General features: G+C 29.4%; 2 protein-coding genes across 3 annotated transcripts; both read right to left on the minus strand.

Moving 5' to 3' along the window:
- Positions 1-8,635: 8,635 nt before the first annotated feature.
- Positions 8,636-47,849, minus strand: LOC132927224 (SOX domain-containing protein dichaete-like). Its single transcript, XM_060991714.1, has 3 exons — positions 47,334-47,849; positions 24,501-25,657; positions 8,636-12,854 (listed from the first exon to the last, which is right to left on the minus strand). Exons 2-3 carry the CDS (start codon positions 25,379-25,381, stop codon positions 12,089-12,091), a joined length of 1,647 nt encoding a protein of 548 aa, XP_060847697.1. The 5' UTR covers positions 25,382-25,657; positions 47,334-47,849; the 3' UTR covers positions 8,636-12,088.
- A 15,744-nt stretch (positions 47,850-63,593) lies between these two features.
- On the minus strand, positions 63,594-66,535 carry LOC132927630 (tubulin alpha-4 chain-like). 2 transcript variants are annotated; one of them, XM_060992208.1, is made up of 2 exons: positions 66,522-66,535; positions 63,594-65,133 (listed from the first exon to the last, which is right to left on the minus strand). In XM_060992208.1, the coding sequence occupies exons 1-2, from the start codon at positions 66,533-66,535 to the stop codon at positions 63,672-63,674; spliced, it is 1,476 nt and encodes a 491-aa protein (XP_060848191.1). In that variant the 3' UTR covers positions 63,594-63,671. The 2 variants fall into 2 exon arrangements, with proteins under 2 accessions (XP_060848191.1, XP_060848192.1); XM_060992209.1 differs by lacking the exon at positions 66,522-66,535 and having other exon boundaries at positions 63,594-65,141.
- Between the last annotated feature and the right edge of the window lie 5,554 nt (positions 66,536-72,089).

A 72,089-nucleotide genomic window follows, 5' to 3' on the forward strand; every position in this document is an offset into this window, starting at 1 on the left:
GTACTCCACAGTCAGTCCCGAACATTTTAAAAATGTAATAGATCCATAAAAACAAAAATACAAGTTTTTCAAAGATTTCCGGAGAAGTGTAATGATATTTATATTACGCCACTAAGGTTCATATTTTATATCATCAATAATAATATTAAAATATTATACTAATAATACTATATTATAACTGTACCCTGTACCATATACAATAACATATTTTGTACCTATTACTTACAAAATAAACAACAACACTTTACAATCGCACAACAAGTACGAAGGGTCAATGATGATATAAAGAAGACCAAAAGTCTCATCACGGCGTGCTCCTGCAGTAGTAGTCGTACCAGTAGCAACCTCAGAGCTACGCATCACGTACGAGTGTATCAAATTATTAAGATTTGAGTTTTTCCAAACCAATAATCTGAAAAAAACACACACAAATTCATTAAAATAAAAACATAATTTTATAAACTAGAGAAAGAAAAACGAAATAAAAAAGCATAATTTTATGAGACGACTAAGCGAACTTTTTAGTGATGTATCTTACATTACGTCAATGAGATATGCTGCATTTCTGCTAATATGAGGTGTTCACTTATTATTATGCGGTTGTACCTACGCCCCTCTGATAAACCCGGGCTACAACTTTTGCTCGATTTAAGAATTAGGCCGCAATTTAGGAAAATAAAAATCTAAATGTAGGGTGTCATTCAATAAAGCAAAATTAAAATAAATAATATGAATTAAAAAAAAGAAAAATTTTAAAAATTGGAAGCTACTTTTAGAGACTTTGTGTTTCAAAAAATCACTCAATATAATATTATTACCTGTGATTTTGTGTATGTATGGCGTATGCATTCAAAAAATAATAATAAGAAGAAATAAAAATTATCAATATTGTTTGACGATAACCATTCGTTATTATTTGTATTATTATATTATTAAACATTATATGAGGCGAGGAAATCCAAGACGCAATATATTGCCAAAATACTGATTTTCCAAGAGAAGCAATTTTTGGAATCTCCTCTTCCATAATAATAAATGTAAGTTCATTGAAGCCCAATAAATGTAATTTATTTTATAATACATTAAGTGTATAATGAGTTATGACGATTTTTAAAAAATATACATTAATATAATATAAACCTTTATTTTTTCGGCATTTAAAAATAAAATTTAAAATAATCCAAAACATTCTATTTCCATTTATTTAGTATATTTTTGATTACCTAACCATTTTATTCTCCTATACCTAAAATACGGGCAATAATACGTTTTGACATAACATAAAAAAAGTAAATTTTGGAATAATTTACGGAAACAGTTTGTTTTGGTATAGTATTTCCTATATTCTTTTGACGCGGTATGTTTTGGCGTAACTCTAAATATCAAATGTAAAAGGTTCGTTTTAGATTAACCAGTCATTTTTAAAAGTGGATTTTATAAGGAAGTTCTGACGTCGCTAATCGATTTTCCATAAAAACCGATAAACAAATTGATTTTATGCATTTTGGCAAAAGTGCGTTTTGGATTTCCACCCCTCATATAATTCTTTAGATTATTAGTTATATTTTAAATTCACATATTCCTTACCAAATATAGTTGGACATAATAATATAATATGGATACATCCATCATACATAAGTAGATATCATATTCGACATTTTGCGTCAATGCTTCAACTTCAACTGATATTTAACTCAGCTCACGCCTTTAGTTCCGCTGTGCACATTGTATTTGTATTTTGTACCATTTCGCATAAAGATTAAATCTTTTTATGTGTACCCACCTATTCAAAATAACGTTGTATTGTCGTGCGGGCTCGGAGAATATGACTGCAATATACCTTTTCTCCAACGTCTCAAATAAATCTTATTTATATTCTGTTGTTTATTTTTTTTTTATTATTGTTACAAGAATCTCTTTTCAAGAAACAAAACTCTGAACGTGAAAATGAAAAGGGGAAACTCGATTTTTTTGTAAATTTAACTTGAATGGTACTATGGGAGCAAACTTTTGTTTGCAAGTTTTGTCAAATGTCAATTTAAAATGAGAAGTTTTGTATATATGAAAGATTTGTGATGCGTTCAACACGTTGTACTTATACAAATATCTAATTCGGTTTGAAAACAATATTTTTAACTAAATTTCTGTGCCCTGGAAATCAATTTCAACAAAAAATATCTATTAATAATATAAATACATCTATTTCAACTATAAATTCATTATGTACAGTGGGTTTTTTGTAAAATTCAATGATGAAAAAAAATGGAATACTGCAGGGAATCTGCATTAAACATTTTTTCAATTTGAATTTTGTACTCTTGATATTCACATCATTGATTCATTAATTTAATAAATAATTTAGATTTTTTTATTCTGTTGAACTAATTAATTGTTTTATTAAGTTTTGAGTTTTAAAAATTATGTCGCAATAATGATCATGTAATATACCATTAGTTATTTTTTCCATAAATCGACTTACACAATTTTATTTATTTAATATTAATTTAATTCTAATTAAGTTTATTAAATTAATACGATGTTTGGATTTTTTCTGATAATATTTTATTATTTAAACAAAACATAATAGTTTAATAATTTATCATTCATTATTATAGTAATAAAAAAATAGCTATTATAATAACACAATTAAAATAATATACATTCATGCATAATAATTGATTTAAGTTAATTTATTGTTTAATAGAGAACCCCCCCCCCAAAAAAAAGGCACATAAATATTGTAAACCCCTTGACATTTACGTCTGCGCACGCTTATGATTGTTCTCTTATAACTCTTATAACTACATAGTTGCTATAAATGTTTATAATTTTTCAACGTTACCTATATTCCTATTTCCTATCAACTAATTCAGGGTTTACAATAATTGTAAAAATAATTGTGTATTTATGTGTACCACATCATTACGATACAATTCATATAGTACAAATAGTTTAATACAGTACGCATTTGTCCGATATTAAAAAAAAAAAAACATTACTTATTTTTTTAATTTTTTTTTTTTGTAGTCCACTATCATCTAGTCAATCTAAATATAATAATAATATAACCATTGAATATTTGCGTATATATATATATATATTACCCCAAAGTATCATTTATGTATTCTCTTAAAAATCCACTTGTGGTAAAATAAACCACTAGGCCTACTGAAATGAATGTCTATATACTACACTATTATAACTTCCTTAGTAAAGTTGTTTGTTTTTAACATAGTAAATATTAATTATATATGTACAAAATAAGTAAAATATAAAAATAAAAACACAAGTCATTTTACTATGTATTAAATAAGTATATCAAAGCCTTTTGAATTATTTGTAGGTACTACTATAGTAAGTACCGTTGATATAACGAATAACAATGGCTATAATTTATCGTCATTAGTCAATCTTAGACCTTAGTGTACATTTACATATAGGTAATACAATATCGTTTCGACGGTGTCTGAAACGGACGACCTATGATCGTACATTCCGACATTCATTTTACAATTTAAATAGTACGATGCCGGTCGTGCGTTTGAATTTATTTATTGACAAAGAGTGCATCCATCATTGCATGTTTATTAACATTTTTAACGCACGAGGAATTTGTTATTTTTATCAGTTATCATCGATGATACATTTATTTACAAAACTAAATATTTTTTTATAAACAAGTGACCCAACAATACAACATTTTGTTTTACAATTTTTACATTGTTTGTTGATGATACAGCGCCCGGGCGCCGCAACAATCATATTTAACCATATGCACTTCATTTTTAATATTATAGTAATTTTATTATATTTTAATGTACAAAAGAAATACAAGAGTCATTTTGCGGATAAAAAACAATTAGCTCATAAAATACATGTTCCAAATTTTATTTATTAGCAAAATAGCAATCTGAATTTAAAACTTACAAGTCACATATAAAGTAAGCATGTTATTGTGAATTCAGTGTTTGATATGCTAAACATTTTTTTATCTCTTTAAATCATATTAACGGCCAAGATAATATCATCAAATTTTAATAAATTTTAATAACTAATATCAAGCTTTACACTTTATTATAAATTAATCATCAATGTAAAGTTTAATAGAAAATACCATAGTACAATAGTATCAAAACTCAAAATACAAAAAAAAAAAAAAACAATCACACACATATTATAGATTAAAAATTTTTATAGTGTATAAAAATCAAAAAATTATATACCTACTGTATGTGCATGAAGATAAGTACTATTTAAATTTTTATTTATTATGAACATTTACTTTCTACAGTAAATAGTGATTAGTCTTAAAGATATTATAATTATAATTTATAATAATAAAATTGAATTCCATAGTAAAATTAAACAAATTATATTTTATGTATATCGCAGTGATAAACTATTTTGATCAAATTGTTTCTTTTTTTTTATATACCACATTTTTATAATTAAAACAATTGCTAATTGTTTTTGTTTAGGATCTTCGGGTTAAAAACTCGGTTCCGGACACAAATGAGCCAAAAACGATTAACTTTACAAGCTTATAGATTATAACAATTGATAAAATAATTTGCGAAGTCCGGTGAAATAGCTAATTTTAGCTAAACGTTATCATGCTACACATTTTCTGGTTATTTTCAAAGGATTTACTCGGATTTTACAAATAAACATATACGCACAGTATTGAGTAAACACAAAATATTCTGAAGAATATATAATCTTAGAGGCATAATATTATGACTGGTAAAAATGACAGAAATGGCTATCGTTTTCGGGTAGAGAAATTTAAAGGTTAAACAAGTATACTTAATATGTGTTAGAGTATTGATTATTTCCCAAAAAATGTCTAATTTAATTGTGATTAAGTGAACATTTTAATAATTACACGACTTTTGAATTCAGTCTTTTGTAAACATCAGACAACTATTTATTTTTATAACGAACCATTAAAATATAAATAATATATAGCATATACATAATATTACTAGCCCCTTTACTTGACATGAAATATTCTGAAAATATAATGTTGGAATGAATGTTAATATGTGATAACGATAACGCAAATAAGTTTGATTTGCGTGAACATTCCCGTCTTTCACAATTATAAAAAAAAGTACTGCGCATTTTTATTTTTAGTACAAAAGGTGATGACGGTCAGAAAAAAAAATAAACACACTTCATGGTAAAATTAATACATTTAAATAAGAATTTAAAAATTTCTGTTGAATTTTAGAAAAAAATTTAATAATTTTAGAAATATCAACGGAAAAAATATACTGTTTAAAATTATTTTTTATGATTCTAACTATAAGGATACAAGATAGACTTCATAATAAATTCAATACATTATCAAATTATTTTTGGAGTAAAATTCAATTTAATGTATTGGAATGTATGTAGGTTTATTTTTTTTCAAAAAACGGTAGTGACGACAAATTCAATTATTCTTTTCAGAAATTACACAAAGAAATTGGTAAATCATTAAAAAATTGCCTATATTATACTCTCAAGGGGATTGCAAAAATAACAATTTTTAAGGAGTTCGATATAGGCATTTTTCTAAGTTTTCAAAAGTATAAACGCATGACTATTGGTTCATCGATAGGATTGACAAAAGATCGATACATTTTAGTCGAGATAACTGACCGTTATTTGAAATGCCCTTAAAGACGGTCAGTATTAAATCCACTTATAATCTTTTGGAACTTTATGTATAATAATATTATGATACAGAAGAGTGGACATAAATCGTATAAAAAGAACGCCGCCGCGCATAACGTTTGAGAACAGCGCGCGCGGATATTGAAATAAATCACGGATCACACGATACTATACGCAAACGTATATAAACGACGAACCTATTATACGGAAGATCGGACTGCACCACCGCCAATCGCTAGTACATTACCGTGCCTGCACGGGACGCCACCGACTGGACCTTCCGGCTTCACCGCCCGCCAAACGATTTCCACTTCCGGTTAAACGCCTCGTGAAACACGGAAACGATCGTCACACCCGCCACCGCAGCCGCTGGCGCTATTATACGATATAACAACTAACAAGGTCCGCAAACGACGGCACATATCACACACGTACACCTGTACCTATATATATATACGTAGTTTGTGTATATTTTATAAACATATATATATATATATGGCCCGTAGTTTCCTGTACATTAAAGGCCCACAGGACGTTTGTATATTATAATATATTATTATATTTTAAACATTTTTTCCTCGTCTTACCCCCCCCCCCCTCCCCGGAGATCCACGTGTCCTATTCAAAGCCCGTCCGCGATATTATTCACGTCGCGCGGCTATACATCGCTACACAGCTATTTATTATTTTACACGACATTTTTTTTCCTTCTTTCTCCTGCTCTATCCTTATTTTTCCTCTCTTCGGGTGTGTAGTATTTGCCGTTACCACCCTAACTCGGCGCCGCCGTATGTACACGTGCGAGTGTGTGTATGTGTATATGTGTATAGCCACCGAAAATATTCCCGATTCCGATCACGCGTGTGCTGGGTACGGCGGCAGTTCTTCGGCTGTACACATTGCACACGACCCTATAGTGATTTGACGAGGGCGCGGGCACACTGCCGCGCGCGACGACGACCCGCGGACCCAAGCCTCTTCGGCGGCCGCGCGCTGTGCATCACCTCTTCCTTCGGCGACAAAACGCAGACGTCGTCGGCCGCCGCACCGAAATTCCATTTTCCTCGCTCCTTCTCTGCATTTCTATAATATTATTATATACATATATATATATATATATATTATACACCATTGCTCTTTCACCAGGTCGCGTCCCCGCAAAAGCGGACCTCGTCCCGCCCACGATCCGTATAATACAGTGTCTGCAGACTGCATGCAGTCGTCCTTTTGTCGGCGATGACAAAGGATACAATTTGAAGCGTTAAAAATCGTAAAAAAATATATCTACTTTTCCTCCCTCTACCCCCCCCCCCCCCAATCACCCACTTCACCGCAAGACCGGCTCAAGACGTGACGTCTCCGCAACGGTTCATCTCAATATATTACGATGTTCGTGTTATTCGTCTATTTTGCAGCTATTATTATTATTATACATTCGTTCGCGCACGCGCATATACAATAATATATACATATATTAATAAATATTATATATTTTATAAGCCGCGGGTCCGCGTCGTTCCCTTTCACACCTTTACGAAAATCATGGTATCCGTCATATTCCATATAATAATATACACTGGACAGCCGCCTCAACCTCAGTCTTGAAGCGCTTTACGATTTAAATACAGACGTTTTTTGTTGATTTGGTATATTATTAAGTTCGAAACTGATCACTACGAATGTCTGACATGTTTAGTGTTGGTAAACTGGTCGATAACACGAATTTACCAATCTGCAGAAAATATCTATTGTTTCACACAACAGTTACGCGGACAAGGCACAGCGCCTTTGTATATATAACGCGCGCAGAGGCCGCATATTGTATTCAAGTTCGAAAGTCTGCAATTGCATTATCAGCTGTAATTGCAGTAGCAAGGTTAACGCACATAAAAATATAAGCACATGGAACCTAATGTAGAATGATCCTGGGAGAGTATAAGTCGAGCGCGGCCGTGCAGATATATGTAATCCAATTATTTCGTACACCAAAACGTCTAACAGAGATAAGTTTCCAGAGGAAATACATGTCGGAACATGATAATATAACACTACCGTCTGGACGGAGTGGAATATCAAAAACATACAATATACGATTATATATGAGTATTCATTTATATGAAGTATTTATTTATTTAACCTCAAATAATTGCCCCACGTCATGCCAACAACTATGTACATAATCATATTTTCAAAAAATATTTAGATTAATTTTAATAAATTCATAATTAATTATACTATGAACCTATTCACACCGTTCTGCAGTATTAAATATTTACTAAAAAGATTATAACAGTAATATTCTGTATAAATAATATATACTACTAATAATAATATATTATTTTATATATATGTATGACGTATATAATGCTATGAGAAATGTAATATTTTTATCAAAAATGCATTTAACTTACCGTGTTACTGCTAATTAAATAAATTACTAATTGCCATACAAAATTTATAATAAATTATATCCTTAGTAATATAGGGTGACAGACTGTATCCGCTCATAATCATTTTTCACTATGCAATGATTTATTATTGAAATCAATATAACACATACTTTACAGTGGTTTATCACTCAAATGATGAGGTACTCGTACTCGACACCTAATTTTTTATATTGGTACCGATACTATCCCATCAATATACAAGTTTATTATGAGTTTGATTAACCTTTTTTTTTTTCGCCAAAAACAAGGAACGGGTGGTTTGATTAACCTAGAAATAACGAGAAAAAATAAGTCTTCGTAATTATTTGTTTCTGTAAATAAATTACAAATGTTTTTTTTTTATTATGAAAAAATACATTAAATGTATTTGAAAAAAAAAACTTGATGTTAATAACAAAATGTATATTATTTCAACTAAGTTGTTTTATATATGTTGATGTATACAACTAATATAATTACAAGAAAGATAATGATAATAATAAATAATAAATACCAATAAATATAATATATATTATGAGCCAATATCTGACGTGAGGTAAGGTTTTTATTTCATTTGCTGTGAAAAATAAATAAATAATAAACAATAATACAAATAATTAACTAGTTAAAAGTTAATTCTCGATATTTATATCGATTTATTCAATAATAATTATTTAAACTCGAGGGGTATAAAATAAGAGATATGATTATTCAATACAAATCATGATAATTAAAATAAACATATTTTGTAAACACGGTAAATAAATAACAAAATTATATTGCACAAAATCATCGTTTGGATAAAATAAATTATATAAAACTGATCGACCATAAGTCACATCTTACCCGTATAGCAATTCACCTCGTCCAATTATATTTACACACACAAATACACATCATAATTGTACTAGAATAGCCTATACTCGACAAATTAAAGAATGCCGATTTCGCATTGCAAACGCGTGTAAAGGGTAAGGTAAGGTTAAATTGCACTCGGTACAGAATAATATATGTTTGAATTGTTTAATCGGATTTAAAAAAGGTAATATTCAAATTGCACTCAATTCCATTATAAAAAAAAATCTGTTTACTAGCGAATACAATATAACCTCAGTCAACGGTCGTGAGTATAGTTTGTATTTTTAATATTTAAAGTTCATTGTTTTTATTATGATGATATCACCTATACGAGTGACTAAAATTTCTGTCATAATAATGTCGTTTTAATACTAAATCGATCGACACCACATCACATACAATTTTCAACTAAAATTAATATTTGCAAGTTCTATGGAATGATCCGATCGAACGCAATTTAAATGTTTAACGTTATCTGATTTTTAACCCGAGTGCAATTGTCAACATTTTGGTGTAGGTAAGGAATGCAATTTGATAATCCCCATTTGACGTGGACAAGAGTCATCGCCCTGCAGCAGATAAAATATATTTGGCTCGTTCTGTTTGACGTATATTGGTAAAATTTATTACCCCACCGATTTTATTGTGACCGTTTCAAATAGATAATATTAAATTACACTTTCAAAAAATCTATTGCATCAAGCGTAATATCATATTAGGTACATATTGGTACGAAATGGAATTATTATAGTCGTTCGTTACACAAACCACAAACACGAGGTTATCAGACAAATGCTGATAAACAGTTGAAGTCTGTTTTTCGATTAGTGCAGCATTCGTATCATTATACAATAGTTTAACAGATTTTAGTTCAATAAAATATATACCTTATTTATACTATGAGTATTATTACGGTATTTTAAATTAGTGAAATACGCTTACTAATTAACTGATGCAAATCGTAGAGTATACGCACTGTACAATATACATGTAATAGAATTTGCATATTATGAAACGGTCTTCGTCTTATTCGCACCGCTTTTGTTCCGTTTTCCGGACTTTTATATATATTTCATTTCTACCGCTACAAAATGTGTTTAATTTGTTTTCGTTTAATATACAGCGCAGATATAGGTGTGTATAGCATTGTGAAACGAACAATGAGACATTTTTTTCACTTAAATAAACTCGGAAATAATGAAAATTGAATTGACTTTTTATCTTACGTCTTGCCGCTGAAATAATATTTTGGCCTATATAATATTATATACTCGTATAAAATAAACAGAACACAATAGTAATTTAAAAAAAATACATTTACCGTTCGCCGAGATCAGAAACTTACTTACGGAGTACAATAATACCGTTCCTAACCGGAATACAACAATAATTGTAAATGTGTTGGTGCTGTTTCTTTTTCAAACTTATCGTCACCCGACAGATTAATGATGACTTCTGGGCGACTTTTGCTTATATATAACCGTATCTGATCGAAGAATATTATAAATGGGTTTAATACTGTACAAAGGGTACAAAATAAAATTAAAGGATATATTATAATATACGACCGTTATCCATCGAACATTTTTTTAATTGTAAATAATAAACTATACAAATTGAAAAAATATCGATTTTGAAAATAAAATAATAATAACAAATAACCAAACATCATATAACCAAAACTTTTTGATTTACATTAAAAATACTATTGAATACTTTCGATTCTACAAAAAAAAAAAAAAACAGAACATAATATTATCAAAATTAAACTTTTAACTTTTATCTCTTATACATAATATTATGTATGTTACACTTACGTAATGATTTAATATTTATTATACACAAATGAAGAAACATAATATATTTATTATAAAGTCAAATAATAATAATAATGTATGAAAATATCGAGGACTAATCAGTATTGTAAATGCATTATATTCGTAAATTATATGTGCACACAAACACGGGACATAATTAATTTTTTTTTTAAATAAAATATGAATACACATCATATAATACCCAGTGTTAAAAATTAGTAAAGTAGCCGGAATCGAGAAGTATACATTTTTTTACCATCACTGTTTTAACTGGTTCTGGTTTTATTTGAGTAATCTGATATTAGAGTAGAGTTCCCTCCGCCCTAAAAAACTAAGTGTACTTACCAAACTTCATTCGATGTTGTTGAATTTTGTTGAACACAATTGCTATTTGAGTAGGCAATTATATAATTTGACAGGCCAATTTAACTAAATTCTTAACATGTAAGTCTTTATTTACTTTTGTCTTTTAAACATATATACATATTTTCGTATAACCGATATTTATCGTTATTTTCCTATTCGAAACAAAACAATATTGTGGTTACATAAATAATGATAAATGTGTGAGATTTATAAAACTTAGATATTAGGGTATTGGTTGAGTGAGATTTGTTTATTTTAATCTTAATTATAAATTAATTTAATTTAATTTATTAAATTTGATATTTTTAATAATTTTAAATGAAAACATTAACGAAATTGTGCTGTTTTACGGGGTCGTTCGTGACAAATATTCCGGCTACTGCAGCACTGGTGTACGCATATTATCATATTTTATTATCGTATCAACTGCAAATTTCCCAAATTTTTTTTAATTTTTAATTTTTTTTTTATACATTCTTGTCATTCAACTGATCATTACCGTATTCAAAGATTATTATAAAACTATTATTATTTATACATAAAAAAAAAAACAATCCCTCGACGACCGTTTTCTCTTTTCCATCTCGTCATACATGATAATATAATATGTGTAGTATAGGCCTTACCGCAATAGAGGAGAATGATGCGCGCGGCGCACACCTAATCCGGTCGGTGGTCTTGTGTGACGGAAGCGGAAGTGGCGGGCGGCGGTCCAGGCGATCCGCGAGCGGTCGTCGTGTTCCTGTGGCTGCCGCTGCACATCATCAGCTGCTGCTGCAACTGTTGGAGCCACCACGGCGGCGTGGTAAGCGGCGACGTCGTCGTCGGTGGCGGCGGAGGCGGCGATGACGACGAGGACGACGAACACTGCGGCCAACCGCACTGGACGGCGGCCGACATGGCGGCAGCGGTGCAGGCTGTGCCGGCGGCCGGTTCCGGTAGAACCGGCAGCGGTTTTCATATGACGTGTTGCGCATGTAGACCGGCCGACCCGACGCGATCCGGCTTGACGAGCAAGGCGATAGGCCGCTTGATGACGGCCGCGGCGGCAGCGGCGGTGGACAGTAACGGCGGCGGCAGTTGGGCGGGCGGCGACGGCGTGGACGACGACGCGGACGACTCGTGCGCCGGCCTGGGCGGCTGCGGCGCGTGCAGCGACGACTGTGCCGGACGTTCGGCGTGCTGACCGCACTCGGCGCAGTTGACCGGACACCCGCCGTTGGAACCGGCCGCAGTCACGCTGGCCGCGGCCATTATCGGCCACCCGGTGGCCAATGAGACGGCGCGAGAGTACAGCGAACTGCCGTATAGCGCGTGCAGCGCTAGATCGTGGACGGCTTTGCCCGCGGCGGCCGCTTCGGTGCCAGCGACACCGCCTCCGGCCACCGTCGACAGGTCCTTGGCCACCTGCTGGTAGAACGACGACGGGTAGTGGTGGTGTTGGTACGGCGAGAAGTAGGCGCGCGGGAATTTGGCCACAGCAGAGGCGGACGACTGGTGGTCGCCGGCCGTCGACATCTGCGCCATCGATCCGGTGGCCGAGGCGGAGGTAGATCCGCCGGCGCCCGTGGCCGACGCGTCGTGTTGCGGCAACAGGTCGCGCACAGAGTACGGCACCGGTTTACCGGACACCGCACCGGTGTCGGTTTTCTTCTGCACCATTGTCTTCGGCTTGCGACGAGGACGGTACTTGTAGTCTGGATGCTCCTTCATGTGTAGCGCCCTGTAAAAATTACACTCGAATTATAGACCGTTTGATTACGTAATACTTATTGTATAATCGTCGTATAGGTATTAGGTCATGTCGTGATTTCGGATGTATAAAATACAATCAACTATCAAATCTCGATAGCTCGAATTTCGAGTGAAATAAATAATAACAAATTTGACTTAAAAATATTTCGAGTTATATACATCAAATAATTCAAATACAATTTATAAACACTTTGAGGGGCGAGAAAAAAATTCAAGGTTGGAGGTTTTCGAGGCATCGCTATATAGACTGTATTATGTGTATATTTAATGTGATTCTATCCCGGCTGCGTTTTCTACGAAAATACAAAGAAAAAAGTCTTATAAAAAATAACTGATATTATATAGTTATTTTCAAAAACTTTTAAATTACGCAATTCATGCATTTTAATAGTTTAATACTAGTACTATAGTACTGTTAAACTGTTTATCAAGTACTAGTAAATATTTTTATTTACAAAATTATACACAATTAAATTCGTACATTTTTTTAGTGATGTTAGACAGGTATGATCACAAACGAATCTGTATGTTTATTATAATGTCCATCATAAACATAATCTAAAATCTATACATTGTTCGTTATTCTTTTATTATATATTAATTTATTACATATTAAACAAAAATATGGAAGATTTACTGGCTAATAAAAATGCTTAAAGCGATTCAATTCTAACCGTTTACTAACAAAAAAACACCTATATATCTTATACAAATTTTACCGAGATTGAATTCGTTGTAAATTTAACTTGAAAACGACTTTTCTCTTACTTATTTTACATTTCCAAGCACTTCAAAAATCAATTTATAAATTTTGAATATTAAGAATTTTAAAATGTTAATGCAAGAATTGATTAAAAATTTATTTCTAAGTGTATTTCACAACGAATTCAAATACTTTCCAAACACTTTATCGAATGAATAGATCAAATTATATAATTGGTGAAATATTGTTTAAACCAAATAATTAATAATTGTGAAGCGTATTATTGAGATGTACGTACACGTGCAGGCGAAACAACATTCGAGTACGCCGCGCAGCAACCCGTATGATTTGTTGCGATCAAAACGATAATAAACTTCATCGATGACGTTTTACTTGGGGAGGGTGTATCCGGGTGGTATATCACCCCGCAGAGCCTTTTTATACATCTAAGCGGAACGATTGGCTTTATTATGATGTGTTTTTTTATTACTATTATTTTATGTAGGTATCTTATCAACTTTTTAAAATAAAATATTATTGAATCATATTGAGATTCTTTGGTTTCTGGTAGCGAATTGTACCTAATAGATAATTACTTGAAATGTCAATTTTCTTAACAATCGTAGGAAAATTAGAAAAAAATAACGGGAAATGAGAATATTTTTACAATACTAATTTTTGACAAAAAATGATTATATCAATCTGTTGTAATTTATCAAAAAAAAAAAATATACATATTTATGTATAGCCGTATAGATACTGAATATTTTTACCAAATAATTATTATTAGGTATCTACCTATATTATTTATTTTCTAAACAAATCATATTCAAAATATTTTTATTATATTTAAAGGCATTTGAAACTTTTTTAAATTTTTATCAACATATAACATTGTTTTCCCTTGACAACTTAATACAATACGGTTCTTCTAAAGTCAATTGAGATAAAATTTAAAAATCTATCTTTATTAAAATTGTTTATTATTTATTTATTATTATTATTATTAGAAGTTATACAGTGCATCTAAAACCATTTTAGTAATATAGACAAAATATTGTCTACGACTCTATGTACATGTTTAAATAATTAACGAAAATGTATATCATAAAAAAATAGGTGTAAAAAATGTCATATCATTGTTTTATCGCTACAGACAACTATTATTCTACAAAACTAAATTTGAAAAAACTTAATAGAAACAAATACCAACTTACGAGTTACGGCTAACTGTTGTAAAAATTCAATAGCAATACTTATAAGTATAAGTTTTAACCATCTAATAAACATCAACCTAACACTACCTAACAAAATTCAATACAAACTAGACTGTAGATACAGATTCATTAAAAATACATTTAAGTTTATTAAAAATATACCAAATACCTCAAATACCTATACGATCTAAGAATATATATTAATTATAGCTTTCAACACAGTTTTGGATTTTGAGCGGAACGAAGAATGTTGGTTTTACATTAATGAGTTTTTTATATACATATAATTATGCTTATTGTATATATAAGAATTATTTTAACATAAAAATAATTATTTTCAAAATATTTTCTTTAAACGATTTTTGCTATTTATTGTTACATTTTAAAATTCCAAAATCTTATAATTGTTGGACCTTGAAACTTCGTACTACCAACATAAATTATTATTTTCTATACCAATATCAAAATATTAAACGAATATTAGTTTAACTTGGCAAATAATTAATAATAATAATAATAATATTATTATTATTATTATAATGTAACATAAACATAACTATCTTTAGAAATATAATACATTTTAAATATTGATAGATCCGTTGATCGTTTTTTTGTTTTATACAATAATTATGTATCATTATTCAAATTTTGAAAAAATATTAAATTACTCAATGATTATTCTTAAAAACGACTAAGGAACAAATCAATATTAATGAGAAACTTTAAAATTGTATTTATATTTTTGTTTAAAAATATATTAAAATAACAATATTAATCTATGATAGCCCTATCGTGATATTAAGTCGTCTAAATAATACATTTTTAACCTAAAACAATTATTATTCTATGAAGTGAGATTTAATATTTTCTGCTGCTTTATAAAAATAATAGTAAACATTAAATAATATGATATTTTGTATTTATTTTAGACAACAATAAATTACTTATCTAACATTATTGTTATTGTTTCATTAATCCATATTTTATAATATTATATATGGTGATATTCAGTATTTTTGAGATACATAAATAAATAGTTTGAATGTTATGTTTTCCAGTTCTTCGCAGTTGGACGCGTAATCATGATTATATCGACAATAGTTCATATTATGATCTTATAATATAAATAAATTGTTGAATAATATCATCTTCAATATTTTAAAACCACGTATTAAAATAAAATAATTAAAAATAAACAAATGTACTTCGACTCTATTATTCCTCAATCCGGTCAGGGTTCATAAGTTTACGTTGATTGTTTTCAAATCTGGTTGAAAAGAATTTTGTTAAATACAAATTTGACACGATACTTTAAATATCATAGTACTAATAGTATATCACAGACAGTGGCTTTTTTTGTTTAATATTTAATGCGTCGACTTGTACTCGATATAAGATTATTTGAGTATACAATTACCCATATTATGTTATAATCACGGATATAATCCATCACGTCCTAACTTTGGCTCTCAAATTGTATCTATCGACACAATAGAAATAATAAACGAATATTAGCCTAAAGACATATAGGAAATTAAATTTTATTTTATAAATTGTAGAATTTATGTCAATTACATTTTTATGTAAAATTTAACTGTGTATGCAGGGGTGGCCAACCAGTCGATCGCGAGATGAATTTGAGTATCATCACCCTTTCGCATTTTCTTTAATTTTTTAATTTTTTTTCAAAAAACAATTAATTTATTTTTTAAATTTGTATCTATATACATATTTGTATATCTACGAATATAAAAATTATATTTAGAAAAAAAGCAATAAAAAACTATTAAAAACGAGATTATACACAGCTATATAACAACCTTTTTTTTTTTTTGGTCGATCGCGACAACCTAGAAAATCTCGTAGGTCAATCACAAGTCAATTAAAGTTGGCCACCCCTGGTGTATAGAACTATATCTAAAAAAAATAAAAGACCTGTTAAGGGGGTGTGGGGGGCAGAACCTCCACTTCGTGTTTATCCAATAAATAAGATATTCCCCCCCCCAAAAAAAAAACATTAACTACGCCACATATTGCTTACAAAAAAAGTATTTTTTATTTGTTTTTCTTACTCCTACTTCAGAATAATATGTACAATCACATTTAACAGTCGTCACCACTAAACTGAATTTCCACGTATGAGAAACCTAATCTAACCTAACATGTACATAAATAAGAATAAACCATTTAATTTATTTACTCAATATTCGATTTTCCACGCTTATTCAAATAATATCAATTTAATATTAAATTAATAATTATTTTAAAAGGCAACATGGTTTAGATAATCTACAAATAGTAATGTAAAAATAAATTGTTAGAAGAAACATAGTTTTTGATTAAAAAAAAAAAAAAATCGTTTTTCAGTAAATTTGTTTATATAAAGTATAAGTCAGTAAATTTCAATGACATGCTAATTAAATTATCATTTATTCATATATGCTTTTTTCATTATTTGTTTTGCATTAAATGATTATTACAAATTATTTTATTATTTTATTCGCTGTACAATTATATTTAATACGATTATAATTGTAATCATATATTTATAAATAAAATCGGAAATAATCAATATTTAATTAATAATCGCCCAGTAATATCCATTTTACATAATACGCATATATTTTAGATATATTGATGCGTTTGAAACCCATTATTATTGTTATTACTTATTTGTTTGATTTATTAAATTGATTTAGTTTTTCGGTTTATCAAAGTACACAAAATTATTTAATCTATAAATACAATGACCTTATAAGTATATAATTATTCAAGGAAGTAGGCCTTCATAATTCTTTATCAATTCTTTTTCCCAACTTCAAAAGATTGTATAAAATATAATCAATCATGGCATTTATTTACTGATTTTGTCATAACTCGTGGTAATAAATAACTAATAAGCAAAACACAAAACAATAAACGGTATCATAACATGTTAAAAATGATTGCTGGGAACATGCATAATATTGCCGCGATAAGAATGAAAATAAAGTCTCTATAATTATACGTCATGAATTACTTACACTAATACTCTTAAACGTCCCTCAAACTAATACACATATATCACAAACGATCATTGAACGACGAACTTATTTGAAAGTGCGCGGTTATGAACGATGCAATAAAAAAGTGTATGTTGTAATTGTAACGTATTTATATTTCCTTTATATGATTGTAAAAAAAACTGTTCTAAGCTCAAACGCAATAAATAAATCAAACATTAAAAAATAGATACAATGTGTGGAACACTAGAATGTATAATATAAAACATAATTTGTCATATTTATATAGAGATGTAATACGTATTATTATACTATTAATAAAAATTTAAATAGTGCGCACTATTATTATTGAAGCACTTTGTCGATTGTCAGGTTAGTTATAAGTTATAAACTTATTATAATACATGGATACCGATTTTTTAATTTTGTGTCGAAAGTGACGAATCGTCACCTTTTTTTAGTTCATATTTATACGCATAATTCAAAACATAAAATGCATATAAATCCAATCATTAGCGATGACTAATATTACCTTAATTTGTACCGTTAAAATGACCAATTAGTACCATAATTAGTTACTAGTTAGCCTATAATGATTTTAACTTTATATAGAAAATGTATCACAAATATCTAAAATATTTTAATGTAAAATTATCGTATGTCTATGATACACCGCGTATAATATATTATTTTCATGTTTTTGTTAGGTTTTGGTCGAAATTAAATCACGCTTAAATGAAGTGGCGTCAAAGTTGCAAAAGTCGAAATGTCACATACACCCAATTGCCGTTTGCCCGAACAACCACGTTAATTTAACGCGTGCAATCAAAATTACGTATAATTATCATATTTTGTATAGTTACATGCTATACCTAAAACTGTAAATATTTAAAACACAAGACGATAAATAATAAGAAGAAAACCGCCTATGAAATCGACCATTCTGACTTTCCCACGTAAAAAATAATAATATATGTCACTGCAAATCTCTAATTTAATTTCTACTTATCGTGATGTATAATTGAGCAATATCCATCCTACACATATGACTATAATTAACAATACAATATTAAGGTTCGATTCGTGTACATTTACAGATTTATGTTAATTATAAAAATCGATGTTTCCAAGGGAGGGTTTCGCACAGCTCGAATTATTATAATAAACTATTTGTAAATTGAACATGTTAGGTATAATGTACGCAAGTGGTATGATAAATAAATGGTATGATGCTACGGTATATGTGAATAGGACGTTATAAAGATAAATAATAAAAAATTGTATTTTATTCTACACAAATGATTAGAAATTATCGGTTATTTAATGTTGTATACATATATATCTCAGATATACAACGAAGCGTCAAAAGAAATTGATTTATCTACAAACTAAAGACGTATACTTAGTCTGCGAAGAAATAAAATACAAAAATTATACGAAATAGTAGCTGCTTATCGTTCGTATTAACTATAGGTACCAATAAATTCCCAAATGCCGTAATTCATGAAGTCACATTATTGAGGTAATAATGTACCTATGTGTATATTCTATGCGTCCGCTGCATCGACAGACAGTGCAACTGCGACGTCCAGACCGGTATAGTACTGCAGTTGATAATGTGGAAAAAAGGTAGAATCTACTTATTATAATTTTACATCTGTATACATTATACTCTGATTTTTTTTTTCCTCATCACAAATTCACAACTCATAAATATGAATTGACGAAAGTTCAAACTTTAAAACCACAAAAATTTTATTTTTATTTAGATAAATAGTTTATATAGTATGTTTACATTTATTTAATAAATTTGTAACGCCGTCCTAAGAGCCGTTAATAGTCCACAATTCTATATATCAAATGAAAAACATTTTTCCACGCGTAATACATCGTGACCTCCGTATGACTCACTCTCCATCTCTTTTTCTCTATAGCTCACACACTCATCTAGTCTCGATATATAAATCATTGTTTGCGCGCACAAACATACACGTATACACGCGTGAGCGTTTATTAACGTATAAGAAATAAAACAGTAATTATACCCATATACTATACGTAACAATTATTATGGGATACCCATATATTATATCCTTCCCGAAAATCTCCGAGGTAGCCTAAACCCACATCACCGGATAACACTGCTCATCGGGTACTTAAATCGGGTCTCCTATACTGAAATAATTGTTTGATCATGAGTAAAAGTTCACCATCAGTGCCGAAGTTTTTTATCATAAATGTTGAACGTGTAAAATATTATAACTTGGAATGAAAATGTATAAAAAATAAATCACATAAAAAATCCTATTGCTATTGGATATTTATAACCTCTGTGTTCATTTATAAATTACAAACCCTCATAAAGCTCGTATGATTTTTGTAAACACGTAGGTATACCAATTAAACTATATTTCTAATTAAATTTTAAAAATAAATGAATAAATAAATATGGAAATTATTATGCGACAACGCGATCGCGAAAGGAGTCGAAAGTTATTTTATTATATATTTTTATATGATAGACGAATTTTAACAACACTTATACGACACCGTTAATTTTTGTACGGTACGACAATACACGTCTTTTATGCCATATAAATAATGTGATATATACCACGTCGCACACATAATAGTACCTTCGCAGCACAGAATATATCGTCTGATGGATGAAAACAAAACAAAACAAAATAATAATAATGAGTTTAAAAAAAACCCTTCTCGCGACAATCGTGCACACACAATAAAAAATAATAACATAATGACGTGTACTCACAACTCATGTGTATATATGTGTATGTGTGTGTGTGAATATATACAACAACGGTGCCTTCTATGGCCAACGGACTCGGTCGAAACGATAGAACCGATCGCGGTCGCGGTACAATAGTTCGGTAATTGTGATAAATCGCTTTTATTCATTTATTTAATTTTTCTTCTTCTTCTGCCTCCGTCTACCTCTATCTACTATCTCTCGGCACACAAACACGTTCGTGTGATATACACATACATATTACGTGTGTGTCTATATATATGTATGTATTTATACGTATTACGTAGGTACACCGTTGCCGCCGCCGATTATTCTTAATGATTTCAAATAGTCCGTAACCGAAAATCAATCACAAACACACACACACGACGTTTCGTAAACTTTGATGTCAGCGCACAACAATAATAACAGTCATCTGGGACGAAATATGTACATTATTCTATACACTATACACATATTCATATATATCACACGTATTATAAGTATACTATATATGTATATATATATACGAACAAGACACACCGACGTATGTAACACTTAATATACGCGTACCTGAGCTGCGCGGTGTACAAGCAAATAGAATACCTCTCATACTCCTATCGTCGCGTTTTACCTATATATAGGTATACGAATAATATATTATTATTATAAACTTGGTTTATGATAAAATTATTATTAACAGCTGTTCATTTTGATTTTTTTACTTAGACGATCGGAAGATCATTATATGGGATATGCAACATTTAAAATTCAAAAATAGGAATATACATAAACTGGTTATTAATATTGATCCGAATAATCCGAATAATACCGTAAATGGTATACTATCATACATTAAACAGGGTTATACAAAATTATTCATCTGTTGCTTGTAGGGGCCTAGCACCCGAATCAACCACAACTCGCAACAATCAAAAAAAAAAATAACCCAAATGATTTTTTACAAAACACCTAAATTAACCGAAACCTGAAACCCAAAGCTATTAACATTCTTAAAGTCAAAAAGTCAAATAGTTCATATCTGCAGTCTTGCATCAGTGAAATATAGGGCTAGGGTTATGTATATGATGTCTATTGTCTATAACACTCTACTATAAAATTTAACATTTAAATGATTGACTACCATAAAATATACGATATAAAATGACTAAACCAACTACATCTTGTTTTAATAATTGAAGTCGGCAGCCTACAGGGCAATAATCACCGGATATTACAACTGATAAGATATGTTAATAATTTAATAGATTGAAAAATTGAAAAGAAAATTAAACTCTTAGAAATAAGATTAAATCATCATTTAAATCTGTTATCAGTTGTAATAAAATATTATGCAGTATATATGGGTAAATGACCAATTAACTTCAATGATATCGTGTTTAGTAGGGACGGCTATCTAATTGTTTTATATGTCTATTGTTCATAACCTACTTAGTATTTTTTTCATTTATTCTAACTTTTGGGTTTAAAAAAAAAACTGATATGCTCTTAAATCTAATAGGTACACGAGTCATAATTTAATATTGTATAACATTTCTATAAAATTAATAATAATATAATTATATTTTTTAAATAGAAAAATAAGTATTTTTTTGTTTCCCGTGTCATATTTTCCTAGATTCGTAGATAATTTATTATCAATAATATTTAATCTTAAATTTATATCGTATTTCACTTCTACGACAATGATGGATATCCCATATACAGTTAAACATAAATACCGTCGTTGTAAAAAAAAAAAACAAACAAACATCGGTATATTGCATGATATATAATTACGATCCTTTAGTGACTCTTTCAAAACAAAAATGACCCATCCGATGACGTTTTAACTATAATATACAGACGTGAATGATATTATAATTATTATGTCTCTCGCGGGAAATTTGATAAAAGGTTTTAATAATAAAGTTTAACAAGGTTGCAGATTTATCAAAAACGACTGCCAATTTAATACTGCACTGGTTTGATTATTCAAACGCACGAAAAAGAATGGAAAATAATAATAATAAGTCGCCGTGGGCTTTTTGGAATTTCTCGTTTGAAATCCGGAACACGAGTGTAAGATACAAGCGGCACGTGACGTCAAATTCGCCGAAAAATGCTGTATAATTAACACGAAATCGTACATAATATAATATTTTACGATGTACAAAATACATAATATATACTACGGCAGTATCTACGCGTGTACTCCCTCTTTCTGTATCGTCGTATAGTTTTAATTGCCGTACACTAACTAGTTGGATTGAAATACTGTGATATACAAATTACAAATATTATTATTTATATATACGTATTATGATCTCGCGATTCAAAGAGAATAAAACGAGCTCGCGTTATAATGTCATTTATACATACACACACGCACGCACGCACACATAATACGCTTCACACTATTATATTATGCACATATAATTATGGTCCGATGATGACGAACCGATCGTAACATTTTGTTCAACAACCGTGACGAAAACGCGACACACGGATTAACTTTTCTATGCGCGTTCGTAATGGCAGTAAAAGTATCGTGTTTACACACACGCACACATAAACTACCTAAGTATAATATGTATATAAACAGTATTAATTGAAGAAACTTTATTGCCGACTCGACTGTGTGCCGTGTCTCCGTTACAATATGATAATATTATAATATACTCTACACGTCTCAAATTATATACACCGCATCTGCTTTATTGAAGTTTTAACAGTATTATTTCAATTACAAGCTATAATTTCTTAAGAACTATATTTTTAGTTGTATATTCATCCCGCTTTATATTTTTAGTCCCGCAACAACATTTTGCAATCGTTTAATGATCGAGATCGCCCCGGTGCTGAGATAACACGATAATATATTGATAAAAGATGAAATTTAATCATTTATAAAATTAAGTAAAATTATAAATGGTAAGTGTGCTTGCACATTATTAGGATTAAAAATTCGCGGATGTACTTCTTTATTTTTTCGTTTAGCGAACCAGCGGAACAGAAACCGAACGACCGGTCTACCCGACAAGAATACATAATAGGTATATTGACATAATTATAATTGAAGTATTATATAAATTAAATAAATAGATTTCAATGAACGAAAATTCATTGCAGAATTTACCAATACTGAAGGATTGATATAAGATGTCAAAATAAATACAATTTGACTATAAGAAACAACAAATCAAAAATGAAATCATTGTTCATAAATAATTTTGTTTGGCTTTATTCTTATTGGTTATAAAATACATTTTATCGATCCATATGGATAGCTAAAAATTCAATAAATGTATATTTTATACAATTTATGAATTTTAAGTTTTAGATATAGGTGCAATTATCGTAAACTTTAATCTTCATAAGGTTTGTTTGCCCTATACAATGCATCGACAATATACGCGTATAATAATATGTAACATAATTTAATGTATTTTATTATAATTTTCGATTTTTTTTATAGAAACCACCGTTGAATATAGCACAAACAAACGAACTACAAATAAATACGTTAATCGCTTTATTATGTACTTATTCATTATCAAAACAAAATAACGTTAAATTTTATTATACTATATAGGAACTGTTATTAAATCTATAAACGTTATTTTAATGCGCGCGGAGGAGATAAATCGTCACTCGCGATTTTCGAGAAAGACTCGGCGCGCAAAAAACGCACTTTCCTTAATAATAATATAAATGTAAATTACGCTTATTTGAATATAAATTTTTTTTACATTATCACGAAGGCCGTCATCGTCGTCGTTCTGTACATAATATTATTAATATAAAATGATTAAGGTGAAAAATAATAATGATAATAATATGTGCTACAAGTACGGAGACGACGACGATGTCGATGGTGATGACGCAAACCGCGCTAATACTACAAATGAGACGAAAAATAAAATATAATAATAAAAGTCACCTCAACCGTTTTGCTTCGTCGATGAACGGCCGTTTCTGCGGTTCGGTCAGCAGCTTCCACTCGGCGCCCAGCCGCTTGCTGATCTCGGAGTTGTGCATCTTCGGGTTTTCCTGGGCCATCTTGCGCCGTTGTCCCCTGGACCACACCATGAACGCGTTCATGGGTCGCTTAATGTGTTGCTGCTGTTGCGCGACCGCCACGGCTTCCTGAACGGCCGCCGCCACGGTGATGGCTCCCGTGCTCCCATCGTGTTGCTGCTGTTGCTGTTGCTGTTGCTGCTGCTGCTGCTGCTGTTGCTGTTGCTGCTGCTGCTGTTGTTGCTGTTGCTGGTGATGGTGGTGCATTTGTTGTTCGTGTTGAGCACGGTGCTGTAACTGATGCTGCAAGTGTTGGTGTTGCTGCTGCTGGTGCTGGTGATAGGCCGCAGCCGCGGCTGCGGCTGCAGCGGCATGATGGTGGTTCAGCGACGGCGACTGGTGTTGGTGCAACAGCATCGCGGCCGCAGCCGCTGCAGCCGCTGCTGCTGCGGCGGCCGCCGCGTTGGCCGCGGTGGCCGGCGGCGTAGTGGTCTTGCCGTTGCTCATGGCCTGCGCCGGCCGTGCAGAAACGCTGTGGCGACGTCCGGCGAGCGGTAACGGAATTTTCTGGTGACGGTGCAACGCGTGTAGAGTGCCGGCGAAGCGAGCGGACGGGTCGCTGTTAAGAAGACAGTAAATGCACGCACGGCCGATCAGCAGCTGCAGAGGGCCGCACGTCACGGTGTCCGAAATGCGTGTGCAGCACACGCGGCGGCACGCGGTGGCGGCGGCCGTCCGCGGCGCCCCGCCAATGGCGTACCGCCACCGTTCCCGCCTCTTATCGACCGCCAGCCACTTTCTCATTGGCCCGTTCGTTAGCCACCGCCGCCGCAGCCGACGTCGTAGCAGTCACACCGACAGTCGACGCCGCCGTCGTTTTTTTCCGACAAACTATATATATATATATATATATATATGATGCGACGGACACGCAACAAGTATGTGTGAACGTGTGGTGCACGAGGTGTAATATATATATATATTATGCTGTTACGCGTATAAATATATATACTATAATATACGTACACGGGCGACTGCTGCTAATCGACAGGTCTAAACAGTGTTATGATGGGCAACCACCTGCAGCAAGAAATAAAACAAATTAGGTATCGTCGTCATCACTGACTTTTCTAAAAGAAATGATTATTATATATATATAAGTTTACGTGAAGTTTTTAAAGGATACCTATTTTTAAATGACCGCTTAAATAACTTACTTAAATTTTAAGCCCTATATAATATATATATATATATACAATAGATATATTATTACTGTATATAACCATGTATTTTTATATATAATGTTGTGCCTATATATTGTACAACGATTCATGACCATTTTTGGTAATAATATATAATTAATTATGGTACAAAATTACCTATGTACCAGCTGTACCTACTGAATATCTATTTTAATCGCATACATAAATCCAGTTGTGAGCCGATCCTATACATGGTTCGGCTGTGAAAAATTCATGTGCAATTGAAGTGGGTTGTTGTAAACATCTCGGGCTAAAAATTGGTAAAAACTATAAGCTTCGAACTACCATGTCTCAAGAGAGACTCGAAAATTTACTTAAAATTATATTTATAAAAAGGAAGTCAATGAACCTCTGATGCGTGTTGGGATAGATGATAGATATATATGTATAAACTATATACTATAGCATTATGTCATCGGAGCCATTTCAGTATAGATGCACACTATTTCTATCATTATTGCAGTGCTGCAATAAATTTCAATTGATTCCCATTATTAGTATATATATGTATATATAATTAACCCTTATTGTACACCTTAAAATGTAACCATGTATACTATGTATACCTATAAAAGTATACATGTACTGCAGTGTCTGAATTATATATAGTTTCTATATATATACGTACAAATAGAGTAATATCAAAGATTTCTTATTATTAAATACTTAAGTTTTGTCAAATCTTATATTATATTTAGAATAGAAACTGTAACGCTTATAGGTATAATAAATTTGCTCAATCCTCGGTGGACAAAAAAAGAACGTTGTCAGCAGATACATTAATTACCTAAATTCTTATATTTAAAATCTTTATTTCAATAATACTTTAACCCATGAGTCACTAATTAATATTTTTTAAGGGCCAAATTAGAAATCTGAACATTTTTCGCAGGCCATCAAAATTTTAAAAATTCTTAAAGTTTAACCGATACTTCTTCCCGTTACTCAAAACAAATACGTGCTCATGATATCCCAAACAAAATTTAGATTAAAAACATAATTAAGCTATTAAAGTTAAAGCTATAGCTATTATCTATCCACATAAAAAATTTAATTTATTTAATATTCTATATTTATAGTTTGAACTTGAGTTATAAAAAGAGTATATAATATTTATGACGTCAACATATCCAAATTAGCCCGCAGTAAATATAATATTTCAGTATCAGGGATGTGTAACAAAAACAATAATAATCTATACACTGCAGCAAACCACAATGCGGACGTCACGTTTAAGTCCTTTGGCACGTGCCACGTTTTAAGCTTTTAAATCTCATCAGTCTGTACAAATATAATACAAATGCATTTCTTTTGATTATTTTTAATTCCGTTAATCGTGATTGTGAAACACAAATTATATAATAATATAATAACATTATTTAATCGTTTTTTATTAAACTTCACATAGCCAATTCACGGTTTCGTGTAACTGGCGAAATGAGAACGACGACAGAAATTTTAAATAGTAAAATGTTGAACTAATAAGTGTACTTTAACATTTCTGATCATTAAACATTATTAAGCCAAACCAAAAAAATGTAAAAACCAGACAGCACTACGTCCCGATCAGGATGACAGATATAAATATACCAAATTAAAATTAAAATTGAATCAAGGTCAAAAAACGTCTGTGTGAATATAAAATTTGCGAACTTTGAAAGGTTTACTTTTACATAATAATAATTATCATATTATATTATTTCTTTTAACTCATATATCAAAATTCTCCCAAAGATTCTTGAATCACACTCACTAACATTGTTCATTATTTATTGTAACAGCATGTAAAATAAAAATATAATTTTTTTAAAAAACCGAAGAAATCGGTCTACTATCTATAGCTAATTAGTAGCTATAGGTAGTAATATCCATTACGGATAAATTAAATTTGAATTCAGTGATACCTCTATATTTGCATATACGTACGTAAAACGAATCTAAGCCAAGTCGGTTTTATGTCAGCATCTATTTATATTGATATTTTATAATTTATGGTACTAATAATATTTTCTATTACTAATACGGAAGGTTAAATCAATTTTTACCAAAAATATCACATAATATATTTTATTATATTATATTTTATCAATGTTTTTAATGTATTAAAAGGTATATTACTGTAGTGGCATAACTAGATAAAAAAACTGAAGGACAGAACCAAATAATTAATTCACTAAAATAAAATTATTGTTTGTTTTTACCAAAGACATTGCATAGATACTAAGTAGTATTAAGTAGTAGTAACCTAACTATATAGTAACTAAGTAATATAATGCCTAGAATAGTCTTGCAACTCATTTTATGACTAAGAAACAAATTGTAGGTTTTATAAAATAATATTAAGTAGGTATATAAAAGTTCATAAAATAAATATAATATAACTTGTTTGAAAAAAATAATGTGATTATAACCCAGTACTTCATGAAGTAATATAATTGAATTAATTTAACCCAGATAATCCAATACAATTTTTCGCTTAAGATATACATCAACATATTAGACAAAAATTATAAATTAAATAAATGTACACTTTTATCTACGCCAGAGGTACTCAACCTTTTTTGACTCATGGCACCCTGAGTCATTTTCTAAAATCCAGAGGCACCCTATGTCCTATGGCCTATAGGCTAAAAATATATTTCAAATAATTTTGCGGCACCACGGTTGGGAATCTCTGACCTACGCAATGTTTAAGGAAAAAAATATTTTTATCTTATAAATGCTGTTAAATGTTTTACATTCTTTCTATATTATTTTACAAGACTTAAAGATTTCTATTGTTGATATATTTGGGTAGTAGTAATAATATACCTTTACCTTCAATGCCTACAAAATAAAAAATAAATTGCATCACTGCGTAAAACAGTATAAATAGCTTAAAATAAGTCTAAATATTTTCAAAATGTCTTTCTGTATAGAAAATAATATATAGGTACATCTAATATGGAACAATGGCCAATAGTTACAAGTTTCTAAAATTAATATTTTTTGATTTTACAATTAAATAACTAAAAGCGTCGACAATTTAAAATGTCAATGATAAATAAGTAGTTCAAATATCCTAAATATGGTGTATGATATGAATTACTATTACCATATCTTTTGTTTTCTTTTTTTGAATCACAAGAAAATAATAATTTCGATTTCATAATATATTCGTGTATAATGTTTCCATTTTATGTATTTAAGTCTTTTTTTTTATACTTAGTTGAAGTATCAACTATAAATTGTCTAAATTCAATGACTATTTTTTTACTACAAACAAGCCTTAAAGTTGTATAAAAAAATATCATTGTAAAGCTAATACATGCATATATATACTTAGAATCTAATTATAATTATTATTTTGTATCGAAGTAATACCTTGATAAATTTAAGTTCGGCTATAATATTGAATGAACTTGCAAAAATGTTTTAAAAACTTTCAAATTAATTTAATTTTCTTCCATTTCACGCGAAAATGGTCCATTTCAATTTTTTCCTACGTACCCAACATTCTTCATAATCAAATAGTTTTAATTTGTATATAAATAATTAAATATTTAGATCGCAAGTAAGATTTGGGAGAAAACAATTTTTTTTTAAATATGAACGCGGTATGATAACATGACGTCATAATAATAATTCATAAATACAATATATATTTTCCGGATGATCCAGATAATAGGGATACAATAAAGGGTAGAAACCACTTTATTAACAACAATAGCACAATAGCAGCAGTCTGCTATATTAAAATGATATATTTGTTTACGTTAACTTCATCAGAAAAGTTTGATTCGCTTTAGTTTCTATACGATTAAAACCCAAAGAATTTAGGTGGAAACAATTTGAAAATGTCGAGTTTATTCGTTATTGTAATAATATATAATATACATTATACGCATTACCTAAACGAAAAATTGTTTTAGAATTAGAAAATATTATTCTTATCCTATTATTTAACTTATGCATATATTATGAGAAATTACGTTAAATAATTTTACTGTATTACATATATTCTGCACTGTGCATCTTGAAGTCGCGTCGCAATGTAGTTTATTATATGAAGTGTTTTAGAGTCTACTCTTCAAGCAACGACTTAACAGTGGATAATATTATTATTTATTATATATAATAGTTTCTTTAAATATCTTAAAACACCATAAAACAAACGTTGAAGGGAAATCTGAAACGAGTTACACGTGTTTTTGATCGATTGATATTATAAGTACGGAAAAATGAAAATAGAAGTGAATAAAAAAAGGGTGTAAAATGACGCGTATAGGGTGTCGAGAGGGTAACAAAATACTTAGACCCTCCTAATAATCACATTCACGAGCCCTCTGAGAATCTTAAATAAAGTGTCTGTCTATATACTCGCATATGTATATTTTCATTGCATGCATTGTAGTTTCATTTTAAGTCTGATTTCTGATAATTAAATATTATTATGCAAAATAGTCACAACCTTGTGTCACTTAATCACATAGAAAAATGAATAGGTGTTGTTATTTTGATCGATAATTAATAATTATTAAATTCAAGTGCAATTTCAATTTTAATTTTAATAATAATAGTTGTATTCACCAAAATCCTCAATAAAGATAAAATTTAAAATAATAAGGTACAATCTGTCATATTATATGAATAACAATAAAAAAAAATGTAGATTTTAAACAATTTATATATTCAGTTTAGTAAATAAATAATCGATACTAAGTTTAATTATCGGTAAAAATAATTATAATTTATTTAGTTGTAGATATTCATTTAAATATTTTGTTAAACGCGCGATAATCGTTAACCGTAAGTCAGTCTCGCATCGCCCGTTGAAGCATATGGGAAAATACACGAAATAAATATGACAAAACAATTTAAAATCATAAGACAATAAAAAAATAAATGGATATGTTGGATGTGAATGTAAATCAGCGTTTCCCAACCTATGGGTTGCGAAATATTTTTGATGGGTGGCGACTCGTGGTGTTTATAAACTAATTAGACAACTATATTGATAATATTTAAAAAAAACCTAAACTTTTATTTTTCTTAGTCGGAATCGCGTACACAACAAACAGTAAAATTATGAATCACCATTACAAAAGGTTGGAAAATACTAGTGTGTAAATAATACTATATAAGAGCTAAATTCATATTAAGAAACTATAATACTGTAGTATTGTTCGAGGAAAGTGCGTCAAATTTTCTAAAAACAAACATATGTACAAAAGTGGTATGCAAATGTTTCACAAAATATCTTATTATCATACTTAGTAAAATCGAATAATCTATAAATAATTTAGATTTAGTTAGGTCTGCGTAAAATTAATTCGTCGTTTTTTTACGCTTGTCATCTATATATTATATTAAAATTCACCACCCAATCACCAGATCCTATTTGAACATTTTTTCTGATCAAGCCAAAATGAAATATTTAAGTAGAAGAACAAAACAATATATAATATTATATTATAGTGTCCACCGTCTCCTCGCCATAGACCATTAGGCGACGTTATTAGCGTATACTCGCGGATACAAATAATGAGATATCCCACGTTTTGATGTTTTCGGAATGCGCTGTACACTTATATACAATACGTGGTGAACATTTGATGTATTATATAGTATTATGTAATATAATGTATATATATATATATATGTACGTTGGTTGCAGACTGCAACAGTACATCGGCCCAGGCGCAAATCCAATATAAAACCAACACAATGAAAACAGGAAAAAAAAGAGCCGACTACGACGAGTGCTGGAAGCAGTGTTTTCGGCCGATACTGTGTACATAACAGTATATATTATTATTATTATTATTATGTGCGCGTGTAGGCGGCGGGTTAATAGTCGCGCGCGTAAAGGGGACTTTTTCACACAAAAGGGGTTAAATCTGATGGCCGGCCAAATTGATACCGAAATCCTCTTCATTGTTTCTTTCATCAAGTCTCTATTCATGCGGCACGTGCGTGCGTGTGCGTGCCGGCGGCTCATCTGTGTAAACACACACACCCACATAGCCCCTACCACCCTCTCCAAAACAAGCTGATTCGTGTGCGTGAGTGTCGTCACGGATGCGAGGAATTTGCTCGTGTGTGTGTAGAGAACTTTTAACCCGACTTTAAGCGGCCGACAAACCACGATCGGCGACGACGCGTTTCATCCGGAAGATCGTTTTGCGGGTGACGTTCTCTTCAAGAACGTATATAATACGTAACCCCTAACCTCCCCCCCCCCTTACAGTAATTTGCTATACTTGCAGGGGTCACCAAATGGTGGCCCGTATACGAGAATTTTATTTGGCCCGCAGACGAGAATTTTTTTTATGATGGTTCACCATTGGTAAATTAAATGAGTTTTTTATTTTTCATTTTTATTTTCTTTAAATAAATATATGTACATTAAATTGGGAAAATCAGATACAATATCATATTACTTAGTTAGCACTTTAAAAACATAGAAGGTGCATAAATTTAAATTTAAAAAATAGGTACCTATACAAATTGAAAAAACTGACATCGATAAAACAAAATTTAATCATAGAATATAGGTACCTCATGAACCATTATTAGTTATTAGTGTTATTACCTTTTCTTTTGTCACCTCAAACCCTATTTTCGGACGTTTCAGAAACAAAAATAATATTTTACTCTTTCGAATAATACCAAGGAAGCAATTCCACTCGCGTGTCACCGGCCACCCCCTTTACACCCAAAACATATAATTCCACCTATTATGCTTCATTAGGTATGTATACAATACAACAATTCGTATTATACTTCTCTCGCTATGAGTAGTTCGACATTGTTTTATACGTACAAACTGCACATCTGGATTATTTACGCAGTATCTAATGTGTACAGTTAAAGTTGGTTGAATCACTATAACCATCATAATTCATAATCATTCTAACTTTTGGCCATGACTTTATCTTAAATAGGATGTCGAACTACTATTTATTTTTTCTCTCTAACAAAAATGCATTTATTATATTATTCTGACATCAGAATAAAATACTTACTACATAAATTATAAATAATTATATTTTTGAAGTTTTAACAAATTAGTGTTGTATATTATCTATTATTAATATTAAATTATACATTTTAATGGATACTTCCTTTTTGAGATAATAGATAGAAAAAACTATATGTTCAAAGAACCCTATGAAGCACAGAAATTAAAGAATTAAATATAACAATTTTCTGTCGGTAAAGGCGTATAATAATAAACTCGTACAATAATTATAACCAAAAAAGAAATACGCCTGACCACATGTATATTAACCCTGCCTCAACAATGCCCCCTATAATTCCAGCTGCATTTATATAATATTGAATATATTTATTTTAATTATATTACATAATACTCATTAAATTTAATTTAATTTAGATTAATAATTAGGTTGTTAGGTACCACAGTTATAACTTATAACTTTAAATAATTCAAAATAAATTATTAGAACAATTAAATAGCATAACTTATATTTTAAATAAATATTTTACAAGTTACTTCTATATAAAATTAAAATTAAATTTCATATGTTTTATAGGTATACTATAAGTGATATAGGTATAATGTGAATTAATTTATATATTATAAGTAAGTACATATATATTTCTTTGTAGGTCAAATTATAAACAAAATCAATATTAATTGATTTATAGTGAAATTTCCTATTAACTATTTACTATTAACTATTTCCTATTAACTATAAGTATGAAATTATGACATAAATTTTTGAATTTATATAGGTAACAGTAAAATACACAATACTCAAATGTCTAACAAATATACAACATAACAAATCTGCTTTCAGAAAAACCAACTTTATATTGATATTCTTTATAATAAAATAAATCGTTTTGCAAATTCATCATTGTCATATTTTAAAGATAAAAATATTATCCAGGCAATCTTATGGACTTTTATTGATATTTTAATTTAAAACGAGTTATAAATATATTAAATATTACAAATTTAAAATGCTCATGTTACCTTTAAAATTGATTTAATTCATTAAATTATATGAGATACCCTAGAATCTAGGGCCTAGATAATATTCTTATTTTAAATTTTATAAAAGGTCAATTAGTTCTAATATTTAAAATAACAGAGTAAAATGGATCCATCTTCGTCTTTTTAACATACAATATTTCAAAGTTTACGTAAAAAAAAGACGAAAACAACACATGCGCAGCTAGTAAATCTGTGTATAAAATAATATGATAATAATCTCATAATGTAATAATATTATACGATTTTTTTTTTTATATAATATATACAAAAATTAGTTCAACCTTCTATTATAAAATATTAATAACTAGTAGAAAAATAAACGACCAAAAGCAATATAGATATATTATAATGTACAATAAACAGTTATTAACAATTAAAAACAAATCGTTATGTTAGTCTCTCTTTATCTAACTATATCTACAGAGTCCATGATTATAATTTATAAGCACTGAACTTCTATAAACCGATTTTTGAAAAAACAATATTATTTATATATAAATAAACCTATATACCTATAGGTAGTTTATGATGTCTAGGAGTGGACCGCAATTAACGAATTGTTTCCCAATGATAAAAGTAGGGTACACGGATTGTTTCCCAACTGTTTTATGAAATTTTACACAAGAATAAAAAATGTATAAAATATATGTAAACGATATATTATTCAAATTTGTGCCTTATATGTAATATTATTAAAATTATTTATGTAGTTATTTTATTTTTTATTTATATTAGTTAGATCAAACTTGTGTGTATACCGAAAAATACTGAGGGACACAATTCGTGTAGATATAACCCGAAAAAAAATGAGGGACACAACTCATTTGCAGCCAAGAAGTTATGGTTTTATTTCGATGATTATTATTTGGATAATATTTTATTCAAACAAAAAATCATTCGACTTATTTTTAAATATAGTTATTTGAATAATTTTCAGTAATTTTCTCTGGTTGATATTTTGATAATTATAACATGTACATTGTACGTATTAAAAACAATAATTGACATTATTTTAAGTTTCGCGATTGTAAATCTTCTTTTAATCAAAATAAATAGAAAATACTATAAGTAAAACAAATAAAGAATTATCTAAAGAAGAAACTAATAAATAATACTAATTTAATTTTAAAAAGAAAAATAAACATGTATAAAATAAATGATCAAATACCAAGTGTATACATTTTTTCTTTATTATAAATAAATAAATAAATTGTTCTACATTCAAAATACCGTTCGAATTTAATTAAAAGTATATTTGCCGTTCGGTCCGAGCAGCACTACTGTATTTAAACTTAAAAATATGGGATTCAATTTACATACCTACCTTATACGATAATAGCTATTGCTTTAATGTCTATATGCAATAGCTACATGGACACATATATATTATATACTAACGCTTAAAAAAATATTGTAATGCGCCGTGCTCATCAAAACTTGAAATACCTACTTATAATTCATAAACTACGCGTCCTAAATTCGATTTTTATGTATCGAAATACTAAAATCTTATAATGTAAAAACAGTGTTTATAACAATCTTGTTAATCTAATAATATACTGTTTGCCAAATGGCCATTGATTTTACTTATTTAATAAAAACAATATATATGAATATATATACCTTTAAATAATATGTGAAATTAAAACGGATAACAACTATAAATTGTAGAAACCACGTAAAAAGTAAATATTTTCAAAAACATTAATACTTTTTGAAATAATAAGTGGTTTGTGATAGAAGAATTGCCTGGGATATAATACTATTAATACTAGTATTAAAATGAATATAAATCATTCTGTTATATATTTGTATTTTGTATTAGCATTATGTTTAAAAACTATTCAAATAATATTTTCAAATTATTCGAATAGTTTTTAAAAAATCATTTGAATACATACTTATTCGAATAATTATCTTGATAATGTTTTGCTCAATTTAATTCCCATCAAATTAATTAAAAAGAATGCAGCACCAACTTACAATAGATTAATGTAAAAAACAATTAAAATTCTTAAACATACAAACATCAAACTAATATACAACTAATATCTCAAAATACCTAGACTATCATTAAAAACATATTAAAATATATATTAAAAATACAAGGAACACAATCCTCAAATCATATATACTGAAACACATATAATTTCAGAATTTGAGCAAACAAGGAATGTTGGTTTTACGTTTGTTTTTTTGTCGAATTAGACTAGAAAATATTCACTAAATAGTAAATACACAAGTATCTAGTATAAACTATAAATTAGAACTATCAGTACAGGAAATAATTTTAAAAATATTTTGGCTCATTTTGAACATTTTTTAATTTGTTGCAGTTAAGACATGCATTAAATGTTTATACACACTACTGTGATGGCGATGAATATTCAATCAGAATTCAAACCTTCCAATTACAATATTTAAGTCAAATTACTATATGTTATTACTATTATTATTATTGTCTCAAAAAAACTTAAAAATCTAACTGTACAAAATGTAGATAAAAATGTGTACAAATATCTCGAATCTTTACAGCCATCGCATAATCCTCTCATCGCCGACGTAACAGTTAGGATAATATCCAGTGCTCGAATTGGGGTTGCGCAGGGGGACGGAGCTCCCCTACTAATTTTTTTTTGCGTACTCCAACTTTATTTTTTTACGGGAATGGGGGACGGCACAAACTTATGTCAAAAATAATTTTTATTAAAATGTGGATTTCAGTTTATAATGTTACGAATTTTAGAAGTATCAAAATTTAGTATTTTTGATTTTAGTATCAAAATTATTTTTGATAATAGGTAGTTTATCAATTTATTATTTTTAGTATATTATTATTATTATATCATTTCTATGATCATATATATATATTTTTTTAGTTTGCTTATTAATTAATTACAATATCAGTAATATCACACTGTTCTTTGCCTATAATTAATTGTACATATCTATTCTGTGGACTAGTATGAAGGTAGAATTAAAATATCTGTGCAGCTGAAAAGTGGTATTCAAAATATAAGTAAGGCTGGCAAGGGGGGGTGGGGGGGTAAAGCTCCCCCCGGCTCTCTGTTAAGTAATTGTGCACTTGGAACGCAGTTTTTAAATCGTTGGATTGAGCTCCTCTACTTAATTTTTCCCAATTCGAGCACTGAATATCCTAAATGCCTTCGAAAAACAACCAAAACGTAAATAGTGCTGCGACCTACTGGATGAAATACAGCCACATCATGTTATTCAATCGTAGGATGAATTATTCAACTACTTATATCATATCCACATCCCATCACTTTTGTAAAAATTAAATTACAGATTATAAAGTATACTTTTAAAAGCCATAAAATTAGTTATATAATTATAAATAATATATTTTAAATTTTAACAAACGTAGAATCAAGAATTAAAAAAATCTTATAACAAAATAACTTCAAATCATTTTACAAAACTTACAAGCAACATTTGTCCTGGTTTTATTTATCGTTAAACGATTTATTCTTACCAACTAATAATATTTTAATAATTTATACATGCAATTATTAATTTTATTATTTTTATTAACTGGCTAAACTATCTGGTAAATATAACAATATAATATAAATAAATGTGAAAAAAACTATTTGATTAACGTTATATTCAAATTTATCAAACGTAAAAATGGACTGCTTTTTAGAAGAAAAACAACTATATTTTTGTACAATTTGTAAAACATCATTTTTCACATACAATTTTTTCATTTCTCATATGAGAATACACTGGAAAAATAATTTATTTGTGTGTGGTGTCTGCAAAATGTCATTTTCACAAACAAATTGCTTAATTTCACACATGAAAATACACAATAGATAAAAGAATAGTAAGTACCATTTCACAATGAAGTATACCTATCGAAAAAAATATTTACTCAAATGTTCACTATCACCGAAACACGGGTAATACCTACAAATAACGTCAAACTAAATGGATTCAACAAAAAACATCAAAGAGACAAAAATGTTGGATATAATTTGTTCGTACATTATTATTATTATTGTTTTTATTAATACTACCCCGTACAATTCAGTTTCATAATTATTGTCCATATACTAGAATTCTTTTTTTTTTGTCTACAATATACAATATCATCGTTATGAACTTCTAACTTATAAGTCAATACCACAGTAACGTAGAAGATTGTAAATAGGTTCGTGGTAATATTAACTTAAAATTAGCTTAAATATATCTTTAAAATTTCATTATGTATAAAAAAAATAGTTATGCCCTTATGATCAATAATTTTTAATTAAAAAAAAGTATCTAAAACTGTTATTTTTCAATAACTCGTAAAAAATTAATGAGGCCTTAAAATATTTTGAAAATAGTATAATGACTAAAATATCTAGAAAATGGTGATATTATATTATCATTAAGTGATGACCTATACTCTATATAGTAACCTATTAACTTCGCCATTTTAATATTGAAACATTTTTTCTGATATACCTACAAAGTGTTTTCAAACAAAAAAATCACACATTGTAAAACCAATACACTTATCGATATGCTCAGAATGTAAAATTGATTTTATTTAATAATAACGTAAATCGCAAGGTACTCTACTACTCGATATACCTATGTTGTTTAAAATTTAACAAAATAAATAGTATCTATATTATCTATTATTATTGTTCATATACGACTAATAACACAATAATAATAAAATATAGTACGTATATTTAAGATTTCATAAAAAATTAAATATATAATCTTATAGAATTCCCATTGCGAGAAATGATCAAAAAATAACGGTTTCTTCACTATTTTATGGTAATCTGCAGAATTCATTAATGAGGTATATGTTATTATTTTTTAATGTGAAATTGAACGTGTACTTATTTGAGTTATTAATAATGCGTAATAAAATGATTTTGGAATTTTGGATTATTAGTTTATTACGAATATTACGAATAAAATGATATAATTTATAAGCTAAATAATGAGTATTATAAGTGGACAACACAATCGCATACTCGTATTTGGTTTTATCTATCTTAAAATTGCATAACAATCATAACATACCTCTTTACACCAAGTAGTTCACATTTCATTATGTTAGTTTTAATATTAAATAGAATTACTAACTATCATTAGTAATAATTTTTATAATATTTATTATATTTGTCATTAATTTTTATCAAACTAAAAGGGAATATAATTTCCTATGTTTGAGCGTGGATTTTTAAAAAAAAAATTCAAATATTGTCAAATATTATAAATTTAAAATGCTCATAATTTACATTAAACATAAAAAATGTTTAATATAATTAATTAGGTAATCATTATAATAATAATATAAAATACCTGTTTTTAACTTAAAATTTTAAAATGAAAGTTAAACATTTTTTTAAATTATATTCACTATTTTGTGCTTAATACCGATGTATTTTAACATTTATGTATTAAAAAGTAAAAAAAAATTGGCTTCCCAACTAAGTCATGAAAAGTACCTGGATCACATATAAAAAAAATATATTATAGGTCACTCGACAAAAACTAAACCACAATCTTATATTTATATATTGCTATTAATTTTATATTTATTGAGGAAACAAAATAACAATTATCAACTTCTGAATTTTAAATAGCAACCACTAACTTTAATTTCATAACAAACACTCATGGTAAAATGTACAAGCCAAATGCCTTTTTTTAATAGTAAAATATAAAAACTATATATGTATATATATACGTGTATGTGTGTATATATATATCATAGTTTGTTTAATTATTTATTTATTTACAATGAGTAATTTTAATTTGAGATGGATATGTATTGATTTTACAATATGACGTATATATTACAACATTTTCTATCTGTCATCACTCATCACCTTTTGAAGCAGTAATAATGTTTGGATTTTAAAAACTGAAGAATTTTACTAATAGAAAATTGAATTCAGTTGTTACTTTGGGGGTCTAAAGCAAACATTCACAGTACTTTTTATAATCGAGAAAAACAAAAAAATATTTACATAAAACAAGAATTTTCACGTAATATCGATTTTATTGATATAACTCGAGAACTATAGAGGATATATACTTGTAATTTTCACTAATTATTTAAAATGTCATTTTCATTATATAATAACAATTTTCAAAAATTATTAATCATTTTTAGAGCATATGTTGGCGTATAACATATTTAAATATATTATTTTACATTTGTTTTCTATAACTAACAATAAAAATTATTCGCTCGATCAAAGTTCTTGAAAATTTATAATACAAAATCCACATAAGTGTTTATATATCTATATAAAAATTGTAAATTATTTTTTATTAACATATGAAGTTGTAATCTTGATGAAAAATTGCAAATTATTTTGTTGTAAGAAATTCATATATACTTTCCTTTTTTTATCTAGGTTTTGAAAATTAAATACCTAAAAGATTCCACATAAGTAGTTCATACTGAAACCGTAAATCTAAAAAATATATAATTAATTTTTTTTATGGATATTTTAATTTAAATTTAGATGAAATTACTTATTTAAATTTTAAACAATAAATAACGTACGTTGTTAATAATTTTGTTATAATTTAAAATTAAAATTATTTAATTGTTAATTTAAAATTATATCAACCTACCATAATAGTAAAAGTAAAAAATCCAACTTCAATAGTTATATAATAGTATAAATATATATTAATGTATCATGAATTGATTTAATTTATTGAAAGTGATTTTTGATTTTAAAATTATCAAATACCTATACTTAAAGACTATGATGTTTTTAAATTATTGAGATTTGTTGTACTATTTAAGAAATGTCCAGTGAAGACACGTTATTTTTTTTTTAATGAGAATCCCTTTTCTACTGTTAAATTATTTAGCAAATAATTTTTCTCAACATTTTGAATCAAAATTTCAGTAGTTTTGAATTATTAATCTTTGTATAGGTACTAAGAACAAAAGGTCGATGATATTGGCAATCGCTAAAAAAACGACAAGTAAAAAATGACACGGAAAAAAACCACTAGGGTAAGAAACAGATATTAAACTAATAATATAATTGATGCGATAATTTTGACAAAAATAAGTTCAAGTTCAATCAATTTGCATTACCGTATTGTTATTCGTACACAGTATGACTATTATTTAATCTAAATATGTAACACATCAAGGCGAGTTCCCCGCTTTATGTATAAGTTTTATTTATATTTGGTTGAAATGAAATTGCCACGCCACCTGAATGGAAGCCCTTAACAATATTTACCTCGAAAAAAGAAAATACTGTTGTTTTGCGCTGTAAGCTTTAATCAATGATTGTCGTACTTTGTTTACAAAAACAAAAATAAGTTACGTCACCAAAAAAAAATACTTATTACCAATTATACAATATTTTGGTCATTAAGTAGATGTTTAATTTTTCTGCCCCTAAATGCAGCACTAAAGCTAACCTAAATTTGGTAAAGTATTGTGTATCCGGCATCCGCGACAATAATAATATTCACAAGTCTAATCTGTGGGGCGGCTTCTTCTATATCAAGCATCTCTGACAAAACTTCCTCTATTACCATTTAAGATTTTAAGCTTATGATTACTATCAAAATATCAAAATATGACATATGTATAGAATGTTTAATTTCAAATAAAGTTAAAAATAACTATATTGAAAAATATGATTTATACAATAAAATATAAAATATGGTCTCGTGCAAGAATAAGTCGTCGCGGCAGATTAAGACCTGCACAGTGTGGGGTGAGCACGAGGAATCGTCACCGCTGCGTTGCTTTCTTTTCATCAAATTCAAGTGTCCGTTTAATTGAATTGCCGTCAGCCTATAAATTTCCTCGTCGTCGACGACGTAAGCACAATAAAAGCGCGTAAAACCCACCACCGCTGGACGACAATAATAATATTGTACAAACAATTACTATAATATAACAACTACAAGTGTTTGGTGGTCGTGTTTTTACCGCGCGTCGTGTGTATTACAATTGTGTTTGCGGCGGTGATGACGACGATGACGACGACTCGTAAATAACAATGGTATAATAATAACAAAACTGCGATGAGCGGCACAGTCCGTCTTTATCGACTGCCGGTACATCACAAAACCACTGTTGTAGTGTAATGTTGTGACTCGAACGATCGTCTGGTGTCTAAAAGTCTATAGTATCCAAACGATTATATATATATAATATATATAGCTACCTATTTATTATATTGTTGATTTACAGAATTTAATATAACAACTCAAAAAACATAATGATGTACCTAATAGTATATTTTATATTATAAGCGATGTATAGAATATTTATAATTCGACATCGAGCTTTAGAAATATTTCTATTTAAACAGAATATTCAATCAGATTTGCACAATAGCTTAAAAAGAGTGTCTAATAACAGAAATCAACACCTTGGCGGATTGGCTTATGAATTATTAATACAAATTCGAAATTTTCAAAAAACGTGAAAGCAAGCTTTAATTCATTTTTTTACTCGGTTTAAGTAAGCCTGTACACAATAATAATTGTCTAACAATATTAATTGGAAAAAAGTAATTAACGAGGACAAACTATATATTAATCACACTATACATGCTTTTTCTTCCAGTGAGAGCAGCAAATAATAGTTCCATGGAATTCTACTCTCTCTTTTATTTCTTATTTCTCTCTTATTTGTCCATACACAGTTCCTTAAACCATACGATCATGTTTATAAAATAAAATCGTCAACGCACGAAACTTTTTTTATGATGTAATACCTATGTATTTGTAGCTATAGTAGATTAATGTATTAAAGGCTTATAAAATCCAAATAAACCCTTAAATACTAAGTAGTATACTTCGTCTAAATAGCTATATCGCCAAAAGTTGCCACCGCGAGCAATGCTTTAAATTATTTACTTAGTTATCAGGCTGTGTATATAACTACCTTATCGGAAATCAAGTACAATTATTGGGAAATAGCTAAACATTTTCACAATGTACACCTAAACACAAAAAAATTGTTTTCTCTTCTCTCAAAAATCTATTCTCATAATTTCACAATAATTAACAGATAACAATTGCAAAAAATATAATACTTAGATACATAAATACAACACCCTCAATTATGAAATTACCAATATAACAGCTAGTAAAAAAAAACTAATTGTTGTCAAACTTTTAGGGCTAAATTTCCAAAAGTACATACCGCTTTCAATCCCCAATTAACATGATAATCATTTAACATTAAATACGATTAGGTACTTACGAGAAACACGTTGTAATCAGACTTTTTCGTAATCATGTCTGCAGCATAATCAATTTCATATTACACATTGATGTTTAACGATACAGAGCTCAAACCAAAATGATAAACGTGAAGAGCGAAACCGCTGGTGCATTGTGGACTACCTAGCATTATGCGACGGACGAACGCGCGGAAATGGCAGCGATGAATGTTTGGAACAACACAATGCACTCGATGTCACCCTTGGCGATCCTCCTGTGTATTATATACACACGACATAGGGTGTCTATATATATATATATATATATATATATATATATAAATAATACTATATATATATAACATTATAACGTATAAGTGATCTATCCCATGTATCCAATCCAATTTTTGAAGAACGAAAACTATGGAAATAGTTTTGTTAAAAATTATTTAAAAAGTGTTAGGTACATAATATTTTAGGAGCTAATACAATATTTTACCTATTTTTCATGTTTAAAAATACCAGTATATTGTATTATTGTCTATAAAAAATATAATTCTATTTTTCATTTCCCGAGTGGGAATTTATTTAATAATATAAAAAATTATTTAACAAAATAAAGTAGGTAATACTAGTAGTAATAAACGTTCAACAACTTATTTAAAACACTGATTCTCGATGGTTTAAAATTAAATTCTTTTAGTTTAATCTTGGTCACTCTAGTCCACTCAAATTAATATATAATTATACACTAAATATATAATTATACACTAGGTAATACACTATTTAACTGTTCGACTTCGATCATTTATCAAAAAAAAAAGCAAACATATTTTGTACTTTTTTTTACCAGTTTAAAATGGAATAATAAGAGAATATTTTAAAAGAAATCCGCTAGACTTATATCACTTGAAATCGGTTATGATGGATATCATATTCTATGTCAACGTATAATAATTTGTTTGAAGAAGAAATATGTCAATAACGACAAGGACGACAAATGCACAGAATATGTAACGCATTGTACAAAAATATAATATGCGAATTGCAATATTCCGTCGTTTACTGTGACACTCGTGTCATTGACAATTGCCACGTAGCAATTATAGTTTAAGAGCATTGTACGGTTGAAGCAAATATTTGCCCTGCACAGCGTAAGGGCGATGGGAGAGGATCAAAATGTGAGAGAGGGCGCAGATAGGATATTATATAATTGAGTTACATGCGTGGTGCAAACAGCGTTACTAAGAACACTTTTAACACATACTGTCTATTATTTTGGAATATTATCGGAAATAATAATAATTTATTAACATCATCACTGTCATGTGAATATGTGATTGACTAGTACTGTGCAACAACATAATATATGGTACCTTGTTAATAATTATAATATACACTGTATAGTGTATATTATACAGAGTGATTCAACGGTTGATTTCCTCGGGCAGTCGGGCTGTCCTATAGTAAATGCCTAGATTAGGTAATACTCAGTAGCAAAAGACAATTATATATCAATTCCTCAAAAGCGTAAGCAACATACTCTAAATATTTTAATGAATTACTCTAATTTTCATTTTCCACATACCACATACATATTATAAATGTTTAGTATTTTTTATTTTAGATTCTGAACAGAGCATGTATATTTAATTATATTATAATGAATTTATTAATTTTACAATGTTAATATGTGCGTTTTTGTGTGTGTGTATACTGTATATGCAAGTACGCAATAATTAAAAGTCTATTAAATGCTTCGAATTTCAACTTATAATCGTATTGTTTGTACTTTAGGAAGATCAAAATTAATAATTCCAAAATTTAAAAAAACAAACAAAAATTTGGGAAAACTGGAATTTTTACACAAAACTATTTTTTTATGTAACCAAATCTTGGCATTTATTAAATTAATTGTCACAATTATTTTATATGTGTGTTTAAACTTAAAATCGAGCTTAACAAAAATCTTCAAAATCATTAAAATTTATAAGCTACATGTATTTTGTAGTAAAACATGTATAAAATCTTCAAATTTTATAGCTAAGGTATAAAAGTTTAATATAATGTTCTTAATAGTAGTTCATATAGTGAAACAAAAAATCTAAAAAGCGTATAGGTTACTAACAAATTTATGAGGATTTATCCATTGCGATATCTCCTGAAAAATGGAAATATCATAATTCTGGTTTTTTTAATAAGATCCACGGGAAAAAGGACTTCAAATATTTCATGTTTTAATTTATTTTAATGTTTTTGAAAAAAAGTTAAAATATATTTTTTTATTTAATTTTTTTCAAAAAAATTGAAAATAGCCATTTTGTAGAGTTTATTTTTCTGAAAATATTGACGTTTCAACATTTTAATTTCATTAATCTCCTGATTTTTAATATTTTTTCTAGTTTCGAAACAAACTGCGAATTATTTAATACGATAGTGGTATCATTGTATCAAACATACACCCTGTATATAAATAATGCAATATCACAATAGAAGAAACTGCCAAAATTCTATATAAACGTTTCCGCTTCTACTTGAAAAACCTTTCCAATCCATTAATTTCTGCTCTAGGTTCTGACACCATTCCTGGCAATACTCCTCGTCGTGGGAAAATTGTAAATTGAAATTTTTTAAATCACTAAAATAATTATTATTATAATTATTTTTTTCTTCAAGTAAAATTATCAAGTAAGATTGTAAGAATTTATCATTAATGTTATCAGTAGTTTATTAAGGTACCTATAAAAAATTTGATATAAGTAAGTAATATAAAATAAATATATTGTTCGATAAAAAACCATAATTTTTTGTATAATAGTATAATATTTATAATAAGATCATAAATATGTTGAAATATAGACTAATGTGTAGAGTGTAGAGCAAAAAGTTTAAGGACAACATAGAAAAATAATAGAACTATACCAAAAAAGATAGCTTACTACTTGGTCTATAAATAAACCCAATAATAGCAGGAAATAGAGAAAGAAGTTCTAAACAAAGATAGCAACATTTCCAGAAAAATATAGCTTATTAGGTAGTTGTCAGTTGATGCTATGATAAAAATATATAGTTGAAAGTATGAACTCTGTAAAGTCTCTAGGTGTCACAATATATCAGTTTTTAAAATAGAATTTCAATGTGTGTAGGTAAAACCAATTAAAAAATTAAGTACTAAGTATGTTTTGAAGGTTTAAATAGTATTTCATGTCAAAACACTATGATTATGGTTTCCTATGCTATTGCTTAATCAATACATAATTTTGTAATTTGTGTCATATTAGATTGCTTAGAACTGCAATACCTATATTATTTACTTATGAAACTCTTTCGTTCAAATACCAACATGCAGTACATAGTATGGTACTATGGTATACTAAATTACTAAATTTAAAATAGTGCTAGATATGCTATGAAATAAATTAATGAAATTATATTTGTATAGCTGTAAGTTTAGGTACACTATATGTACCTAAACTTCCATTTAACCATGATTATAGTACTTGCCAAAAAGCTAATATTTTTAAGAGTAAAAAAATATAATTAGAAAAAAAGATTCAATTAATATTAGTGTACATTATATTTACTTTATTTATTATTTGTAATTTGCATAAACAATTTAAAAACCTATAGCCTGAACAAAAATCATATTATTTATTAATTAATATAAGATAAAACCGTTTGTATTAATAATGATACCAACCACAGTATCAATCTATTAGGTATACATTATTCATATTGATATATCTTATTATTTATTTTTTATTTTTTACTATTTGTACAAAAGTACTTATTTTTTATACATATAATATGTACTTAAAGACTGAATATGTTTACATATGACTATATGAGTAAGTATGTAAAAATACTTTTGTAAGGTCTGTTGACTGTAGTTGTCAATCATTAAGAATTTTGTAAAAATGTGAAAAAGATAATAATATTATTATTGGCTATCCATTTTTAGTTTCTAACAATATTGATACTAAGCAACCTATAACAGAGTACGGGGAACGGCACAGTTCATAAAAAATTAATAAAATCATAAGCCATCATTCTGACAAAGATACAATATATAAGTACGAAACTTTTATTCGTATTTATTATGGAGAAAATTCAATACGTCGTAATATATAGCACATTAAATACCTACACCCTACGTATATTCCAACAGACTATGATGTCGAAGTTCCAAATGTTTTTATTAATTATAAACCGGACCTGTTCGTCACCAAACAAATATCGTTATCCGTGTCATTTTACTAAACTAAAATTTTTTATCTTAAACTACAACTTACCTCTCGATGTTCATCGATGCGTACGCCTATATTGGTGCGCATCTGCTGAAATTCTTCTCGTATAGACAATCGTAGAAACTAGAAAGACTGATATAAAAAAAAATATAGCACGATAACAATATTATGATCGGCGGGTTACGATTCCGACATCACACGCGTCACGCCTGTTGTAGTAGTTGTGGTCGAGAAACGATAGCCGGTCGGTAAGTTTGAGTAGGTACACAAGACGGACTTGCGACGGACGTACCGCAGTGATATCAGTAAAAGTACGAACCACTCACAGCACGTAACGAGGTTAACGGCGTAACATTTACTAAATAGTAAATTACTAATAAGTAATAAGTAAGTTTATGAGTAATAATAAGAAATATTATGTAGCAGACCCGCGTTACGCGTTGCGACTGACGTTTTATCAAGAAAAACCCAGTGCATGTTGTTGTTGTTGTTGTCGAATTCGTGTTGGTAAATATAAAATACAAATATACAATCATTAGTGTTTTCCATGTAAACGAATATGATAATAATAATATTATGTTGTTACTGGTTATCAATAGTTGTAAGACTAACTTTACTGTACACCTATTCCGAAGATATTAATAATCTGCAATACTGCGGCGTTCGCGCAATTTTACTACAAAAATAGTTTTTAATACTCTCTTGCGTCTGAACACCCGATGACGACGGTCTTTTCATATCAAATCGTCAAATATCGTTCTGCTCGCGCAATGCGCTTGCCGATGGTCGGCAATCGAACGCTCACGCCTACCACTAAGCTCTAACATCTATTAAACGAGTTTAATGTACCCAAACTTTGGGGGGAAGAGGGAACTATCACTATATTACTGACGCACAAGAACCAAAAACGCAAGTAATGAAATATCTTTAATTTACGTCAGAAATAGGGCAGAACATTAAAACAGTTAATATAATATAATAAAGAGATAGGACAACTTTTATAAAGCAAACTGCCTGTCCAACCGATTGCCTATTTATAGAAGTGACACAGTATACTTTTTATACATGTCGTTAATTTTCAATAGTAACAACTAACAAGTGTATGAGTATGACTGGATACTTTTTTTGGTATATTAAAATTTAAAAGTACTAAATAAGTCTATTTGTCCGTTTTTAAACACCGAAATAAAACTAAAATATTGGACGGTGACCCCCTAAATTCCGCTGGCCGCTGCCGCATGCCCAGATAATATTATTATTAAATTACATATTGCAAAATATTTTATATTATTTTATACAATTTACTTTTGAATAATTCTGTTACAATCATTTCTTACGCCATGGGAAATATCTCACTAACTTGTACTTAAATTATTATTCAATCTTAAATAATAAAAAAAAATTGGGGTGGCTAAAACAAATTTTGAGGGGGCTAAGTCTACCTAAGTCCCCCCTCCCTTAGTTTCGCCAATGTTTATACCAATAAATTACCACCTATATGTTATACACACGACTGTAAGTGGAAAAGACGATTAGAAAATCTGAAAGGCCGATTGGTCTCGTATAATAAACGACTGCATGCGGTGTGTACTCATATATAGGTGCAGTCGTACAGAGATCTCATTTTGCATTTAGACGACAACAATAAAACTATCAATATAAAAACATTAAACGTCTACAAAGTAATTTACTCGGCGCGTGGTGCATACATATTTCGCGAGTATTTCGACACGTACCGATCGTATAATCCACATCATACGGACAGATTGGTCCACGCGGACGCGCTCCATTTCCATTTCAGCGGGCCAATATTGACATTGTATTATTATATATAATACGGCCGTCCGCCGTATAATAAAAATGTGTATTTATCGCTCTCGCGTCTATTAGATTTGCTCTTAATAAAACGACGACGAGAGCACTGAGAGCAGTGCAAAGGCAAACACACTCGTAAAAATAGCTCGGGCGCGTGTTTGTATATACTGCGCGCGTCGCGGGCGGATAACGCGGACCCGCCGGATTGTGCGCGACAACCGAGCACAGACGGAATTTATAATAATTATTATTGTCCGCATTCCGCTCTGTCGTCGTCTACTCTGCCACGTCAAATTATCAATATTATTGTTGTTATTATTATTTATTATATATCGTTTTTGTTGTTGTTGCTGTTACTTTTTGTTCGCGTTGTTGTCATTATAAAAAGGATGTGGGCATTTGGTGCACTATATAATATGGTAGGTGTATTTGTTTTCATTCTGCGACCCACGCACGGGCGACATAGACAAAACGCGTTCACGAAAAAAAGGTTTTCGTGTTATTTCCGAGTAAAATCACATTTGTCTATAGTATTTATATAAATGATAATAATTTTTAGGGTTTGACAAATCGTCGTCAAAACAAAAATGTTATACTCGTTAGTCGTTTAAATTTAATATTTGGATAATTTTTTTTACGAATATATGATCATAGTATAATATAATAAATTAAGTATAAACACTTTTTATTTAATTTCTACGCGAGTTAAGCGAATGAGAGAAAAAGAAATAAACCAAATAGTGATATCCTATTTACATCGTACTAGATTAAGTCCTGTAACGAAATGTTTGAATAAGTAATAATAGTAAATACTACAAATAACAGTACGCAAGAAGGAAATAAAATACAAGTTTAGTCTAAAATTCGAGGAAAACGGACCCTTTGATGAGATTGAGGAGGTGGTCGATAAAAATAAGTGTTGGGTGAGAAATTCGTCTCTGTTATTATTATATTTGCCCCTACGTGAAAACTGAAAAGTAAACGCACATTAAATGAGAACGAGTCTTTATCGCATCTGAGCAATTCTATTTCATTGGCAATAATATTTCTTATATGGATTTTTTTTTATTTACATATAAGTCAATGTTGACGTACAACAAATAATAGTAAAATAATATAATATTAAAATCCCCTTAATTCGCGGCGATAAAATCTGTAGAAAATTACAAAATTATGCAAATACATCATACATTTTTTTTCATCACATACATTTTAATTCTAAAAACATGAATTATGGAGTCTTTACTAGGTTTGTTAGGAAATTATTATTTTTTTTTAAATATATGATTTTCAATGAAGGCAAAATTAAAAAAGTGAAATACTACAATCTGATCACAGAATTACAACTACGTATTATTATGTATATATTTTACTCATTTTAGATTTACGAGCATCCATAAAGCATTCAGTAAAATATTATTGATACACCAGCACACTGGGTCCACTGTTATTATTCTTAATTATAATGTACATTTATTTTATTTTTGATAAAAATGATGAAATTATATATTTGAAAATTGAGAGTGGTACTACCATAGAGTTCTCTATGGGTATTACAAAAAATATTATATTTTGCTGTTTACTAGATTGTAGTGCGCTACCTAGCGGAATAATTTTAAAGCTTCAACTTGTTAAATGTCAGTAGATGCCGTTACTCATTGATACATAAGTACCTTCTTCAAAATGGTTTAACATTTTTTTTCTAATTTACATTTATAAAATAATATTACGAAATAATTTAATTAATTAATTTCCTCATGATTTATGTTAAAAAATATATATAATATGTATATCATACATATTACATACTATATTGTATTATTTTTGTTATAATAATAAATTAATAAAATATATCATATTATAGAATCATTCATAGTAAAAAAAAATGCATTATGATTTCATAATTTTAGAATATATTTGAATCAGGCAATTAGATCTTGTATCTGATTAGATATCTAATCAAATATAATTTATAAGCATATTAATAATATATTAAATAAATAAATATTTATACATAATACTTACTTCTTTTAAATGGTAGTATATATTTATGAATATAAAGACATTTTACGTGAATTAGTAAAATAAAATATTATAAGTTTGCTTTTTTTATGTAGAAGTGTAGAACTGTTATCCGTTTAAATAAAATTATTTAGAAAACTAGTAAAGAAAGTTTGTTGATCTATAATCTTATAGTTCAATAATTTATAAATAATGAATTAAATAAACTAAATATTTAAATAATTGCATTGTTTCAATTTGTTTATAAAATAATTTATGTAGATTGAGGGGATTATACACTTATGTCACCCCTTTGGATTTTGACAGATGGGCGTCCTTCTTACGACACTTAAAGTTTTAGATTCTAAAGGAGCGATGAATGTATTGCTTTTAATACAATGTGCACACATGTGTTTTATTTTTTCCTGTCATAATAACCTCTTGGGACAATAAAAATGTTTTAATTTTAAAAAATGAGGCAGTTTTTAATAGAAAATAAATCTATATATATAGTTGGTGCTTTGGGTCAAAATTCTTGAAAGTTTAATACAAGATTCACATAAATTGTTCTTATGTCTATGTAAAAATATTAAAAATACATAAGCAGAATTTTTTATTTTTTATTCGCATCATAATATAAAGTTAGAATCTTGGCGAAATTCAACAAAATCAAAAAAAATTGCAAACTATTTTGTAGTTAGAAATTGATAAAAACTTTTCTTTTTGTATCTAAGTTTTGAAAATTAGGAAGTATACTTAGCTTATTAAAATTAGAAATTCAATTATTGTTTATGGACATTTTAAGTTTAAATTTTGACGAAATTACTTAATTAAACAATAAATAACAATTTTAATTATCTAATTACCTTATTATAATTCAAAATATTTATCAAAAAAAAAAAAAACATATCATGAAATATATTTAGTGATTATATAGGTCGACAAACCGTCTCCGCTTGTAAATAATAATAATATATCGTTTAATTCAAATTTAACATATCCATAATATTGACCTACTCGACATCTAATATACAGCGAAGTGGTACACATTTGTCTAGGTACCTTTTTATAAATTCAATTTATCAATTTATCTAATTGTTAACCAAATTACTTCATAAAAAGTTACTTACAACGCCCACATCTTTTACAAGAATGTAATTATTATAGTTTTATTTAACAAATTATATTCTTACAATAGTATTTTGTTTAATCGTATTTAATAAATAAAGAGTAAGAATATGCACATTTTCATCTTATTAATTAAACTGTTTATTAGTATACTAGTATAACCTAATAACCTAAATTAATTGTATTATGATGTTTCGTATTCGTATAATATTATATATCTACATTCTACATTACTATAAGTTAAGCATATCCATTTATAATTTTTCAAATAAACTAACTGCAAAAATATATCTTTATTTTATATTTTTGTATTCACTATTTATCTACTAATCAAATGTATATAGAAAATCGAAATTTTATATGCTGTTTAGCTGTATAACATAATATTTGGATACATATAAACATATTACCTATATACTTCCTGTTATCTTAATTCTTAAAGCATAAGAGTATATTATACATTTAAGGCATCGTTTGTATAACAATATAACATTTTAGGTACTCCGTCACCCATCATGTTCCTAATTCGTGTGATTTCTTTTTCTACATCGGACATATAGAAGTATTAGGTAAATGGAAGATTAGAGTAGGATCAGCGTGGTCAGGTGTTATATTCCAATTTCCATTGTAATACAGCAACAGGATAATCCGATTGTAATCGAAATCTAATACTCTCGCATCTGTTTCGGTGAGATAAGTACATGTAGTAGTGCAGACATTGAATGAATACCGTTGTAACGAGGTCTTAATTATTTTTCCATCGAGAACAAATAGTAGTAACCCGTCTATTGTCCTGTACTCCTGCTCGTAAGAAACAAGTTCATCCCACATATTATATTATTATTGTTCTCGTTCGGAGCCGAGGTGAGAACACTGAGAACGGAAAGAAAACAATATAATAAACTGTGTTTTTGTTTGTTTGTTTTTTTTAGATATATATATATATATGTGTGTGTGTGTGTGCGTGTGTGTGTATAATGTATACAATATTATTATTTTATTTATTACACAGCAGTACTCTATTATAGGAAATGTGTGTAGCCGTATATAGTTTAAAACAGTCGCAACAATATATATAAGACCGTATTGACGTATCCTTTTGTCAAAATATTGTATTATAATAATAACATAATATAATATGCTGCAGTATACGAGTATACGATATTACATTAAACAGTATTGTCATTTTTATCGGTTCCATAAATCTAGACACTGCCCATAAGGCCATAACTAATGGCCCGAAACGTTATAATATTAGTGAAAACGCTAAGCACGCGCATGTAAAACACACTTCGGGAGATCATTCAAGTGAAACTGTTCCGACTGCATATTTATGATTATAATAACGTCTCGTTCGCCAAAAATTTATCTATTTCTCATTTTATTATCAATTTATTCACTATAAAATCTACATTTTTTTCTTTTGCTTAAACCACTTACACATGCCACATGTTGCTTGTCTACTCATTACTGCGTATAATATCATATCACCATGAATTGTATAATTTGTATTATATTATCTACTTTTTAATAATAAAACTATACCACGAGCGATACCCGTTTGCGTATATTTACCCTTTTTGCGACTCGATGACGACATGACGTGCAAGTGCACAACTTAATTACGCATACAAATTATTAATACCTGCATTTAAATGACTCAAACATAGCGATTGCATACTGCGTAGGTACATAAATTATAGAAAAACTATGAATACTCAAAAAACTTACAAAGGGCACTGGCAAAATGGCAACTCGTGTCTTGTTAACACCACACGTTCACTTAAAATAGGCATATAGAAATATATAATAACCCAAAGCGTAGCTGAATAATTATCACCTGCAAAAATTGTAACTCGATTATACTCGATTCAATTAATACGTGTATACTGCATATTATCGACATTTTTAAAATAAATCGTATCACTTACTGCATTGGGTACTACAAGTTACAATATTAGTCTAAATTGGGGATGAGATTTAATATTTCTACGCAAACGAATTGTTAGATTTACAGATAAAAATTGTGTACTGAACACAAACGATAGTATATCACCGCAATACCACGGAGTCACGGCATACAACCATAAGCCCATAAGCGTGCGCAGAATTTGAGTTCAGGGGCCATAGGGTTAACATATAATAGATATATAACATGTATATATTGTTCCATAAATATTAATAATAACGATTTTAATTTATTTATCTTGGTCCATATCGGTACCTAGTACCTACATTTTAGTTTATTTTTGGTTTTATTATGTTTACTATTACTATATAATTAATTTGGAAAATATCCTTATAATATATTATATGTGTAATAATAAATGTTTTGCGACTTGATATTACACAAAATATCTGGGTGGTGAAGACAAAATTATAAATTATCTAAATGTTGTTCCTCATACTAAATAATATTGTCTCTGGTGATGTTATTAGAAATAGGTTTAGGGGTGGAAAAATATTAAAATGGTAAAAAATAAATCGTTATAATATGGTCATATTTTCATTGCGATTACACAATGTCTGCATCGCAAAAAAACTGTGAAGTTGAATTCAAATGTAATTAAGATAAAAGTTTTTATTCGCGTGTTATCAATTTGACTGTCGATAAACAAAGCGGCAAAGCATATATTAATGTTAAAACATATAATTCTTGTAAATATAGAAACTTTATACTAAAACTAAAAAAGTAAAAATAGAAAATATATACCTATGATGATAATGCTTGAGATCACATTTTTAATTTTCATTGTGTTTTATAATTGATTTTCAGATTTGTATTCGTGACTGGTGCTTGTCTTAGTAATTTTAGGCATGGCTTCAAAAATAAATAGGTTTAGCGGTGCTGAATACAAGACAATTTAATTTGAATAAAATTATTCAAAAAACTATTTAAATAGTCACTATTTTCAAGTAAGTTAAATTAATATTGATTTATATTAATTGTAAACTTATAATAATATTAAATTTGTAGAAACATTATTACTTATTAGTTAAATGTTTGTTGTTGTTGTTTTTTTTTTTTTTTTAAGAAGAAATTAAATCTTATTTCTCTTACTCTAACCACCTAATGATTATATTAAATTATTCATATATAATAAACTGAAATTTAATCAACCATGTTTTCAGAAGAATTGAAGAGTTAGTCGTAACAAGACAAATGCTAATAATTTCCAAAGTTATAAAATCATAAATTTGTTGAATACCTACCTATTTTTATTTTAAAACCCATCGAAAACCGTTTTTCTGAACTAAATACTAGCTTCACCTATAACTATTTATAAAATGCGTTTGAATTTCATCAAGCCCTGTATGACTGTATGCCTATATCAACTGCCTACTATTTAATAATACTTAAATAATATTTCTATGATCAACCACTTAAAATACTGTGATAGTTTAACTGTGATAAAATAACTAAGAAATATTATTTGTGTCGCTTAAATATGTATAAAATACAAATACTACGCGTAATATACCATACTTGATCTTTACTTCTATATATTATTAAACCGTAAGTCAATTTCTTTAAACGGTATTGTTGTACCTGAAGTTTTATTAAACCGATTTGTATGATTTTGTTTAGTATGTACATAGTAAATCAGTAAATGTAAAAAAAGTATATTAACTAAAGTTATTAAGTTTTTAGAGTTATTAGTTTTCCATGAAGCTACTTAGCACATGCACATGCTCATACTATAACTCATACTCAATGTACTTTGCACCATCGTTTCAGCACGGGCTTTCTATTAATATCCAAATTAATTGACATTTTATGTTATTTTAAACACTCAACATCAATGTTATATATATATATATATAATATAATATACTTTTACATTGATTTTTCCATTGTACGGCGTTTGTGGAAATATGTATATTATTATCTATTAATATTTTACATTAAATTCTTGGAAATAATAATAATACAATATACAAAAATAATCTCATCCATGAAAATTGTTCCAACTTTCCAAGAAACACTGTTTAAAATAATTTAAGGCTGTTAAAAACAGGTCGTTTTTTCGTCATTTTTTCGTGCGTTTAGACTTTTAAAGTGTTTAAAGTTCCGATTTTAATTTTAAAAACATATTCGAATTCCTTATTCTCTTTTTACAATTACATAAAGCGTTCGGGGAACTCACGCACACTAATAATCAGTTACAACACACACAGTTACACATAACTCACGATGGATATCGAATATTGCCTAAATACAACCCCTTAAAAATGGTATTTAAAATTCTAATTATTCAACGAACCAGCAATAATGGCATCGAACAAACAAATCCATATTATAGTTTTAGTTATACACAAATTAGCAAATGTCCGTGTAAGTTCCATTGACGAAATAGGTGAGGTGTCGTTGTATCAAGTTTATGTAGTAAACTATAAATGTGGTAGGTAGATATATTCAATATTCAAATAGCAAATAGTCTACCGTATAAGCTGTAAACAGTTTTAAATTGTGGGAGCGATAAAATATAAAATAGTAAGAGATATAGAATTTTAAAAAGACAATTAAGATATTTTAAAATTTAAATTGTAACAATTATTAACTATTCAAGATGTAATCCGTCGTACATAAACAGTGATCTATGTGCAATCTATACCTATGTAAATGTGCGAATTATTTTCTATAAACAACAAATCTGCGGATTAAATATATTGTAATATTTTATCTTGACAACCGTCAACTATAAACATGTAGGGTACAATGCTCATGAGTTGATTTCGTTAATCATCATTGTACTTATGTCGAACTACACATGAATTACGGTCGAAATATTGGCGAAATTTATCCAAAATTTGTTTTGGTTTTACAATATCCGAATAACCGATCGTTCGAAATAAAACTGCAAAGTGCATCAGTTATTTCAATTAATCGACAAAATATATTATGTTAGCGAGAAAAGTACTTCAAAAATTGCTCCCTTTTGAAATATTTATTATTGACTAAAAACGAAAAGAAAAATGCCATGCATTCTGCAGACAGCGTTGGTATTATGACAATAATTTATATTATATTTTGCACAAACATATATGGAATACTATAAAGGTGGGTTTTTTGGAGAACCGTGCGGTAGTTTTTCGATTAAAAATAAAAAAATTACGTATCGTACGGTACAATGAAGCGGGAAACATCCATCGCCGCCGCCGTTGACAATCATTCGTTTGTCGCCTGAGATGACAGCGCGAACGAAGACGATGACGAAGTAGAGTAATAGTCATTTGAAAAATGAAATATTTCTGATGAAATGAAAATTTGAATAAGAGTTTTTATATTTATTTTCTCGCTTTCCACTCCTTCGGTGGCGGTGGTGTGATGATGGATTTCCATTTGCACGTACATCTCATTCGACCCTTTTATGAGGTTTTCTTTTTTAATATTATTATGATTATTGTGGTCGTCATCGTCGGTATACACGCGCCGAGTGCGACGACGTCTGTGTGAAGCCCATTAAAAAAAAATAAGAGCATCATTCGGCGGAATTCACAGACGAAGACGACGCGTATAATAATAATATAATATATCACGTTATAATATTATATCTTTATATATAATATATATATATCTGTAGGCCCGCGGGAGGCCTTTGCTTCGGTGACAAGCGAGGTTCACAATTTCGGAAGAGAGACCTCTTCAATAGTAAATATATTATTATTATTATTATTACGAAATAAATACGCTCGTCTGTCACTCACCGGCTGATAAATTATTATTATCAACGCGTATTATATTATTATATAACGCATAAGATTATAATCATTATTATTGTCGTCGTCAGCGCCGTCGTATACATACCTAATAATAATATAATGCATACATATTATTATATTTATATTATATTATAATGTGATGTATAGCGCCACCGTTACTAACCGCGATCACGCGAATATTTACAGAGTGATTCACAGACTATGTCTTTAATAATGCTGTAAATCCAAACTAAAAATCTGATTTCTGATTATATACTTTTTACCATATTTTTAACTCTTGAGATTTTTTTATTCCTTTTAAGGATTGTCTTTTGGCGATACAGGCTTCTGTTTTTCAAATGAAAACTACCTACCCTTTTTTACTTAAATTATTCAACGGATGATTAATAAGATAATTGTTATGCAAGTACCTACAGGCTATTTAGTATTTACTATAGGTTTTTTATAAACACTTATTAGAAAAATATACAATCTGTAACAATAGTAACAATAAGCATATGAGTGTATAAGAAAAAAAAGAATACAACACTCGAACGCGATAGTATAAGTACATCTAAATTTAAATTTGAATAAGTAGCTTCCGATGTACTAAGCTTTAGCATTATAGCTATATAGTAATTATTCTCGGTATAAAATGTTTAGAAACTATACTCCTATGAATTTTGATTTAGAAACATTGACATTAAAAAAAAAATCTACTGAATACTTTAAATAATTTAAAATACAAAAAGGTGGTACTCATTTAAAAAACAGAAGTTTGTATCATCATAGGACACTCTTTAAAGAATTAAATAATGGTACATGAAGTCTCAAGTATTCAAAAATATGGTCTTAAAGTATATTTTAGAATTCCAAAAAACAAATTTTGAATAACTGAATTATCGATGATTTGAAGAAAAAATTGGGGATGAGCGCATTTTTAGTAAATCACTGTGTATTATACTATTCTTTAATATTATTATTAAAGATAGGATATGCATAAAAATCATACATCACATACATACACACCCGCACTAGCTCTTTAATAATAATATTTTTATAGTACCCAGGTACTATACGTCTTTATTCAACGCACTTACCTACTCTTTTTTCCTCGTGCGAAATACACACATAGTTTAAACAGACACATGCAACACAATAGAATAATACTCATAAATGACACAATGTACGATACATATCGATAGTGAATGATATATCCCGCGAGATTACCTAGCTTACCTATTGTGGCCTTTAAACGTCTCAAATAATATTAATTGTAATCAAATAATAATATAATAATTGTAATACAAATTATTTATCAATGTGGTTATTATCGATTCCGCGCATGCACTGTTTTTATATGTTTTCATTTCAAGCGCACGCCGTGTTATACATTGTTGTAATATACCATTATATGTGTGATGCTGTGTGTCGTGTGGCTTGTCGTACGCTATTATACACCGAACTCGTTATTGTCAACTAATAACTATTATATTGCCAAGCTGATCAGCTCGACTATATCGTTAACATTTCTATTTTGGTATAATTATCTCGTCACTCGATACTTATTGAGACTTTGGGAGGGATATTATATAGCGTAGACGAGTTGGTAATTACAAATTATGAAGTACTTCTTCTTCATATAATTTTCATCGTACTTTATACTTGAAAATTGAAAGTTTTAATAAAATTATGAACAATGTTATGTTAGTGTCTGAATAATTGTATTTAAAAAAAGAATAATTCTGCATGAAACTATATTGTATATACTACCTATATATTATGTTAATTATTAAAATTAATAGAAGAGGTGGAAATCATATTTAAAAAACAACCAGCTATAGGTCACTCACCTCGATGCAGGATAGTTGTGTACTAGTAAGTTAGTAGGTATACCTAATATTTCGTTAAATTCGAACGCTATAATTTATTAATGTTGCATTTTTATGTTTTGAAAACGATTTTTATTTCTAATCTATATAATATTATTATTAGTGAGATTTGAGAAAAAAAATAACGTTTACACTATTTCCACGTTTGTATATATGTAACTATACTAGGTACTTGGATTTTGTCAAATACTATATATGTACAAAACATTATTTTTTAATTTTTTGAAATCGTTTAAATATAAATAATATAAGAGTATGTACATATACACAGGAGATTTCATTACTTGTTTGAGGTTTTAAACTATTGAAAAATAAAAAATACCCCCTATAGACTATAGACTATAGAGGGTATATAATATACGATTTATAGAAACCCGTAGAATAGAACAACTTTATAATACGAGTACATTGTATAAGGGCGATTATCTGCACGGCTATATTTTTGTGCTCACATCCCAACAAAATAAGTCATTCCAGAAAAAAATTTAAAAAAAAAAATCACAATCGGACTACTAAGAAACAGATCAGAAATCAATGTATGGTTGCCGTTTCGGAGATTACTTCAAAACAACGTATACACTAAGATGACATTGTTATAAGTGAGAGAGTACTCGTATACAGAATTCCAACTGTCTATAAATTCAATAAATACAAAAAAAGACTTATTTTGCGGATGAATTTATGTTATTTATGTACCTTCTATGTATAAAAAAAAACCGTTCGTAAAAGGCCCGTTATTCTCTCCTTCAGATTATTATTATTATTATTATTAATACACCGTTTGTTCATTATAGTCCCGCAGAGTTCCGAAGATTTGTCCCGACAACTCCGACAAAAAATTATCGGCGTATGTGATTACGATTTAGACAATGTCCTACAATACCAGCGGTAGGTAAAAGTACCGACTATATGCCGACCGGATACGCTCTATACGTGCGCGAAGATAATGGCTAAGTGTTGGAGTAGAAACGGAATGCGATTCTTAACAACCAGCAACAACGTCTACACAATAGGACATTGACAATATACGTTTAAATAGATATACACGAAGGATCTCGATGAGTGTGTTATTTTTTTGTATTATTTTACTGTAGGTATTTGTACGTTCGGTCAAAGGCGATATGCCGACTAAATTGTACTTATTTCTTACCGACCAGGATTTTCCCCGAAACGTTGTACGACCACATTGACTGGTATTATATCGGATTATATATATTATATATACCTATACTGTTATATAAATGGTTTTGTACTTTTGTCGATAGATTTTCCTCGCCACCGGCAGTTCCCTAGTATAATCCTGGATCTTTTTATTTATTTTTTTATTGGACGCAACAGTAGTAACAATATTGTTATTAGAACGTGCTGTTTTCAATTACTAACAACATTTACATTTTATTTTGTTTTGTTACATTTTGATTCTATGTATGTCCTTTATCTACAATTATTATAATAATATATTCAAGCCGGTTAAACAGTAGAAAATAAAATTATACAATTATTATGATTAATATATAAAAAAAACTGTTGTTCGTTTTCCCAATTACTTAATGCATACTGCTGAAAACGCTGTCACAATAAAATATTTACAAAATATGTGTAGTCGAATATTTTACAGTAAATGTGCATAAATTTAATTTTAGTTACGTGATTATTAAGACGAACTCGAAATCTCTCGAATGCAAAATGCTGGAATATATATATGGATTATAAGGGATTTAAGCAATTGATAAATGGATGAAATAAATTTATGTAGTCGTTGTAAAAATACATTTTTATTATAAAAATAAAAATAGTGATACTGAATTCCACGATTAAAAAAATGTTTATGTTAATAGACGATAGTTATAAATTTATAATTATTTAAACATACATTCAAATTTTATTAAATAGTTACCTATAAGTTATAGTGTTTGACTGTATATAGTACAACACTACAAACTAATTTATAAATATCGAAAATAATTACGCCTTGGTTACTCCTAAGTCCAAGTTAATAATACCTATAATTAATTGCTAATTGGTACATTAAAGTTAAACGTACTTCATAAATAATTAATACATATTTTATCGATGTCACTTTTTATTCAAATTAATGAAAACAATATAACGTGAACTGAGAGTCTGAGAATATAATCATTAAATGGTTACTAAGTTTATATTATAAATATAAATTATTAGACCTACAAAGTATGTAACTACAACTATATGATAATGTTAGGTACTCTGTTGCCTTTATCGTTAAAAGTGTAAGTACGTTATAACTTCATTGGTAACATAGAAAAGGGTATATATATAGTTTTATATTTATTAAAGTTTCCCTGGCAGTTAGTCATCTAAACTTATTGTGAATAGAAATTACATATTTTTAACGTTTGGAAAATAGATGACAATTTAATAGTATCATAAGTCAGTAAGGATAATAATTTTACAGTGTTTAAAATGTACTATGTTTTAACTTTAATATTAGAACCAATATATTTAGGTTTTAATATTTAAAATTATTAAGATAATACAATTATAGTATAGAAGGTCGTATGTGCAACCACACTTGAGTTGGCTTACATTATAAGGTGGGTCACTTAGTTTGTAGTATTTCGCACTGCTAACAGAATTTATGTGATTGAAAAAGTTGATCGCTAATTTTTTTATGTACGTAGGTTTTTTCCTTTATGAAGCGCGCAGCATTATTTACAAACCATGTAGCATTAAATATTGTCCTCTGAACTTTGGATTGAAATACTTGTATTTCAAAAGGGTAAATAAAACTATTATATAAATAATTACTTTTCAAGTTTATTTATTATGCGAAATGATTTTTTAAATAATATTCTATGTATTCAGTTAATAAATAATTTGAATTGAATAGGATATTTAAAAATTAAAATGAATTACATATTATTATTATATCGATTGTGTAAGGTATAAGGGTTCAAGCCACAAAACACTAAAAAAGTTATTTTTAACAACTTTACTATATTAGACTATATAATATGACCACATAATTATTATATGAACGATTTTATTCTATTTAGCATTTAAGCAATCAATATAAGAAATAATTTAAAAAATATAGACGCCATGTAACCGCATTATTCATACGTATAAAATTGACTATAAATAGTATTATCAAGTTATACGTTTTGACTTTTAAATTTTAAGAAAAATTATTATTCGCATTTGATTTCTATATGTAAAATAAATGTATTTAACGTATACATTGTACAATATATTCCCACAGCTTTTCAACGGCACAATTATATAGTAATAATAGTATAGTATATATTATATATATAATATATATTATTATATTATATTATATTATATTATATTATTATATTATTATTATTATTATTATTTATTTTTTATATAGTATTTTATTATTATATGTATTTATACGGTTTATAAATAGTTTAATAATACATGAAAATTTTTTTCTAACGATGGTTTTTCAACATATTATGTGCTATAATAATGTATTATAAAAAGTTTCTAATTTTTATGCATTTGTACTTATCGTTTAAAAACAATAATTTTGACAATGTAATATACCTAAGCGTTTTATGATACTATAGTAGTAATATATATAATAAGAAGAGATCATTTTTTTTTTTTTATTAAGAAAAATCAATTTTCGTGGGCAACTTCTAATACAACCTTAATTGCAAATTAATAAATTATTTTAAATTGATCACTTTTCCCTATTTTCGTGCATAAATAGGTAGCATAATAATAAAGCATCATGTATACGAAATGGTATAAAAGTTTAAAAATCTCGTTTTATTCGCGTATCACGGTTAAAATATATGTGTAAAAATGAATCACGTGGTTGGAAATCGGCCGTTTAGATTTCCGTGATCATGGGGGGTTCGAAGTCGCCTTGCAAGAAATTCGTGCGGCCGGATCGTTCGGCCAGTCCCCGGAACTCAGTGGCCGTCTTATCGGCCGGCGTGGCGTCGGGCTTGACATTTGCGTTGGGCACCAGTTCCCTGTAATCGTGCCGCAGGACCTCGATGTTCTCCCGGGCCTGGCTGAAGTCGTCCTTCTCCATGCCCTCGCTCTCGTACCAGTGGATGAACGCCCGTTTGCGGAACATCAGGTCGAACTTCTGGCACAGGCGCGTCCACGCGCTCGCTATGGCCGTCGTGTTGGACATCATGCACACGGCCCGGCCGCCGCCCACCAGCTCGTCGTCGGGCGACACGGCGGGCACGGGCGGCCGGCAGTTGATGCCCACCTTGAACCCGGTCGGACACCACTCGACGAACTCCAGGCGTTTGGTGTCGCGGATGTTCCGTATGGCGTGGTTTATGTCCTTTGCCACCACGTCGCCGCGGTACAGCATGCAGCACGCGATGTACTTGCCGGCGGCGCACTCGGAGTCGCTCAGCTTGAACAGCTGGTTGCCGGGCTCGAAGCACGCGGCCGTCAGGTCCAGGATCGGCGGCCGCTGGTGCGCGGACCGCTGGGCGGACGCGAACGGCGCGTACGCCAGCAGCGGGAAATGGACGCGCGGGAACGGCACCAGGTTGGTCTGGAACTCGTTGATGTCCACATTGAGCGTGCCCGGGAACCGCAGCGACGCGGTGATGGACGACACCACCTGGCTGATGATCCGGTTCAGGTTGTGGTACATGGGCCGTTCCACGTCCAGCTTGCCGGCGCTGATGTCGTAGATCGCCTCGTTGTCCACCATGAACGCGCAGTCGGTCGTGTCCAGCGTCTTGTGCGACACGAGCAGCGCGTTGTACGGCTCCACCACGGCCGTGGACACCTTGGGCGCGGGGTACACGAGCACTTCCAGGTTGCTCTTCTTCGCGTAGTCCTGGCGCAGGCTCTCCGACACCAGGCTGGTCATGCCCGACCCCGTGCCGCCGCCCATCGAGTGGAACACGATGAACCCCTGCACGCCCTCGCTGGACTCGGCGAACAGCCGGATGCCCTCCAGCACCTGGTCCAGGTACTCCCGGCCCTCCGTGTGGTAGCCGCGCGCGAAGTTGTTGGCCGCGTCCTCCTTGCCGGATATCAGCTGGTCCGGGTGGTACAGCCCGCGGTCCGGCCCCGACCGGATCTGATCGACCACCGTCGGCTCCAGGTCGACCATGACCGTCCGCGGTATGTACTTGCCGGCCACCGTTTCCTTGTAGAACGTCGAGTGTTCCGCCGGGCACGCTTCGTTGGCCACCGGCGTGGTCAGACACCCGTCCCGGCCGATGCCGTGCTCCATCCCGTACAGGTTCCACACCGCGTTGCCCATCTGCACGCCGGCCTGTCCAATGTGCACGGTGATCACTTGACGTTTTTGGCTTTCCATGTCTTCGTTGTCGTCGTTATTATTTGTATTATTATTGCACGGGTGCCGTTCGGGTGTATCTGTAGGCGTCCGTTGTCCGCTGTATGATTGTCGATAATATTATAGAGGTCGATGTGTCGTGTCTTGTGGGCGCGGTTCGCGTGTCGTTCGTGTGTTCTCGAATTTGGGGTGTCGACTAATAAAATATATTCGTATAGAATTTACAGGTGCGACGGTTATTCGGTTAAAATTTTGATTTAAAATTTTGATCGCTCGAGATTTGTTATAGCGAGCGCGTTTCTTTTCAGACTAATACGATTTCGATCGGCGGTCAATATTGACGTATACCTAGAGACGCGGTTGTTTTCAGCCAGCTATATAATAATACATAATATTATATCATACCTATAGGATCCGGAATTCAATGCCATGTGCATTATTTTTTATGTGCTCAGGAACTTATTGTCAAATTATTAAACATAATGATTCGTTTCGTGTACTATACGTAATAGATAGGAACTTAAAGAAAGGTGAAAGTTCTATCCTGCGTTTTTCGATTTTTTAAATTTTTAGTTCGTTTTATTAATTTTTAACACATATTTTATTAAAACATTGTACAAGCTTTTAGTTTATAATAACAAATAAATTTAAAATAATATTTAAAGAAATACTGTTTTCAAAATATATTTTGCTTTAATAGTTTTTAAGTATTTTTCAACAAGAACAGATTTTGATATCTATCATTAAATTTAATAACATATAGGCAATGACTTCAAATCGCAATAATTATATAGGACTAAACTATCATTATAGACTATAGTTGAAACGTACCGGGCCGATTATCAAAAGGCTGACATTATTCAACCAAATTCTATGTAACATAATAGGTATAGGAGATATAGGATTGATTCTATTTACATTAGACCGATAAATATAGAAAATATTAGTTTATTAATTACATTTAAAATTTTCAGATTAATTTTATGTTCTCTAATATCTTTACAATTGTTTGTAGAATTTTACTTTTTAGAGTTATGATAAATATTAAAAATATAAAAATTAATTTCGAACAATTGTCTATCATTAAAACTTTTTAGAGATTTTGTGAAACGGGTTAAAGTTGAATAATATTTGTCTGGTATTTTTTTTTTTTTTTATGCAGTTTTTAGTGATGGAAATGGAACCGATTTTAACAGTAACTTTCAATTAGTAATTTCATTCACGTATACGAATCCTTATACAAAATTCACTTTAAAAATTAAATAACATACTATCATTGTTTTTATATTTGTCAATAATTTGTTTTATTTTTAATTTTAGCAATATAACATATTATATTTAAAAATAATTTATAAGTTATCACATGAGTTCAAATGTGGTTATGAATTTATGATTCATAACATGATTTCTTTCATATTGAAATATTTTATTGCTAACATTTTTCATTTTTGGATGTTGAAACTTGAAAGTTGAAAACTACAACATTTATTTTTTTTTTCAATCATTACAATTATTGTAATAGAAACAAGATAAAAACAAGAATAATATTTGTTTTAATAGTTAAAATTTATGATACATATTGGAGAATATTTACAATTATTTATGTATATTGCAGGTGCATGTATATATAGACCCATTTTCTTTGCATATTTTCATCATATTTACTACATTTTTAGTGCATATAATTCCGGTACCATAATTAAAGAGTTTAAGACGAATATTCATTTTATACCTGAATAATGAATTCTTTGTTGTTTGTAATGGGATTGTCAAACTGTACTCATTGCTAAAATGTTCAAATTATACACTCAGATTACAACAAGAAGTGTAAAAATCACTCGATCCGAATAATTTCATAATATCTAAAATCATATCATTAAGTATGTTATTATTTTGATTTTATAACTTTGTATAATAATTAAATTGTAGCTATTTATTAATTTTATAATATATATATATATATATTAAATTATTAAAATATATTTGTGTCAGCCTAACAGTTGTGTCGGTTAATAAATTGTCAACTTTATGAATTTGGAATAAAAGTTTTGTTTTTTTTTTCAATTTGGCTCATTGTTCATCAATGAATCATCATCCATTAGAGCATAATATGCAAAAGTTCTATTGATGCATTTACGTAATTAAGAACGTAAAATTTTGTTCTAAACAAAACTTATAAAGAGTTAAGAGCAAGTTGTAGTTAAATAATCTATTTGTTAATATTTAAATTGTAATAATTAAGTAATTATAATAATTTGTAATTTTTTATAATCAGGTCTAAATTTCTAAATCCTTTGTAAAATCTTATAAATTAGTATAACAATTTAAAATGAATATATTCTAAACAAAATTTAAACCATATATATCATGTATACCTGATTGAAAAAAAAAAATGTTTTTACCATATTATAACCTCAACGCAATGACAAGTTCATAAGGAAATGCGCGTAAGTTTAAATTTTAAGTGGGTTTGGCTTTTTCCAATTATATATTCTTTTCAAAATCGTTCTCATCATACGATATATTAATATGTCACTTCCATGTGTGCTTTAAAAGGGTTGATATCCAAATCAGTGAACGGTGGTGGCTAAGCGGTTAATCTCTCCGAACTATACGATTGTATTTGTGTCAGTTAACATCACTACCCACGCAAATTGACAATCAAAATGTATAATAAAATATTTTAATTGTCATTTTCTCTTTTTTTTAACAAGAAAAACATCATAGAAGCATGCCTTCTTTTACCAATCATTAATTATTATAAATGTTAGTGGGTATGTTATAATATTATATAGTACTAATAATTAATAAGTATATAAGAACTGGGTAATTTTAAATTTTAGTATTTATAATCAATACTATTTTCTATTATCCACAGTAAAATTAAAATGCATCTCATTCTGCAATAGGTAATTCGTATCAATTCCAATGAGTAGGAAGTTCAAACTCACGTAAAAACGCACCGAAAAGTGGTCAAAAACATAAATATAAATAGGTATCTCATTTTTAAAATATCTTCCTGTCGTGTAAACATTGTATATGATAAGTAAAATGTATTTTCGTTTAAAAAAAAATAATACAATGTTGAATATACCCTATAATATTCGTGGTATAGTTGCTGCGAGAAATTCTATATAGCGTATTGAAAGTTCAATACCTAGCTTTAACGTCACCATTGATGATGGTCAATATTTAACGATTTCTAACAGCCGTCACTTTTATAAGTGTAACTGTTAACGTCCCAAAGTGAAATCGTCCATTTATCCACTTAAATGCCGACAAAAGTGCTCCGTGTTCTTGAATATACCAGAATAATCGACTTTAGGTTCTATATCAATAATACTTCTTTTGTACTGTTTTTACACAGCTAGTTAGATAACATGCTCAAGTCATCTTAAAATAGATACAATCTTAATCTTAACACCCTAAACTTGCTGCTTTGATAAACAAAACTTACCACATTCTATTATGATGATATCGCCTTACAATTTTAAAATGTTGGTACTTGTGCTATATAAATTATGTTCTATTTACAGATTTAAGATTTTTAGATATCACATTTTAAACTAGTGAGTTTTCTTTTATATTTTAAAATCTATTTTAGTGATACGATTGGACTGTTTGCATTATAATCCACGTTCTAATATTTTTTAAATCTGCAGCAAAATATGCTATAAGCTAAATATTATGGCAAAAAATATGTTCTTTATACGTAATGACGTCGCTGTGAATATGTAAGATGTAACAAATCTCTCCTCGTTATTCTTTCCTCTGTTCAACTATAAATTATTATCTTGTATATATATATATGCGAGTAAATTCTATGTATATTATCTATATCTATGGTGCATACTGCATGTAGCATATTATGTATATTTTATACGTACACATTCATAATATTATTCGTTTAATATACACGAAGAAACAAGAAAATATAATAATCTACACAAAAGTATTATTATTTAAAATGCCACCATGGTCTGTATATGTACTTCCTAATAAGCTATAATAAACAAAGGCATTATAAACCTGCATGTGCTAGATAAAACGCTAAAAGTTTTACGTTATACACTAAATCTTTCATGTAGAAAAGAGTCTATTATTTGTACATAGGACACAGACGTGCACTAAAATACGTGTCTATATCCGAAAAATAAATCGGATAAAGATTTGAGTATTATTCTAAAAATTTACTTACCTTCTTTTTCGGGAAAAGTTTTATTTTTATTTAATAGTAAATAGCAATGCGAATACTACGATTTATCAATCGTCAATGTTGAGGCTCAACGATATTTGTCAATATCTAAAAACCTTAGTTAGTGTGTTAGAACTTTGATTTGATCTGTTATGAAATCCTTTCAAAGTTAGTCATGTTAACTATTTAAATAATATTCAATGATGGTTCCAGTAAGATAATTGTTTTATGAGTTCAAAATTAATTACTCTACTAAAAATCTTTTTAGGTAGTACCTATACATTACATTCACTCACTTCTAGACGCAACAAATTCAATGATTTTTTTATTTTATTTTTAAAATTTTGGTAGTATTATTTATCCCGGAATCTTAAAAGAAACAAGCTATAGTTGGTTTCAATCTCTACACCACATGCAAGACCTTTTATGAATCGTCCCACACAACACGATTTAATGAACCCAAAAGCCGCGTATGGTTTGGGGTTATAATAGTCTTTATAATTTCGACTTGAATTACATAACGAATCGAAACCTCGGCGTTTATGTTAATATTTAAGTTAATTTTTTTATTCATTATAATAAATGATCTGTTGTATTATGCTTAAAATATTTAATTATTTTACTATTTTTAATTTTATTTAATATTATTTATAAAGTTTTGTGTAAAACTCATAATATTATAAGTAAGGTTTTTAAACTTATAGTACCTAAAATAATCAAAACAAGTGCTTAAAATTGTATTAAAAAATTTCATTGTAAACATTTTGCACCCTCAAACTAAAAAAAAATAGAATTTCACCTCAAAATTAAAGTCATATTGGAGACAAATTATAGACTCGAATTCAGATACATGTAACTTTTAAAACAGTTCTAGTAGATAACTTATTATACATAACCTATTATACATTTATAAATATTAAATTAAAATTGAATATACAATACGACGAATAGCGTAACCGAAAATCGACATATATGTCATATGTGCATATGTTTTTTTTTTTATTATTGTTGTCAGAACGTTTAAATATCTGGATATGAAATTGCAGCTTGTAACTTGTAGCCATGGGTGACTCTCGACCGACGCAACGGATAGTAAAAATAAACAAAGATGAATGTTACTAAAGTTACCTACTATTAATTTTTTTTTAATTAAGGAAAAAATTTATAATTGTAGAAAAAAACAGTTTTTGTCAGTGATGATTGTCGTCTGCGTCATCACAAAGTAGAAATTAAAACATTAAAACTTTAAAATAGTACCTATTTAAAATAAGCTACCTACATGTTAAAAAAATCACTTAAAAATGACATATTTAAAATGTTAACAACATGATATAAATTGAAAATTCCCATAGCGCTCTGCTTTGTTTTGTATTATAATTCCACTTTTAATTCCGAACCTCGATGATAAGCAACAATGGAACACAGGGCCGTTCCGAGGGGGAGACTACTACCCAGATTTTTATGTTCAAAGTAGTCGGCAAAATCATAATATCCAACGAATCTAAAATAGTCGGATAAAAGTAGTTTAAATTTCGTAATAATTTAAAATTACAATCATTTTCAAATAATTTTACATTTATTTTTGTTATACGTAATCCGATCGTAAAAACTGAAAATAGTAATTTTTTGGAACTCGTATAGTCGTATCTGTTCACAATGACGGCGATATTATATTAATTTTTATATAATTTATCAAAAACACGTTTCTAACATTACGATTTTTATATTGTTGTATGAATTATTAAGATATTAAAAACAAAATATTAAAAATATGATTTTTACTCTACACATATTATGTCACGTATTTTACACGCAATAAACCAATAAGTCCTAACCAATAAATTTCCTAAGGTCCTATACATTAAAACAATGTTAGTCTGCAAATTGATAAATCTAGCCCCCCATGATTTGTTTTTCGGGACGGCCCTGATGGAACGTGTACATTCTGCCATGTTACTATTAAACAGAAGTCAACAAACATAATATTATACTAATTACTATCGTTATGAAAACAGTGATTTTTAGACTCATATTACTCATAATATAATATATTAGGCGATACGATTAAATCGACCCCGCGCGGTATCAACCCGTACGTGTCGTCGGTTTGACATAATAACGGACATGCGACATTTGGCCGAGCAGAATATAGCTGTTGTAATATAGCAGACAATGATTTTATCGTTTCAAACCCGCAGCCGAGCCACATACGATAATAATTAAATCCGACACGCCGCGGTGCAGCGTAAAATATCATAATAATCATAATAATAATGTTATGCAGTCGTGTACGACTCGATAATACTCTGCACCGACACCACTCTGCAGACGCCTACCGTATAACACGACAAACGATTGCGGTCTGGACGGCGGCGGTGGCGGTGGTAGGCAATAACAGGACGTGGGCGTGAGTGCGTGTGATGTGTGTGTGTGTGTGTGTGTGTACGGCGGACGGGGATGAAAGAGCTGCGGAAAACGCTTATGCGCGTGTTTCTGTCACCCCCGGGTCGGCGACGATGATTAGGCTGGCAAACACGTCAAATCCACACGCCGCACAATGGATATAAAACCAGCCGCCACCGGCTTAATCGCAATAGTAGTAGTAGTAGTAGTAGAAGTAGTACTGTAATAGTAGTAGTACTCTGTGGTGGTAGTAGTAGTAATAGTAGTAGTAGTAGTAGTAGTCGTCCTCGTCGTCGTCGTCGTCGTCGTCATCGTCGATGTCACTACCGCCAGGCAACGTCTCTTCGTGTGTGTGTGTGTTTGTGTGTGTG

Source organism: Rhopalosiphum padi, chromosome 3 (genome assembly GCF_020882245.1).
Source record: "Rhopalosiphum padi isolate XX-2018 chromosome 3, ASM2088224v1, whole genome shotgun sequence".
Taxonomy (NCBI): domain Eukaryota; kingdom Metazoa; phylum Arthropoda; class Insecta; order Hemiptera; family Aphididae; genus Rhopalosiphum; species Rhopalosiphum padi.

Coding starts and splice junctions, on each gene's coding strand:
- LOC132927224 (XM_060991714.1), bottom strand. CDS start 25,381: ATGAGAAAGTGGCTGGCGGTCGATAAGAGGCGGGAACGGTGGCGGTAC. Junction 12,855..24,500: donor GACGAAGCAAAACGGTTGAG/GTGACTTTTATT, acceptor TAATTTTTACAG/GGCGCTACACATGAAGGAGC.